This window comes from Miscanthus floridulus, chromosome 9, assembly GCF_019320115.1.
Source record: "Miscanthus floridulus cultivar M001 chromosome 9, ASM1932011v1, whole genome shotgun sequence".
In the NCBI taxonomy this organism is placed as follows: domain Eukaryota; kingdom Viridiplantae; phylum Streptophyta; class Magnoliopsida; order Poales; family Poaceae; genus Miscanthus; species Miscanthus floridulus.
In genome coordinates this window covers 43,426,511-43,498,599 of record NC_089588.1, presented here as the reverse complement: position 1 = coordinate 43,498,599, position 72,089 = coordinate 43,426,511, and the positions used below count along the sequence as shown (strand labels likewise).

Sequence of the window (72,089 nt, the reverse complement as noted above, 5' to 3'; positions counted from 1 at the left end):
TCCTCTCTATTTTTTGCTGCTTATCGTCGTCCACCGTGCCCTGTAGATCGAGTCTGAGCCAACGCCGGTGAAGCCTCACCGCGGTAGCCATGGCGCCGCCGTGCCTACTATGTTTCAGTGACCAGGAAGCAGTGGTGCGCCCCTAGTTGTCCATCTGCCAATCAACGGCTCTAGTGCACCTGCACACACCCACTCAGGCGTCGGCGCAGTCCACGGTGTACCGTAGGCTTGGGCCTCGGCCGATCCACGGGCTGTGGACCGAGCCCACCGCACAGTCCCAGCCGCTTTGCAATCTAGCCCTTGCCCTTATAAAAAATTCCTCTATGAATTTCTGAGTCTTGGCAATCTTACCCGCTACCCCCTAATATCTATGTTTAACTCTGTTTTGGTCCTAGCACAAAAAGGAAAAAAAAGAGTTTATTTGTTTTAAAATTGTGTTAATGATGTCATTATATTTGTTAATGATTTCATTAACTAGTTTTTGGTAATAAAAATATCTATAAATTTATTTATTTATTTTGTTTTTATAAAATTGATTAATGATGTCATAAATCATATTTATGATGTTATTAGCCTGTTTTGCTTGATAAATAATTCTGAAAACTGGCATTTTAGCAAATGAGCCTTTAAACTTTATAAAATAATTTTGTGGTCCAACAATTTACTTTTTGGTCCCTAATTTTGAAAAGTAATTACAAAAATGTCCTTTTATTTAGCAAAATGCCCCTAAAACTTCAAAAGCTTATATCTTTTTAACCGTAGCTCCATTTTAGGTGGTTCTTGCGCTCACGAGTTCGTAGAAACGAGACCTATACGTTAGGATCCTTTATAGCTTGTTTTTGTAATGATTCATGTACTTTTTTAGGGTCATTTATAGGTGCTTGTACTGGATGTTGCGTTCTATAGAAGTGAAGCTATGCAAGGATGATCTAGAATAAATGTTTGAGAAGTTTGAGCAACATTTGGAGGCAAGTGTAACATGAGTACCCCTTGTTACCTAATAACCATATAATCACTTTCATATGCATGTGTCTAATATGATGAACCCATAAGGACTTTACCTAGTACTTTTGATATCATGTATTCCTTGTTCCTTGGGTTTATGCATATGGGTAGTTTTGGCTTAGCTTGCAATCACCAATGTTATAATATTTAATTTGATTAATGACTTATGGAATCATTGGTTAAAATGATGTTTTTAGCAACTTGGACAGAAGGGGGCTAGAGCATTGGGTCTTTTTGGGTGCTCTAGTCTGCCCTCCATAAGCACTGAATCTTAAAGCGGCCACCTAGGAGGTTATGTACAACCTTGAGAATCACATGGCTCTGATCTTAGCTAAACAACTAGTTTTCTCTAGCTTATTAGTGATTACCGAAAGGCGCAAGAGGGGGTGCCATGTTGGATATGGCTCTTGTCCTGCCCAAGTGAGTATAAGGCTATGTGTCATGTGTGCCACTTGGGAGGAGAGAATCCATATACACTTGCCACTGAAACCTCGCAGCTACTAACTTGTTAGGGTAATTAGTGAAAAGTTGTGTAGTGATACCCTGCCGCACATTCTTGGAAAATGTGATATGGGAGTCATGACCCCTGGCATATGGGAATCACGACATGGGGGTAAAGTTGTACAAAGTTGGCAGAGTTGATCTAATCTGATATATTAGCCATGCTCATGGACACGAGCGGCCTAGATCCTTTTCGAGTTAGATGGTTTGGTGGATGGTTTGGGACATGATTAATCTTGATGATAATTAATTATATTCACATGGGAGCTCTAAGCATAACCTAGCAATTTAGGTTTAATAAATAATATATGACCAACTAAAAATGCTTACCATAGTACAGCCGAGTCAAGCCTTTTGAGCCTTGCATAAACTGATGTTATGCTTGTTGAGTATGGTGCGCTCACTCTTGCTTTACAATGAACAAAATCCTGGATGGGTACCAGATGGTGGTTCAAGTGATGAGATACCTAAGATGTTCGAAGAATACTAGGCAAGTGCTCCCCCAGTCAACCGTCCCTATGGAATATGGAGGCCTCAAGAGAAGATTAAGGATAGTTTCTGATGTGCTTTGTTATAGATGTAAGTTAATGTAAATATGTTTCGATATGTAATAAAACAATGCTTCTGATATTTACCATATCTGTCGCTATAAGTGTCGCGTGGACATCCTAGGCACACATATAGTTAGCGCTTGGTCTTCTTTGGAAAACTAGGTGTTACAAAGTGGTATGAAAGCAGTGTTGATTGTAGGACGCTCAGCCTAGTTAGAAATGGTCGTTTTTATAAACTTATTTTGGTGAAAACTAATCGTGGCTTCCTTCCCCTGGATGCTTTATGAAAATTAAAAGTACTCTTTACTAGAAGCCCCTCGTTTCTCCAAGATCAGTGGAGATGCATGTGAAGTTGAAGATTCTACATCAACAAGAAGAATCATCACACTAAAGAAGATTGAAGATTTCAAGAGCATTCTGTCCTATGCCCTATATAAGTAGGTTTTTACCCGAGTGCTTTTACGTTAGCAACGATGCTAAGATAAGTGCTAGTTTGTTCTGATTAAGGACAACAACATGTTAGCGTGTTCTTACATGGTTGATTGTTTTGTTATCGTGTCCATGTGTGATTTGGCTCTTTGTAATGAGTGCCTCATCGGTGAATCTCGGGACAAGATTCTAGTAAAGGGGGTAGTTTGTCACACCCCAAAATTTCCATTTTGGGGATGTGAATAGAAAACACTAAATAAAATAAATGATTTCATGAATTTTCTAAAATCTTTCAAGATTTAATTATATTGTTTATAATTTAAACAGTAAAAAAATGTGATTTTCTTAAACTTTTGAAGTTTAAACTTGATATGTTTGTTGCATTCATGATGAGGGCATTAAATATCATTGTGTAAAAAATGAATTTATAAAACTCGTTTAAGCCTCGAATAGGTTTTATCCTATTTCCAAAATAAAATATAAGTTTTTGTTGAAAATTAAATTTAAATCTAAATTCAAAAAGGTAACTTTAAAAGTGAGTTGATTTGAAAACCTCAAATGATTTGAAACCCTAACCGAGGCCCAACGGCCTCCTCTTCCTGCCCCCGCCTCTCCCTCCTGGGTCACGCTCGGCGTGGCGGCCCCGGTCACCAGCGCGTGGAGTGGCCCGCTCCCGCCGCTCGCCTCCTTCTCGCTACAGCTGGCCCCCCTAGCAGTCTACCCCACAGCTGCTGACCGCATGGGCCCACGCGTCAATGACCCCACAACCCTTTTCCTACTTCTAGCCATTACCGCCGCCGCCACCGGTTTGCCTCTGCGCGAGTGCGCTATTAGTGGAGGGCATGGTGGCCGGCCGTTACAGCTTGGCGCACCACCGCCTCGCTCCGTGGCTCCCCCTCCCCTCTCAGCCTATAAGAGCTCGACAATCAACTAAAGCCGATCGTCTCCTGATAATCACTCATCACAACTCGACACACAAGGGCACATATCAACCTTGTGTTCGCACCAAGCAGATATGGGAGGTGTTGAAAATTGAAGCTAGAATTCTAGAGGTGGAGAATCACTAAATCAGTTGAGGAGAGGTGATGTCCGGACGTCCATTCATAGGCTGATGGCTCACAAATAAGGAGAATATATTAGAAAATAGATAAAAGATCCAAGGGCTGTAGTAGCAAAATGCGCTTCGAAAGGGCCAAATCTATTAGACTTCTTGTACTACAACCTATCCACCTGAGTCTAAGTTCTCGATTTAATGTGGGTGCTCGTATTTTTCTAAATTAATTTTAGGATTTAATAGCACTATTTTTTAACCATAGGCGATGTACCCATCAACAACGAGGTGTTTGTGGTGATTTCATCAATCTCAATATCCAACGACCTAGTCTTTTGGACAGGCGAATATGGTGGCTTCATCAATCTCAAGGTTTACTAGCCTAATCTTTAGGAGGTGATCCTAGGGTTTGGGTGTGCATTTGCATGTTCATAGGGTCTAATCTTTTAGAGGTGCTCATAGGAACTGAGTGTGCATCCATACATTTATATGGGTCAATGTGCTTATATGTATTTCTCTTCAGGAGAACCGTACAAGTTCCTGGATCTAGACCGTGGCTATGTCATCAGTTTCACTATGCACTGTTGGATCGATGGCGTAGGGTGCATTCTTCTTCCCTCCAGTTTCCCCGCTGTCGTGGGCTCGGAACTGTGGCAATCATCGAGTTGTTCGTTGAATGTCCATGTGTGGCTCTCTGGTGGTACGAACACACAAAACACTCAGGGACACAGGCGAGTTTATCCTGGTTCGGGCTTCTGAGCACCACGTCCAGCAGTATGGTGTTCTTCATGTTAGGAATGCCCAATCGGGAGTTTCATACAACAATGGAGTAGAGAGACAGAGTTTGGCAGGGGATTACATGGTGCTATCCTAGGGTTCTTCGGTTTGGTTTCTACCTCAGGCTAATCGATCTGCTGATCATCTGAGCCAATTGTCTATGTTCCGATCCCTTCTTTAGGAGCATGTGCCTCCACTTATATACCAAGGAGGGCACATGATATAAAAACGAGTAGGGTATACCATATGGATTCTCTACCTGGTGCTTTTGGTTCCTCTTTCTTGGCGCCACTGAGTACTCCTTTGTCGTGTAGGAGTGGGCCAACAATGCCACAACCACTCCCAGATGTCTCTGTGTAGTCTGGGGCTTGGCCATCAGGTCTTGTCTTCTGTAATGTAGCCTTTCCCGGGTGAGCCTTCTCGAGGCTTCCTTGGCAAGAGGGGTTGATGAGTAGGCCCAGAGCCCTTCGCCCCACGTGCTTGGGGAGTCTCTTGTCCTGACACGTCACACCCATTGTGTGACCCTACCGAGGGGGTGGCCGACAGTGCCTCGTGACAATTGGCTTCTTGTCTTGGCTTCGGACGTCGGTTGGCCCCGAGCTAAGGCTCGGGCAATCGCCAGGCCAGTGGCTCGGCCCGGGCTCCCCCTCGGTTAGGAATCCTAGCACTGTGGCCAAGTCCACGAGCACCTCGGAGGAGGGTGATCGACGCGTTGCCGAGCCATCCCTTTTCTGCCAGAGGGTACACGTGAGCGTACCTAATGGGTATAGGCCCCAAGCCCCCGAGCAACTCAGAGTGTTAGTCGAGGGATCACTCGGTCTACGATCTCTTTCTCGAGGACTTAACATAACCCGATGTTAGACTCTTGTCAGGAGCCCCGAGCCCTTTGTGGCCTCCTAGGTCAATTCTGAGATGGCGATGAGGGGCTGTTGCTGGCCTTGGCTAATCAATCGACCGAAAGGTGTCAGGCCTCATTGGCCTTGGGTTGGATGTCCCTTCTGGATGCGCGACAGTTGCTTTACACGACCCTTGGGTCTGGCGGTGCCACGAGTGAGCATTACTCCGATAGAACCCGAGCGAGGGCCCGACAAGTCTGTCGTGGGGCTGCCTGCTCCCAGCCTAGTGAGGTACCCTACTCACGCCGTGTTTAGTTCCAAAAAGATTTCCCAAAACGTGCTACAGTATCTATCACATCGAATCTTGCGATATGTGCATAGAGCATTAAATGTAGATGAAAAAAAAACTAATTGCACAGTTTTGTGGAAAATTACGAGACGAACGTTTTAAGCCTAATTAGTTCATGATTGAACACTAATTGCCAAATAAAAACAAAAGTGCTACGGTAACCCAAATTCCAAACTTCAGCCAACTGAACACGTGCTCACCCTAGCCTACCGTGGGTTGAGTGACTTGGGCTTGGTGCCCTGGCTCAGTGCCATTTTGTCACTCGGCATCCCACGCCGATTCGAGGGCTCGCTAATAGGCTTCTGGGGCTCGGGATGCACAAGGCAACGACCGAGACACTCGGTGCACCCGGACTGGAGGCTGTTGATGGGCCCAATGCATAGTGCCCATTGCTTTTGATCTTTCATACCCAGGAGCTGTCACATGGCATCCGCTAGCTAGACCTTTGAACTCCCGGTGGTGAGGATCAGCGTAGCCCCCAGGCCATCATGGGGTCGGTTGGTCAGTGGGTGGAGTGGTTTCTCCATGTGTGCACTTCCCACTGTTGCTTAGTGTAGTCTTTTGATATTCCTCGGTCATTGTGCTGGCAGGTGGAGTTAAGGTGCGCAGCGCGCCATGCTCCGTGCATGGCGAACCGCCGTTCCATGAGGCGACAATCCTGGGCGGCGCGACTGCAGCGTTTCGATCGCGTAGATCTGAGCTGTCGGTGCCATGCGGAGCATCCGAGAGCGGCGTGAATCCTCAATTCTTGTGAAGTGTGCGCATTGTAGCTTTGTTGCATAGTGGTGCAGATCTCGGAGCGGGACTTGATGGCTCGGTGCTTCCCATCGGTCACGCCATTATGGCGCGGTTTCCTTCACGCAAGCGGCTCGTGCCCATCACTCATCTTGGACGGATCCTAGCCCTCTTTTGGGGCCGGGGGCCGGTTAGCGAATATGCCATTGGCGGATGATCGGTCAGTTGTCACTACCCCAGGTTCTGCTCCAGGCTATAAATGGCCTCCCAACGGGGTGACCAAGTGGCAGCTCGCTCAGACTCTTCTTTTTGCCCACATAACCCTTGTCGCCATGGTTTGGCCATCGGAGTGGGACAACGCTCTCCGTGTTAGCCTTCTAGGCATGGGGAGGAGCGGCTGTGTGGCACGGCATGAGGGGCGCGAGTTCCCCTATGCCGTCGGTCGGTGGTTGCCCTTCTCTCCTCCCTCGTCCTTCTCCTGCCGGGCTCCCTGCCGCAGTCAGCCTTTGCGCTGCTTTTGCACATGTGGGGCCGGTGGCAGGCGATGGGTCCCCCATCTTTGTCAGAAATTGCATGGGCCATATCACTCTAACCCTCGCATGAGGGCAAAAGTATTTCAGCGATGTTAGTTGCCGCAAAATCCTTCCTTCAGTCAGGCAAGGAGGATACCCACTCGGAAGGGTCGGTGCTACCTCATCGGTGAGGCTGGCAGCTCGAGCTACGCCCCCGACTAGTGCCCAGGGGATAGGTTGTCATGAAGGAAGGGGATGGAGCATGCAGAAACAGACGCGGTGTCCTCCGTCGGTGTTCGTATTTCTTATGCTCAAGTAGAATATTTCATAAGTGCATAGAATATCGTTGTAGCACTTCACCAAGGAGTATTCCAAGGTATCATTATTTATTTAATCCCAAGGAAAAGCGGTAGCTAGGAATGATAATAAATGAGAGATCTTTATGTTTGCCACAACTTAGTATCAACTAGTGTATGGGGATAATCAAAATATGATAGGAAGGGTTGATGCAACAAGCCAAGATAAAGATAGCTCAAAGATAATTAGTGAGGTAGCAAGGTGGGAGGACAGAGAGAGAGTAAAAGGTTCCTATGATTCAAACTCTACTTCTATGGTTCTACCTTAATCATACAATTATAACACATAAGATTGAGTCCACACAACAAGTATACTAGGCGGTAGGTGAGACAATAGGAGATGTAACTCCTACCCGAAGCAGCTACCTTTTTACGGGGAACTTACCTTTTAAGAACTTGGCTAACAACACTTGGTGGAGTACAAAGGCTAGACAAGGTTGTCACTACTTCCTAGCTACCACAAGCAATCCGTGCGACAAGCGGCAACCAAAGGAAAGATAGTGTATAAGCACCACGCTTACACCTTCTCTCACTACTCTAATTGTGTACACACAGGCCAACTAGAGCACCTAATGATAGGCAATGAACATAATACATGTGTGGGCTTGGATCATAATCTAATATGTAACAACTATATGCTAAGATAGGCCAGAACAACAATATCATAAGTATAATGTTGCACAAAGTAACAACTAAGTAAAGTAGATAAAGAATATAAATATATTGAATAAAGTAGAATCTTACTAAAAAGGAAAAGGTACAAGAGTTAAACCAGACTCTCTAGAAGACCAGATCTAGAAACCTGAGCAAACTCACTACTCAACTCGAACTCCCACAATAAACTATCCTATACTACTAAGATAGAATGGAGCTATGCTACTCTTCACTTGGAGCTTGAAGGCATGAATGGAGAGGGGGGTGTGAGCCTCGATTTATAGATGGATAGAGGTGGACCCATGGATCCATGTGCTCTCCATCTCCTTCCTTGTATGAAACCGCCATCAAATGGAGTGTGATGATGCACAAAAGTTGTGCTTCTTTGCATGGGTGAATGCACAAGGTCGGTAGTGCACCAGGGGGGTCAGTTGACCAAGGGGGTCGGCCGACCCCCTCTCTCGCATGTGGGCCCATCCCCTCCTGTGGGGTGGGTCCTTGGTTGGTGTAGAGTGGGTATGTGTTGATCTTTTCACCATGGCATGTCGGTTTGATGAAGTGTGGGCCATCCAATCCATGTGACTTGATCATTCACCATTGAGAAGAAACACACTTTGCATCCAAGGATTGAGAACTATCGATAGAATATCGTCGATAGAACTATCGACAAAGATCGATCCTATTGAAAAGATCTAGCCGAGCTTTGGAGAGGACCAAGAGCTTGAAAAGTTTACCATCTTGTTCATCATGGAAACAGCACGCACACCCCTACCTGGCACGCCAACTGTCGATAGAATATCATCGGTAGTCCTCCGATTGGTATCCGACAAAGATAGATTGATTGGCGGAGGTGCGTGTAATCAAGACCAAGAAGGCAACAGAGACACAAGAGTTAGATAGGTTCGGGCTGCCAGCACGACGTAATACCCTACTCCTATGGTCTGTTGGTTTGTATTAGCTATCGTATGATATTGCATGTGTGATTGGATGTGGGATGGGGCATGCCGACTAGAGGACCCCTGCCCCTCCTTATATACTCTAGAGGGGTAGGGTTACAAGGAAAGTATCCTAATCGGTTACATGGCAAGTATTAGATTACAATATCTGTAGTATCCGATCAAATCTTCTAGTTGTCTTGTAGTGTACGTCAAGTAGTGCCGTGCGCCGCAAGTCTTGAACCTTGTGGGTTGGACCGTCCCTGACTATTGTAACACCTCGGGTGTTTAAATACTAAAACCTGCCATGTCATCATATGCATTGCAAAGCATTTGGTCTTTAGTGAAAACTTTGATATGCATACACTAAAACAAGTTTACCTTTATGTGGTATGTGTTGAATTGTATTGCTTGAATCAAGTTCAAAATTTGGTTTAGATTTGAATTTTCAAGAAAACCCTGATTTTCAGTATTTAAATTCTACCCTGAAAACTCATTTCAAAATCTAAGCACATTTTGGGGTTGAGCCTTAAAGCAAAAGTGTAGAGCTTGGCAAGTTATACAAAGTTTGTTTTTGAAGTTTTCAAAGTTGTTATGAAAAATTTGAAGTAATTTGAAAAGGCGAAATTCTTTAAAAGTCCCCTAATTGAATTCAAAAGTTCATTTCAAAATGTAGACCGAATTAATGGGTGGTTATAAAAGAAAAGTTGTAGAACTTTGGATTTTGAGCAACTTTTATTTTTGGAGATTTTTGAGTTGTTATACAAATTTGGGAGTAATTTGGATTTTAAAATGAATGGCAATTCTGTAATTAAGTGGAACAGTGCCACGACCACCGCCCCACCGCCGGCGTCCTTCTGCTCGGTTCCAGACGCGCCTGTGGCCGCTCTTGGCTTCGCGCTGGCGTGGAGAAGGCCACTACGTGTCGTCTCTTTGATCCCTTGGCCGCTCTATAAAGCTTAGACGCCGTCGCCGTTCTTCCTTTCTTTGCTCTGCTTTTTCCGACGTCGCCGATCATCTCTGTCGAGCCCTCGCCGTCGAACCAGCGTCTGTGCCATCGCAGCAAAGAGCTCAATAGCTTCGCCTACTCCTTGCGCGCCTAGCCATCCAACTGTGGTCACTTGATTTCACCGGGAATCGTCGCTAGCCGCCTTTCTTCCTCGCGGCCGGCAACCTCTCCGTCGTGCTTGCGCCGTCGTGCAATGCCACATTCCAATCTCCTCTACCCTCACCGACACGTAATATGTCAACAAGATGCCAAGCCCCACTCATTTCAACACCCTCCATAGCAAACGATAAACATGCGAGCCTTGCAAAAGAAAAAAGTGGGTGTCGCCTCGACCAAGTCATTTCAAGAAATTGCGTGAGCCTCGCCAAAGAAAAAAGGGGTCGTCGCTTCGACCAAGTCATTTCAAGCAATCATGCGAGCCTCGCCAAAGAAAAACGGGGATGTCACTTCGACTAAGTTGTTTCAAGCAATCGCGCGAGCCTCGCAAAAGAAAAGGGGGCGTCACTTCAACTATGCGTTAGGAAAAACGAGCGAGCCTCGCTAAAGAAAAAGGGAGCGCCGCTTCGACCAAGTCATAGAACAAATCAAGTGAACCTCACAGGAACAAAATAGCATGGCGCAGAAGCCCAACCTCAGTCAAGCTCATGCAGTCTCATCAGTACAACAACCATCGCACTCCACCTCCACACCTTCTAAAAAAACACACACAAGTAATTACATATTACAACACAATACAACAACAACCATAAACACTGCACCTCCTTCCCAACAGCCAACAAAAATACAACAGTCAAATAACATGGGCCTTACTACTCCACAACAAGAGGCCTCGCAAAGATACCAGAAGCAAGGTATTTGGCTAAGCAACCCTACGACGGTACTCCCAAACGCTAGGTGCATCTTCTTCAAAGCAGACGTTGAAGCAAACCTCCTCGACCATCTCCGCCACCACCTCTTCAAGAAGACCTTCGGCAGCAGAGCCAACACCACCCTCACCCACCCAAGAACCCCCGTTGATATCCACAATGGAACCCGAACCACGCTCACCCGAGTCAAAGCCAACCAACGGACCCTAGAGCAAGGGCCCCACCATCACAATAGGCAATTCCCCAACAAGAACCCTCGCTCGAAACATATACCGCCGATCCCTATCGTCTATCTCAATTGGCTCAGGTTTAGGCACCCTCAACAAACCATCCTGCCCAAATGTTGCGTTCCCACGCCTGAGCACAAAACTTACCGCATCATCCAAGCTCACCTGGTCAGATTCATATCCCAACCCTTTGTTACTGAAAATTTCTTGCCCCACTATATGCTCTGATAAGTCGGAGTTCTCCCAGAAAAGATGAGCGCACTGATTCTTAACATCATAAGACCGCACCTTCGCCCACCAAAAATTTTCAAAACCCAACCATGGCCATTGAGCCCTCGCACGCTACCACGGTGCTCTAGAAACAAACACGTCCTGATAATTCATCATGAGCGAAACCATGTCCAAAACCTAGTGCGCAGGCCCCAGAGGAACCTGTGCAACAAGGGCAACCGTCAGACCAACAGTAACTTTTTACAACTGCCAAGGCATCCAAGCCCAGCTCAAATGACCAAAATTCCCTACGGCCTACAACCTCCCTAATCCCACGCCTCAGACCTGATCCGATGGATTAGCAGAAGTATCTGCGGGAGCAGTGCTAGCATCAACACCTTCGGCCGACTCTCGCCCACCATCGCCGGCACCCTCCAACGCATGAGCCTCTGCTGTACCCGATGCCTCCCGTGAGCCATGAGCACCCGAGGAATCCCCCAAGGCACTTGGTACAGACACCACCTCAGTCTCGGAAGAACCACCACCAGCGCTTGCATTAAGCTGCATAAAAAAATAACACAAAAAAGAAGTCAACACAAACCAAATAACATGCACCCCCAACAAGCCTAAACACCCAGCACACAAATACCTCCGCCCGAGTAGCAGCAGCCTTCTCAGCGGCAAGAACACGACCACCCTTCATCCAAAACTTAGAAACAAATCGCTTCGCAACGTTCTGGCAAGCTTCGTCAGACCGCCTGACCTCATCCACTGAGGGGAACCTATGCAGAGGACGCCCCAAGGCAGGGACGTGGTTACAACCTGTGTGCTGGAACCACCGAGCGACACCAAGAGCCATGGCAAAAGCTCCAAAATCACCAACATGGCTAATAATGGGAACCATCAAACCAACTACGGCCCGGAGCCACTCAGCAAAAGCTCCCGCATCTGCCTCTGGAAGAGCTCTGCTAGGGGCAGGCCCCGCCTCCGCCAAAACAGCGTCCAACGCCTCCTTCGTGGGCAACATGCAACCACGGAGATCCTCACTCATACGCTTCATACGCGCTTTACCTTTGCCTCCTCCACTTCCCTCAGCTCTGACCGAAGGTCGAGATTATGGTTCATAATTTGCTACTACTCCTCCCAGCTCTTCTGCGAAGCCTCCTTCTCCTTTTTAGCCAATGCCTCTGCCTCCTCAAGACTCTTTTTAAGCCACTGGTTCTCCTCGGTAATATGGACAACCGCAGCTTTCTCCGCCTTAATAACCTTCTCCTGTCTAGCCAGCCGCTCACGCAACTCAGTCTCAATCGCATCACCCTTACGCTTTAGCGCTCGAGGAGCAAGACGGACCGCAACGCGCTCACCTCAGCATCATCACCAAGATCGTCAAAATCCTCCCTCAGTCGTTTGGCCTCAGCCTCAGGAAGGCACGTCCACCGGAACACACTAGCTAAGAACCTCTGCTCCTCCACATTAGACTCAAACCTATAGGAGCGGGGGTCGGGGCTAGTATAAAGCTCCGTCCGCTCGTCGTCCATGCCCAATTTGTTGCTCAAGTGGACTAGAGTCCCCCGACTAGCTTCACCATAGGGTGTGGCTCCGATCCAATCAATGTCCTCATCACTCCCCAACTCCTCTCCATCCACCAAAATATGAACACCCGGCTATCCGCGGTGCGAACTGCTGAAATTCCGGGCTGCCCCAGCAACCCCTAACCTTTGATCCAAGTTGGACCCAGCCTCCTCCTCAGCCACATCCACCTCCACACCCAGAACCTCCGGATAGTTAACTCTCGCATTATCATCAGCCTCCTCCTCCTCTGAGGACCTGCTTGTAGCAGCAGAGCTCCCTTCGGCGCTGGAGCTCCCAGCTGACTCATCACCCTTATCAATGGAAGCCTCCCAAGTTGGAGCTTTCTCCCCCGCCTTACCAACGCCAACACTACCCTCATCCTCTTCCTCAGACTCCAACTAAATGAACATGGATCCAAGGCCAGCCATTTTCACGCTGCCATCTGCACCCGTGATCCCGCAGGAACTTGCGGCGACACGAGCTACCTTCGCCGGTCGCTCTACCCCAACTTTAGAAGCAACAGAACTGCCGGCCTTGGCTCTCAAAGCGGGTCTCTTCGCCGCAACTGCCCGCCCCCCACAAGGAACCTTCGACTTACCACGGCCACGACCACCGCGCCTCCCTGCCTCGAGAGCCCCCTTCTCGGATCCATCTCCTTTCTTCCTTTTTTGGATGCGCCGACTTTACCAGCCCTAGCAGCAGCCGTGTCACCTTCCAAGTTTGGCCAATCCGGGTACACAACCCCGAGAAGGTCAAAAATCCGATTAACCCGATGACGGTCACCTAGCGAGGCACAAATCTGGCGGATCTCTGTGATGCCCAGATCGCCAACTATATCCTGCACCGAGCGCTGGACATTCTCGTAAATCCGCGCCACACCTTCATCATGGTTCGCGACCTTGTTCATCACGCGAGACCACCAGGACTCCACATCTATTATCGGGCATTTTAACCCTTTCCCCTCATATTTATCCCCGAGACGGCAAACCACTCCTCGCTAGCGCATAGCGGAACAACCCTAGCGCACATCATCTCTTCAAAAAGATCACGGGCACACAAATGGCAGCCCAACAAGCACAGCGCCTCAACAACCCCACAAGCAACCTCCGTCACCGCCCCGTCGGCAGCCTTGGTGGCAAGCGAAGTCAACTCCCCACAAAACTCAGTACCAACACCCTTGCCAACTCCAAGTTTGCAATAAAACCAATACTTAAGCCAGGGCGAGGCCCACTTGTTCTTCTGAGCCTGCGCAGGCAAATTCGCGCCAGACCGATAGCAGAATGTGTACACTCCAAACTGACAAACTGAAACCAAAGTTTCGCCCACTACCTTCCTCGGCTGATAATGAACTCTGTGTGTACGTAAGAAGGCATTAGCGTCAACCTTGACCGCCTAAGATCTGCACGCCCATACAAACGCAGACAGCTTCGTAAAGCAAGAGGGCGTCAACTGATGAAACTTCAACTCAAACCTCCGCATGACCTCCAATACAAAGTGAATAACAGGAAGCCTCAATCCAGCATAAAAAACTCCCGAAAAACAACAACCTCGTCATCACGTGGCTGCGGCACTGTCTCACTTCCAGATGGCCTCGCTTCACCAGCCACAAACCACTTTCGCTTCTCATAAGTCTCCAGATCCTTCTTAGTGACAGGAGAGGCCCCAAAGTCAAAAGACACAATCTCCGGTTTGGACACACTCTCCGAACCCTCGACCAACCTCGCAGTCTGCTTAGTACGAGCCATCACTGCAAAAAAGAGAGACAACAGCAAAAGCAAGATATCCACTCAGCCTCCGAAACAACGGACACGCCCTCAAACAAATCCGCAACGAGCAGAATAACTCACCTGCAACCAATCCGAACCAAGCCCAACAAGCCTAATCAGCAAAGAAGACCTTCGCCAACTGCAACCCTCGTCAAGCACCAAACCTCCACAGCAGCTGCAGCAATCAACAACAATCGAAACAGGAGAGAATGCATGCCACCTACCGCTCCTATTTATAGGCCCGAACTCCCCACCACGCGCACGCCAAGGCCGGCGCCATCCCAAAAATTGAGGAACCAAACGCCGAAACACGTGAAAACGCGTCCCCACGCACACCCGACGCGTAACTTAAAAATAAAAATACAAGCCAATCACCTCAGGTCCAACACCAGCGGCCAAAAGCAAACGGGGCGTCGCTTCGGCTGAGAGGCCCACGAGCTCGAGCTCCACTAATCCCTCTCTAGATCTAATGCTGCTTCGTCCCCCTTGGTTGGACCAAACCCTCGAGGGGCTACTATTGGGGGGTCACCCTCGGCGCGCCACCCCAGTCTGCTTTTGGCTAGATGCGGAACCCTCGCCCACCCAGGCGGAGGTCCTCACCGCCAAAGGAAATTCCCCATTAGACTGTGATCGACTGACTCTTGCAGCGAAGGTATGTTCGATCCTATATCCTTGCAGGGTATGGCGATGCTCGTGAGGCCGCCTCCGCGCCGCCCGATGGATGACGGAAGACGGAGCTCCCAGAGGACGGCATCTGGCCGCGCTGTTTAAAGGGTGGTTGAAGCAGGGGCGTAGAATGACCAGCGTACCCCTGCATTCCTGCAGAGTAGTGCCCCAAGCGATAGGGGCAGGATGTAATATTCGCCTTGCCTCCGGGTATGCCCTATAAATACCCGGTGGGTTGCGCTGTAATAGATGACGAATAATGGCCATTTACTCCAGAATTTATTGCCTCATTTCAGTTCCGTGACGTGCTTTCACCTTCGCTCTCTCTTACCTGTGGGAAACCCTTGTCCTCCCCCGCGCTGGTCCCTAGCAAGGGTGGGAGGCCAGGTACAACCCCACATCCAACTAGCCAATGCATTTCACAAGTGTGAGAGAGCTATGTCACTGTCCAATGTTAGACTTGCCACATTGTGGTCTTGTTCAATCATATTTTACGTATCTTACTGTTGGTAACATAAGAACCCCATTGATCAGACTTTGTAATGATATGAGGTAGTTTGAGATTGTGACAAGTATTTTGCAGTTTACAAATGCTTAACTATTTTGCGATTTCATAAGTTGTTGAGTGAGTTTCCTTGGGTGGTATTTTTACTAGCCCTAGGTGGATGAGTATGGGCTTGCAGTAATAAAGTTAATTGTCTTCCAAGAGTCAATGTGAAAATTGACTGATCTAGGGTTGTAGAAAATTAGTATCTATTCATTATTGTCACTTGGATAACTGGTTCTCTAAGTACTTAAATGTATTGTTTGCCTTCTTTGTCATGTTTGCTTCTAAACTACTTGATCTTTCATAGATCTTTGAGTGTAATCCTACCACAATCAAGAACTATGGCATTTGGCTCTATCGTTACCAGAGCAGGACATGTTACCCCTACATGTACAAGGAGCACTGTGATACCACCTTGAATTGTGACGTGGAGCAGATGTTACGATGAGATGGCCTCTCGCCACCATTTGAGGTCTTGCTGCATCTAGCATCTAGATCACCAAGATGGCAACAATTCACTTTGAAGCTCTGCAAAATGAACAACACCAAGCAGTTCAATAATGCGGAGGTCAAATTTCCTTTGGTTTACCGCAATGTCAGGCCACCAATAAGGAAGCTTAAGACCACCTTCAAAGCTTTCAACATCAACAATTGAAGAACAAATTGCAATACCACCCACTCTTTGGTACAACCTTGACTCTTCATACAAAAATTCCTTCACTGCTTTCTTCAAGGCCTTCATATCTTCCGCAAGTAACATTGAGGGCTCCGAACAATTGCAGCACAAGAGATGACTATTAAGCCCCGTTTGGATCCTTGGAATTGAATTTATTCTTATAATTATAATTTAGACAGATTAATTAAGATAATATGGTTGCATATGTAATATATTTGTATATTATTATTAGCCATACAAGGGAGATACTTATATGTTGCATTTCTACTATAGGGAAGCGAGTTGAAGAGCGTGCTATAAGTTGGAGAGTAGAAACATAGCATGGTGATCTATAGAATCAATTTCCATCTCTTATCCTATGAATTTGAGATAGGCTTATATGTGAACTTGGGAAAGTTGTGGAATGTCAAATTCCAAGCCAAATAGCTTAATCCACTAAGTAGATTCCAATTCCTTCAAAATGAAAGGATCCAAACGGCCCCTTAGTGAATTTCAAGACTTGATATGCAACATATGAGTTCAAACTTTCGATGTATATGTGATCTCTTTGATGTGTATGTATATATGATCAATGGTCTATGGTACATGGAATATGTATTCGTGTTTGTGGATACATGAAATTGTGATTGCCTATGATTTTTTATTTCAGACTGCTGTTATAATTGCCTGTGGTGTCTACTTGAATTTGAATAAGATAAGATTTATACTAATACGGTGGAAACATTTGAATTTTAAAATTACTTTTACAGATGGTTTATGTTAAACAACCGCCTATGGAAATCAGTTAACAAAGATGGATATATTACACAAACTGCATGTGTAAATTAAACTGCAGTTTGTGTAAGCATACAACTAGAGTAAATCGATTTGCTCTGGTGACAACCTTAAGGCAACTGCCAATGTATGTATTATTTAAACTGGTGGTTCTCAAATTTAAGTCCAATGGAACGTCACCATTTCCACTGTGGCCTTTCACACTGTCGATTTAGAAAACCACCAATGGAAATCGAAAAAGTGCCACCGCCAGTATAAACATTTTCTGTACTAGTGGTATTGATTTGTACACCCATGTCCCCATGCAAGCAGGACTATATAATAAGAGGTACAACAAAAACCATGGTACCACTAAACATGCAGGAAAAATAGGGTTGAAGATGGAAAGTCACAAATAGATTCTTTGGTTCGCGACAATAGTGCTGCAAGAAGAGTTGACTTAGTTCAAACCAATGTCTGAGCTATTCAACTGTCGAACACACCTCAAAGGGGTGACCCTAAGGTAAAAAAACTATGAATAGCGAAGAAAAATCATATGGAGTAATTGGTAACCGCAGTCTGTCCCAAATGGATAAAAACATGCATACTATGTATACCTTAGGTTAGTGGCTAGGATTTAACAATTTATGAAATATTATAGTATTTTTAATATTTTATTACATAGAGTTAAGGGGTTTGTTTGGATCACATTTTGCATTATTACAATCAAGCTAGATTATGAATCAGATTGTTATAGTCAGGATTATGGATTATACTATTCTAGGTTGCTTAGATTTCTAGGTTATAGGCGCTGGATTATTGTCTATTCACCTATAATCTCCTATTAGTAGGTTTAAGATAGATCATAGGATTACAATACTATTGGTTGGAATATATTGTAATCCAACGGATTATTTTATCTGATTACTATGGTCCAAAAAAATGATCCAATCAGATCCTATGTTTTTCCCCAATCAAAAATTGTTTTGTGAAAAGTTGTGTGGCCTTGGCATGGTTTACGTGATGTTTGGGTGTTCCTTTGTCCAATTTACGTCCAAACAAGTGCTTACCGAGGTTTCAGTAACAAGAATGCAAAGAAAAAGAAATTCCCCTCTGTCGATGATTTCAGAAGCGATATCACACAAGAAAATTATACTAATAAAAAGAAAAATATGGGGAACGTGATCTGAACCCGAGAGAGAGAGAGAGAGAGCAAGAAATAGGTTTGATAGCTCTCACCACAGGATGAATTCAATCAGAAAAACCACAAACGAAACCTTGGATACTTTAGCAGGTGCGCTTCTCTTGTTATGCCATATATTGTCATCTTCTCGATCGTTTCATGTCACTATGTATATGCGTCAGATATTGGTCAGTAAGAAATTCTAATTTCTACGGAGGCAACTCGATCGAACTCTAGCTTACAATTAACTAGGCCACATATTAGTGTACTTATATTAATATGAAGTATCAGAAGTTTACTAACAGGCCATCACCCTGAAATCGAAGGGTCGAGGACGCGGCCAACAAAGATGATAGCACGAGACACCTCCTCGATCAGAAAGAACACAAATGGGTGGTCAGCAACGAAATCCACCATCACCGGCTGATCCATTATCGCACTTGCCCCACAGAGCATGTAACTGGCAGTGGCACCAATGGCAACGGTGCCACCCTCGTTCACCTCGAGCACCGCCTTATGGCAGAAGTCGGCAACCTCGTTCACCTCAAGCACCGCCTTATGGCAGACGTCGGCAACGTACAGCGGCGTGCCAGCAGTGTCCTCATCGCGCTTGGCCGCCATGTCGGCCAGGTCAGCTTCGCCAGCAACGAAAACGGAATTGATCCCCATGCCGTTTCTCAGCACCTGCCTCACGCTGCCGGAGGCGGACAGCTTGAACTTGGGCAGCCGGAAGTCGCCGACGGGGACATGCAAGGTTGGCAGGCGCACTACCAGAAACACTAGCGAAGCCCAAACAACACGAGGCAAAGGTTTTGCCGAGTGTTACACTTGGCAAACAGCACACGGCGTACACAGTGCCGGCAAAAGTTTCTTTGCCGAGTGTTTTTTTATCGGGCAATCGGCAAAGACTTTGCTGAGTGCTAAAACCGACGCCCGGCAAAAAAAAGCAATGTGACGGCGCGGAGACAGTCACGGCGCGTTTGCTGAGTGTCTAACCGCCTGAGAACTCGGCAAACTGGCCGAGTGCTCCGGCCCTGACACTCGGCAAACGTGTCTTTCTTTGATGAGTGTCCCAGCCCTGACACTCGGCAAACATGGCTTCTTTGCCGAGTGTCACATCCCGAACCACTACAAGAAATCCGTCTTTCTATGACAAAATGCCTCATGACGGGGCCTGTTTTTGTCATATAATGTAACATAATATGACAAAAATTTCTCTAGCGTCATAAAATTAGAAGACCTAAAACTATTTATGACGACATCATTTTTTTGTCACGTAAAGGTACCAAGTTTCGTCACAAAATGGCAGGCGCCAGAAGCCGGTCGACGATTGTGAATTTATGACGATTCATATAGTTTTTATGTGACGATAGTAGTCGTCACTGAATATTTTATCAAATATGACGACCCCCAACGTCATAAAATACCCAGTAGGAGATGGACCCTTGACCCATGTCTGCTGGGCCCGGAGCTAGGCCTTGGCCCATGTAAAAATGTGGAGGGCGCACGTGTGGAGGGAGACAGGCTGGGCCTAAAATATTAGGGCCAAGAGATATTTTTCTTTTTTTGGGTTTCAAAATCTGGTTTGAAGTTTTCATTTTTTTGGAATTCAAAATTTAAAATTTTAAAACTTTGTCAACTTCACAATCGTTTCGGCTGAAACCCAAAATGATTTCGGCTGAAAAAGTGATGAATATAAAAGTCGTAGAACTTATCAAGATCTAACTTTTTTATTTTGGTGATTTACAAATCCGACAAAGTTATAGTAACGTTGTTCACAATTTCTATTCTCTGTCTTAGTCTATGAAACTTTGAGAGAGAGATGTAAAATTTGTGAACAATGTTGCTATCACTTTGTCGGATAAACAAATGACCAAAATAAGAGTTGTAGATCTTGATGAGTTGTACAACTTTGATGTTGATGACTTTTTCAGTCGACATCATTCCGGGTCTTAAAATATGGCTTCAAGTTGTAATTTTTTTAAAATTCAAAATTTGAATTACTCAAACTTTGTCACATTGAAACATAAACAAAATACAATGGTAGAGCATGATTTTAGAAAAAATTAGGAAAAAAAAGCATCGCATTTGGAGTTAGTATGTGGGAGAAAGACTAGTTACAAGTTTTAGCTGCAGATTAAAAAGAAAAATCACTTGTTCTTCATCATGAACAAGTGACGAACAAGAATGATTTCTCTTTTTAATCTCCTTTTAAAACTTGTAACAAGTTTTTCTCCCACATACTAACTCCAAATGCGATGATTTTTTTTTCTGAATTTTTCTAAAATCATGATCTATGTAGTTATTGTATTCTTGTTGTCATGTGTCAAAGTTTGAAGAATTCAAATTCTGAATTTTATAAAATGACAACTTCAAACCAAATTTTGAAACCCAAAATGATTTCGGCTGAAAAAGTGATGAATATAAAAGTTGTACAACTTATCAAGATCTAACTTTTTTATTTTGGTGATTTACAAATCCGACAAAGTTATAGTAACGTTGTTCACAATTTCTACATCTCTGTCTTAGTTTATGAAACTTTGAGAGAGATATGTAAAATTTGTGAACAATGTTGCTATCACTTTGTCGGATAAACAAATGACTAAAATAAGAGTTGTAGATCTTGATGAGTTGTACAACTTTGATGTTGATGACTTTTCCAGCTGAAATCATTTCGGGTCTTAAAATATGGCTTCAAGTTGTAATTTTTTAAAATTCAAAATTTGAATTACTCAAACTTTGTCACATTGAAACATAAACAAAATACAATGATAGAGCATGATTTTAGAAAAATTTAGGAAAAAAAAGCATCGCATTTGGAGTTAGTATGTGGGAGAAAGACTAGTTACAAATTTTAGCTGCAGATTAAAAAGAAAAATCACTTGTTCTTCATCATGAACAAGTGACGAACAAGAATGATTTCTCTTTTTAATCTCCTTTTAAAACTTGTAACAAGTTTTTCTCCCACATACTAACTCCAAATGCGATGATTTTTTTTTCTGAATTTTTCTAAAATCATGATCTATGTAGTTATTGTATTCTTGTTGTCATGTGTCAAAGTTTGAAGAATTCAAATTCTGAATTTTATAAAATGACAACTTCAAACCAAATTTTGAAACCCAAAATGATTTCGGCTGAAAAAGTGATGAATATAAAAGTTGTACAACTTATCAAGATCTAACTTTTTTATTTTGGTGATTTACAAATCCGACAAAGTTATAGCAACATTGTTCACAATTTCTACATCTCTGTTTTAGTTTATGAAACTTTGAGAGAGAGACGTAAAATTTGTGAACAATGTTGCTATCACTTTGTCGGATAAACAAATGACCAAAATAAGAGTTGTAGATCTTGATGAGTTGTACAACTTTGATGTTGATGACTTTTCCAGCTGGAATCATTTTGGGTCTTAAAATATGGCTTCAAGTTGTAATTTTTTAAAATTCAAAATTTGAATTACTCAAACTTTGTCACATTTAAACAATAACAAAATACAATGATAGAGCATGATTTTAGAAAAATTTAGGAAAAAAAAGCATCGCATTTGGAGTTAGTATGTGGGAGAAAGACTAGTTACAAATTTTAGCTGCAGATTAAAAAGAAAAATCACTTGTTCTTCATCATGAACAAGTGACGAACAAGAATGATTTCTCTTTTTAATCTCCTTTTAAAACGTGTAACAAGTTTTTCTCCCACATACTAACTCCAAATGCGATGATTTTTTTTCTGAAATTTTCTAAAATCATGATCTATGTAGTTATTGTATTCTTGTTGTCATGTGTCAAAGTTTGAAGAATTCAAATTCTGAATTTTATAAAATGACAACTTCAAACCAAATTTTGAAACCCAAAATGATTTCGTCTGAAAAAGTGATGAATATAAAAGTTGTACAACTTATCAAGATCTAACTTTTTTATTTTGGTGACTTACAAATCCGACAAAGTTATAGTAACGTTGTTCACAATTTCTACATCTCTGTCTTAGTTTATGAAACTTTGAGAGAGATATGTAAAATTTGTGAACAATGTTGCTATCACTTTGTTGGATAAACAAATGATCAAAATAAGAGTTGTAGATCTTGATGAGTTGTACAACTTTGATGTTGATGACTTTTCCAGCTGGAATAATTTATAACCTCAAAAATCTATTTGAATTCTAAATATTTTGAAATTCAAATTTTAAAAAGTTCAAATAAACTCGGATGGGAAAATAACCAATATGAAAGTTGTAGATCTTGATGAGTTCTAAAATTTTGTAGTTGACGACTTTTCCATTTGAATTAATTTATATTCTTAAAATAATTATCATAAACTTTACGATAAATTATAAACATAATAAGCGCGCTGTATTAACATCAGATTCAGCCCAAACGTAGATCCAGCCCAGCCCAAATTGATCTGCATATCATTCCTGGCCGTTGGATCGATCAACGGACGGCTCACATTCATTCAGCTCGAAATAAATAACCTAAACCCTACCAACGCGCCGCTCACTCAGTTGTCTTCTTCACATGCCACTCCACCTCTCCTCCTCAGATCCAGATCCACCGTTCTCCTACCGCATCCTTCCCTATGGCAACCTCCTACTCCACTTCGCTCTTGCGTCTGGTGGCCATGCACGAGTCCGCACGGCTGCCCGGCACGTTCGCATGGCGGCTGCAGCAACGCCATTCGCTCGAGGCACAGCAATAGCAATAGGTATGCTCTTCTTTTCTCCTTTTTATTTCCTTATTTCTTTGCAGCTGATATACAGATGCGGACGGGATTTGTTGCATTATACAATTTTGGCGCTCGCCCAAGAGGATGTTGCGGGATGACTGAGCCACGGCCGCCGCGTGCGTTGCAAGTCACGACCGCCATCTGCTCCTCTGTTCTTTCGTGTGATTTAGAGGGAAGCTCGTGGTTGCTAGCGTGATATGTGTCTGTTAGCTTCCTGCTTTTCTCTAAAAGTGACCAAACTAACTAGATCTTGTAAATACAATAGAAAATTTTGTAGTTGTCCAAAATTTATAAAACTAATTTTATTAGACTCCTGATAATGTGTATTATGTGTTAGTGTAAATTAATTTATTTTTTGCTTATTATTTTTAGGCCTGCCATAGATAAATAAATATGCTTGTATAATTATCATGCCATTTTTAGTGAACACGTAAATTATGTTCAACATGAAATTTGCACTGCATGTTAGTTGAAGTGTTATCTCCTATAATTTTTGTAGACTCTGAATAGGTCCTATAAATAAATATTAGCAGTGTTTGCTGTCAGCGAATTATTAGCGTTGGATTTCATAGAAAGGACTTTGGTTATTTTTCTTTAGATGACTACAGTCAAATACACTAACCTGCTATTTCTTTCCTGCTTTCAGAAAATACAGATGTACCTTGGGCGATGCTATGGATCATGGATAGCGTTTTCAGATCCCTTTGCATGTTCAGTAACATCTCACCACACATCAACCCTACAGATTTTTTTAGCTCGGTGTACAATTCAACTGAAATTAAAATCAGAATGCCATTGGCTTAACAATTTGGCTGCATACTAAATCTTTACATATTTGTGCATCCTTCTGTACCAGATGCCCTATAATTATAGTACACATTTGAACTAATTTAGTTTGTAAAAAAATATTATTCTTTTGATTGTTGGCTGCAGGAGATGCGGCATAATTGCCTTGGTGTGTGCTGATTGCTGAGGAAACGTTGATTAATCTGCATCAGGTGAAACTTTGTTCCAGAACAACGGCTTAGCAATAGTGATATGATATTTAAGCACTTGGACCACTCTTTAACACTTGGTGTCACAGTTCAATTGGCTCTTGCCGTGCATACTCATTTGATGCTTTGCTCCTCCTTGCTAATAAAAACTAGCTAATAGATTTGTGGAGTCGGTGTACCACATTAACTGTAACCCCTTCTACTGAATTTTGGTACCAATTATACGAATTACACTACTACCTTTGGTCTGATGCTGCCTTGGCCCTTTTGTGGTGACTGTGAGTGCTAACCACATGGATGCTACCCTAATCGTTGAATATATGTTGAATTATTTATATTATGGGAACAATTCCCTATATGTGCTTTTCGTGTGAGAGGTAATCTCATTGACATTCTGTTTGGGTTCCTGCATTGTCTGCACCTGGTTGCCTGCCAAATTCTTATTCATATAGTGCTCATGTATCACTGCATAGGTTTTTATTTCCTGCCCCTAACCAGTATGATGGTCTGCTATTTTTTTGAAGGGAGCTGTTTTGCTATTTGTGCCAGACAGATCCATTGTGCCAATGTGAAGCTTAGTTGATCTATTAATTAAATCTACTATGTCCTCTTCAAGGTATTGATATCTCCAATTAAGTTACATTCTTTGTAATTTTTTCAAGAATCCAACACCAAGCATGCATACTTGCTGATTTGTTATTTTGTTTTGTGTTGTTTTGTTCAATTGAAAGTTGCAGCAAGGAGAGAAGTGAGGGACATGTGAGCTATAAATGCTTGCAAGGTGCAAATTCTTCAACTTTGTAGTAAAGGACATGGGAGCTAATGTATTGCTGGAACTACAAACTCTGTCTTATCATAAGCTATATGAAGTTATTTGCATATGCAAAAGACAAACTTGTGTGATGGTTGAACCTATTTGCGCTATGTAATATATCATATGATTTGGGTTCTAAGTGAATGATGGCGTGACTTTTATGTCTATGTTATATGACCTGTGCTAAGATTCATCACTGAATGAATATATAATGCGTGATGCTTCTTAACCATGGTTAACTACACTATAGATGACGACTTCTTATCGTCATAATAGCGAGCATTAACCAGGGTACGTAGTCGGCAGTTGTGACGGTTAATATATTGAGTGACGCGTTGACTAAATAATATGTGACAAATACTATCGTCATAAAAGGTAACAATATGTGATGACCAAATGGTACCGTCACAAAAGGTCATCACATTTTGTGACGGCTTTTCATACAATCGTCACGCGGTACATTATGTGACGGTCGTTATATGACGACCGGCGTGACGCCACATTTTCGTCATATAATACATTTTATGACAAATTCAGTACTTTACATGACAATTTCGGTTTGTCATACAAGCCTAGATTTTTTGTAGTGAACACACGGCAAAGACTGGCCATTCTAGGCCCAGATTTTGGCCTCTTTGCCGAGTGTCACCGTGACACTCAGCAAAGATGGCCATTTTAGGCCTAGAATGCACAGATTTTTGCCACGTGGCCTCTTTGCCGAGTGTATTTCGTATGGCACTCGGCAAATAGCCATTTTGCCGAGGGTAACACTCGACAAAGTTACCATATATCCTGTTTATTTGGTTCAGTCACATATAACGTACCACACTAAAATAAATATTACATCCATCACAGATAGTTCACAATAAGCATCACAGGCAGTTCATATGGATATATTGACAATACACAAATGCAAATAAACTTCAGAATCACAAGTACGTTCATTGACAATCACAAAATGCAAATAAAATTCGGATTCACAAGTAGGTTTGTTCACAGTCGCTCTCCAGGCTCATCAGAAATGCAAATAATCGTAGTCATTGTGACCACGATCGGTCATAAGGCCCATTTGATGCCGCAGATTGATTCTGCACAAAGGAGAAGAGATAAATCATTCACTGTGATTGAGAACCAAACATACAAGTATTAGAAATAAACTACCAACTAGAAATAGTGATTAATTCTACGGAAACTAAAAGTAGCTAAGTTACAGTGATTGAAAATGAAACAATGATTACAAGGTTAACTACAAACTAGAAATAAACTAGAAATTAGAAACTAGAAACATACGCACATCACAAAGGAGAAAAGATTGATTCTGCATAAACTAGAAATAATGATTATAAGGTTGTGAAGTGACTCACAGTGCCAGAAATAGTATTTGGAGCAGGTTAAGGAGGAGGGACTGGCATCGGTGGTGGAGGTTGACCGATTGCACCATAAATACCCCTCATCATTTTAGACATCTAGGCTCACTCAGCATCCATCCTCTATCACCCTGCCTCCATCCTCTGCTGCTCTGCCTCCATCCTCGCCTCTAGCTCCTCCCGACGCCTCGTTTCTTGTTCCAGCTGAGCCTACAATATTTCATCCCAATGTTACAATGCAATGCAAAAGTATGTAAAAATCAATGAATGATGAATAAAATAGAAATAACCTGGAGTGCACCCATCTAGAACCGTGTAGAGATTGAAGGGGATAACGAACATGGGCCAACAAGTATATGAGGTAGCCGCCATTCCATAAGGATTGAACCCATCTATTGTCAGTGCAACACGTACATTACGAGCCTCTAGAGCTTTCTCACGTTGAATCATATCAAACCTTGTCCATGCTTAACCATCGGATGGACGCACCAGCTTCTCAGGATTGTATCGACGTCCGTATTTGTGCCATGTCTTCTGTTTCACAGATTCCACATTCATATAAAGCCATTGGATCCTCGGTATGAATGGAAGGTTCCGTAGGATCTTCATGGGGATTGCGAGCTGGCTCTTCTGACCATCACCAGTCTACCTCCAGGAACCTAGAGGATTTACACTTCACACAGTACTGTAGCACCCTAAAATTTGAATTTTTGGAAATAGAGCTAAAATGATTTAATTTTGGATTTTGTGCTCATGAAAACATAGGAAAATAAAAAATTTCATTAATTTAAAATTCATTATAGGGAGTAGCAACATGTTAGTGCATACATGACATTGCATTTGATTTATTTGGTTGAGTGGTTTTGATTAAAAATTTAAAATGGTTGAAATTGCTTTTGCAAATGAACTTAGAAATGGCTTGGAAGTACAATTTAAAAAGGTGTACAATTTATTTTTTGAAAACATACAAAATTTCTCAGTTTACTTTGAATTGAAAGTATAATTTAAATGATATTTAAATTTGGTTTTGATTCAAGGTTCAAATGAATTTAAAACCCATTTGAAAAAGTATTAGGAAAATCAAATTTGAAAAAAAAATTGAGCAAGCCTTGCTTCTGGCCCATGGTTTTCTCCCGCCTGGTCTTCTCCTTCCCTGGCCTGCCTCTGTTCCCTCCGCGCGCAGGCCCACCCCAGCCTCTCTCTCGGCCCTTCTTCCCTCCCTTTGGCCTAGCTACGCGCACCGGCCCAACGTCGCCGCCGCTCCTCCCGCACGACCCAGTCCATCCGGCCCAGGTCGCGCCGCACACGCGCCTTCCCTCCATCCTGCTGGCAGTGCTAGCCTACCCATCAGGGTTCCTTCTTCCTCTCCACGCCGTGTTCGCTCTGAACACGACCACGCCGACGCCGTCGTGTTTGGCTCCACTATGCCGCGCGTGCCCTGCGCCCTACACTTCCCGGCCCCATATAAGCCGAGCCGCTTCCCTATCCCTCACCCACGCTACAGCCACATCGCCCGAGTGCCCGCAGCCATGCCGCCACCTAGCGCCGTCGTCCGCCGTCGACTCGGCAAGCCGCACGCCATCTTCGGCCGTGTGGTTGCCCTAGGTGAGTTCCCCACCCTCTTCTCTCCTCTCCAGTGTTCTTCCCATCGAAAACCGTTCTCCGTGGGCCGTGAACCGAGAGCTCCGGTGAGCTCTTCCAAGGCGCCGCCGCTGTCACCTCACCGCCGGCCCTGTTTCCGGCCGGCTATGTTTTTTTTTCTCACCGCCCGCTTCCATCCCCGCCGTCCAATCTAGATCCCACGGCCTCCATCAACCGATACCCCTTCGCCATCTGATTTTGCTAAAGAGTCCCTGCGCTTTTCAATAATAGAACCCGCGGTCCAAGGCGCAATCAGAGGTTACGTTTTGTTCTTTGGAAAGCGTAGTTTCGCCGGTTTAGATCCAAAATACGTTTTCAGTTAATTACAGTTTTGCCACTATCTTCTTTAGGCCATAACTTCTCCGTTTTAACTCTGATTTGACCCGTTCAAGTTTGCGTTAGGTTCATAATTTCATAATCTACATGTTCATACTACTGTTAGATATGTTTTCAACTTTTAAAATTCGTGGTTAGATTTAATCTATTATTTTAATAAAGGAGATCTTGTTTATTTCATATCTTCTGTGTTTTAGCTCCGTTTTAGTCCATTCAAGTTGCGTTAGATTTATAGCGACGAGATCTACGCGTTAGTAACAGTGTTTATCATATTACTATTTCTAAAATTTCATAGTTTCAATCATATCTTGATTAATAATTATGCAACTAGATTTTATAAATAGAATATGAATTATTTTATAAATCAAAATTTTGAATTTGACTTAATTTAATTTATAAAATATCTTATATATATGAATTTATATATTTAAAATGAATGAAGCCTATAGTTTTCTTTTTCACATATAAAGCAGATCTATCGGTAGTTGTATCTTTTTAACTGTAGCTCCGATTAGCGTGCTTTTCGCGTCTATGTGTTCGTAGCGAGATGTAGATTCGCTTTACAAACTTTTCATCTTGATTTTATATGTGGTGTACTGTTCTAATTTAGATCTATTGTTTGCTTCGTATATGATTGTATGGATGCTTGTGTGGTGCTTTATGATTTCGTCCAGTCGATGAGATATACGTGGTGAATCAAGAAGCAGATCTTTGAAGTTTTTGGACTTGAAGAAGGATCTGAGTTTAAGGCAAGTATAGCATGGGATCTTCCTTGTTGTCCTATACACCTTTAATCACTTAATTTATATTGCATGCGTCGACCTTGTTGCCAATAAGGATATCCTAGATATTTGTACCTTGTGCCTTGATTCCTATGGGTTATTGCATTGTGTAGTATGATGCTAGTGCTCAACTTATCTATAAGTGATCATCCGAGACTTATAGTACAACTATGAGGGCTATATGGCTCTAGCTTTAGCTCAGTATGAGGACCTTTTCTAGCTTGTTAGAGGTTACCTTTATTGGCATAAGAATGGCTTGCCGAATCGGGTATAGGACATCCTCTACTCTTATGTGTATAGCCATGATAGATTTGTGCCATTCGACAGGGGGGTTCCTATATCTGTTTGCCGAGTGAATCTAATGACCCTAACTTGTTAGACAAACCTTTGAAAGGCTTCATAGTGAACCCTACCGACCTTCCTTGGTAGTGGGTCAAGAGGCTGGTCACCTCGGGCGAAAGGGTAAATCACGACTCACAGTGAAAGTGTACAACCTCTACAGAGTGTAAAACTGGTATATCAGCCGTGCTCACGGTCATGAGCGGCCTTGGAACATTTACAGAATAGATGATGAACTCTAATGATATGGATGATGAAGATGCTCACTAATGCTTAATTGTTTATGCTATTCATTATTCTTGCTTACCTGATCATGTGTTTATATGGGCTTGTGGATAAACCTGTTGCTACTCAATTGCCAAAATCATGACTTATTAAAAGCTAATCGCAGTTGAACCAGTGTCATCCTTTTGAGCCTCATGAACCCCATGTTATATTTGTTGAGTACGACATGTACTTACGCTTGCTTTATTTTTCATATTTGGATAAAAATTCTGGATGGGTACTAGATTGCCAGAATTTGGAGGAATTAGGCTTGTGATCAACCAGTCAGTTGTCCCTGTGAAGTGGAGTCTTCACCCGAAGATCAGAGTTGTCTTTCCGCTGTTTCCTGTCTAAGGTTATATCCTTTATACTAAGTATGTTATATATAAAGCATTGTCTATTGATATTACCTTTATTTGTAGCTATATGTGAGATTTGACTTCCTGGGCTCACATATGGTGTGTATCTGGTTTTGTTCTTAAAACTGGGTGCTATAAAGTGGTATCAGAGCAATGCTAACTGTAGGACACAAGCCTTGATAGAATTAGACGTTTTAGCATGCTTTCATCTCTGCTTAATTCTTGCTTTCTCTCTAACCTTGATATTTGCTAAAAGTTATGCTCACTTCGGCCTCTGTTCTGTTATGAAAACCTTGTCTCTATTTTGAACCTTCTCTCTTCATGTATATAGATGGGTCGTAATGAGGAGACCACCAGCATCAAAGGTCAGGAGGACCAAGCTACGTTGTCCGTAAGCGCATTTGTGAGGTAACATAATAGTGTCAATTATAAATTTCAGCAGCACCTCCCCTTCATGGTGAGGTAACCACAACCTACAACAAACCAACGGCACGATGGCCAACAACCACATACACAGCAAACCAACGGCACGATGGCCGACAACCACATACATAGCTTATACCTTGCAAAACCACAACAGGTAGAAGGTGGGGGGTAGAGGGAGGGCGAGGCGCGGAGCGGCATACGATGGCGGTAGGGGAGTCCACTACTATGTAAGTACCTAAATTTAACTATGTAAGTACCTAAATTAACAAAGTAGTGCATTACTTGAAGCTAATTATCTAATTATATTCAATATTACAAAATTTTACCTGTCAAACGCTGGCACACGCGAACCTAGGCAGCTCGGTGGCGAGCACTGTAGGGAGGGCCTACAAGGGAGGCGAGTCACGTAGCCCTAGGCTAGGTGACCGATGGGGAGGGTCCTAGGAGGCGAGGCCCCTAGCCCCTGGCCCCTGGCCACCGGCCAAGCTACCCCCGGTTGGGTGGCCGGTGGGGAGGGTCCTGGGAGGCGAGGCCCCAGGCCAAGATGACCCTTGGGAGGCGAGGACTGCGGGGAGGTCACGCTAGAGGAGAAGGCGGGTCGGAGCGGGCGAGCGGGGGATGTGGGGTTGGAGACAAGGAGGAGTGGGCGCGTAGGGGGAGGCGGCATGAAGGCATGAAGGACCGAGTGGTCGGGGAGGAGGGGGCTGGCGAAGACACCGGTGGCGTTGAGGTGCCGGCATGGGGGACGGCGACCCCGGACATGCTAGGGGGTGGCGTAGGGGGTGTCCCGGCCGGGGCTAGGGGCAGCGTAGGGGCTGGCGACGGTGGCACAGGGGCATGGGTACAGGCGCGGGAGGTGCAGGTGGGGTCGCCACTCAACTGGATCTCACCGGCTGTAGCTCGACCGTGGGGCTTAGCTCACCGGTGAGGCCGGAGCTCGCCCACGCGCTGGCAGACTCGGAGCTCGCCCTCATGGCTACGCCTCCGAAGCTCGTTGGTTGGCCACGGAGCTCGCCTGATGCCTCCCCTTGTCCTCCTCTTCCTCTAACCTAGCAACACTCATCGGTGGCAGGGGCGGGTGAGGGAGCGTCGTGCCGGTGGCGTTGAGTGTGTGTGTGAGGGTGCGTGTGAGTGGTGGCGGTTGACTCCATATTAGGACGCTTTGCCGAGTATCCAAGATTGGACACTCGACAAAGCTGGGGTTTGCCGAGTGTCGGATAGGGGCACTCGGCAAATCCCAACGTTGCCGAGTGTCGGATCGGGGCACTCGGCAAAGCCCATCTTTGCCGAGTACCCAGTTTTTTTTTTCATTTTCCTTGTTTTCCATAACGTGTTTTTCTAAATTTGTTCCGATGTACTTTGAAAATACCTTGTCAAATTCACTCAACAATATATATTTGATTTTTCTACCAATATTGTTCCATTATTTCATGCACTTATAGCTCAAATTCAATTTATATCAATTAAAATTCTATAATTGCACTTAATAAATTAAAATTATCAAACGGATCAAAAAAATTACCCAAATTTCACATGAAACAATCTATCTTCTCTATTGCCTATACAAAAAGTTTTGAAGCCAAACCCCAATTCGACTGTTACTTTGACTCCAAATCTTACCGAATCCTTCTCAACGCTATGATTCTTCTTCTGAGATGCTTCGGTTTGTAAACATCGTACGTGACAAATTGTGCAAAACCTTCTCAATTTTTTACCATAGCCTCCACATATGATATCATCACATCATGACAAATCTCATAAATTTCAGACTTTGTTTGCTTTTTTATAATTTAAAAACCATTCGGCCACACGTTCGTGGTCGTGTTTCCTGAATAAGATGTTCGAAATTTCTTTTCATTTCCTGAGTAAGGCCTCACACTGGACTCAATAACATGAATATTATTTTTCTACTCATTTTATTCTATTATTTGAATCACTTGTAGTTCAAATTTGACTTGGACCAAAAAATTCCTTAAAATGCAATTAATTAATTAAATATAGCAAACAGATCCAGAAATATACCAAATCTTAACATAGAGTACCACATGTTGTATGTGGCGAGTAGAAAAAGTTTCAAGGTTAGAAGAGAAAAAAAACTTATTTCTTTGCCGAGTGCCAGAAAAAACATTCGGTAAACTTATTTCTTTGCCGAGTGTAAAGAAAAAAAACACTCGGCAAACCTATTTCTTTGCCGAGTGCCACTAATGGACACTCGGCAAAGTACTAACGACCGGCACAATAATTGACGGTTGTCCACGTGTAGGTTTTTTGCCGAGTGCCTAGATTTTGCCACCCTCGTTCTCCTCGAGCAATGCCTTATGGCAGACGTCGGCAACCTCGTTCACCTCAAGCACCGCCTTAGGGCAAATGTCAGAAACATGCAGCGGTGTGCCAGCAACGTCCTTGTCGCGCTTGGCTGCCTTGTCAGCCAGGTCAGCTTCTCTAGCAATGAAAACAGAATTGATCCCCATGCCGTTTCTTAGCACCTGCCTCATGCTACCGGAGGCGGACAGCTTAAACTTGGGCAGCCTGAAGTCCCCGATAGGGACATGCAAGGTCGGCATGCCACTACCAGAAACACTAGCTTTGCCGTGTGTCCAAGGCACACGACGAAGCCCAAAAAACACTCGGCAAAGGCTTTGCCGAGTGTTACACTCGCCAAACAGCACACGGCGTACACAGTGCCGGCAAAAGTTTCTTTGCCGAGTGTTTTTTATCGGGCACTCGACAAAGACTTTGCCGAGTGCTAAAACGATGCTTGGCAAAAAAGCAATGTGACGGCGCGAAGACGGTCACGACACGTTTGCTGAGTGTCTAACGGCCTGGGAACTCGGCAAACTGGCCCTTGTTTACCGAGTGCTCCGGCCCTGACACTCGGCAAACATGGCTTCTTTGCCGAGTGCCGCATCCCGGACACTTGGCAAAGACTGGCCATTCTAGGCCCATATTTTGGCCTCTTTGCCAAGTGTCACCGTGACACTCGGCAAAGATGGCCATTTTAGGGCCAGAATGCATAGATTTTTGCCATGTTGCCTCTTTGCCGGGTGTATTTCGCATGGCACTCGGCAAATAGCCCTTTTGCTGAGGGTAACACTTGGCAAAGTTACCATATATATCTAGTTTATTTGGTTCAGTCACATATAACGTACCACACTCAAATAAACATTACATCTATCATAGATAGTTCACAATAAGCATCACAGGCAGTTCATATGGATATATCGACAACATATAAATACAAATAAACTTTAGAATCACAAGTAGGTTCATTGACAATCACAAATACAAATAAAATTCAGATTCACAAGTAAGTTTGTTCACAGTCGCTCTCCAGGCTCATTAGAAATGCAAATAAATGTAGTCACTGTAACCACGGTGACCACTGTGACCACGGTCGGTCATAAGGCTCATTCGATGCCACAGATTGATTCTACACAAAGGAGAAGAGATAAATCATTCACAGTGATTGAGAATGAAACATACAAGTATTAGAAATAAACTACCAACTAGAAATAGTGATTAATTCTACGGAAACTAAAAGTAGCTAAGTTACAGTGATTGAGAATGAAACAGTGATTACAAGGTTAACTACAAACTAGAAATAAACTAGAAATTAGAAACTAGAAACATACGCACATCACACAGGAGAAAAGATTGATTCTGCATAAACTAGAAATGATGATTATAAGGTTGTGAAGTGACTCACAGTGCCAGAAATAGTATTTGGAGCAGGTTAAGGAGGAGGGACTGGCATCGGTGGTGGAGGTTGACCGATTGCAGCATAAATACCCCTCATCATTTTAGACATTTGGGCTCACTCAGCATCCATCCTCTATCACCCTGCCTCCATCCTCTGCCGCTCTGCCTCCATCCTCGCCTCTAGCTCCTCCCGACGCCTCGTTTCTTGTTCCAGCTGAACCTACAATATTTCATCCCAATGTTACAATGCAATGCAAAAGTATGTAAAAATCAATGAATGATGAATAAAATAGAAATAACCTGGAGTGCACCCATCTGGAACCGTGTAGAGATTGAAGGGGATAATGAACATGGGCCAATAAGTGTATGAGGTAGCCGCCATTTTATAAGGATTGAGCCCATCTATTGCTAGTGCAACACGTAAATTACGAGCCTCTAGAGCTTTCTCAAGATGAATCATATCAAATCTTGTCCATGCTTCACCATCGGATGGATGCACCAGCTTCTCAGGATTGTATCAACATCCGTATTTGTGCCATGTCATATGTTTTGTGGATTCCACATTCATATAAAGCCATTGGATCCTCGGTATGAATGGAAGGTACCATAGGATCTTCACAAGGATTGCGAGCTGCCTCTTCTGACCATCACCAGTCTACCTCTAGGAACCTAGAGGATTTACACTTCACACAGTACTTTGATTCCACATGTTCTTTCCTAAATAAGATGCATCCCTTCAGACAAGCATGTATCTACTCATATGGCATCTTAAGTGCATGAAGGAGTTTCTTTGCCTCATACATGCTCTTTGGCAGAATGTGACCATCCGGGAGCAGGCTACCAAAAACCTTCAGCATAACATCGAAGGCTTCTCGACTCCAGCTAAATTGGGACTTTACGACCATTAGGCGTGCAATGGCATCCTATTGAGAAACCTTGGTATGCCCGTGAAGGGGTTGCTGTGCTGTAGACAACATATCGTAATATGCTTTTGTGGTTGGCTCTGGCTTCTCAACCCTATGTCTTTCATCGAAGTGTGCTTCATGAAAGTCATTTAACATGTATCCTACCCCCGCATCATAATCCTCAATGCGTTGTCTCACGACCTTGTCTCTCACACGATCGGATTCACCATGGTAGATCCACCGGGTATAGTCTGCCATAAATCCATTCTTGCAAAGATATTGACCCATGACCTCCTTTGTTTGTCGACACGAGTTTGCACAAATACTATAGGGACACCAAGTGATATGCGCTCCTTTAACTGTTGCAAATGCCAGTTCCAAGAAAGCATCGGTCTTCTGAATCCATTCATCGGTCAATGAACCCTAACTAGAGCGGCCCATGTACATCCACTCACGGTCATCCATCCTCTAACATATCAGCTAGTAATATAAAAATCAATTGCATTTACAAGTTCCTATACTATCTAATAGGTGAAGATAGGTCCTAATCCCACCCGAGGATGTGTAGACGGGGTTAGTTTCCATGCTCTACTCCTATCCAAGATAGAATTTCGGCAGCACCTCTCCGCTGTTCTCCAAATACACGACAGGGAGATTGTGTATCCGGAGAACAATATGGAGATGCTAACAAAACTCTATCTCGGATCAGAGTAGAGCATGGAAACTAACCCCATCTACACATCCTTAGGCTATCCAAAAAACTTGGACAATTTGAAACATATACGGTTATAGATATGCAAAGATCTGCATATTTCCAGCCGTGTCTCTTTCGAACGGGAGATGCCTAGCTAGGTTATGTGATATACGAACATCCTATGTTTCACATCATACGGAAAGTGGGGTGTAGGATGCCTCACCTTGCTGTCCTGCAAAGTGACGGGTCGAGGATAGTGGGGAATGATCTTTGCAATAGCCTCTTCTGCAACAAAAGAACATAATAGTGTCAATTATAAATTTTGGCAACACCTCCCCTGCACGGTGAGGTAACCACAACCTGCAACAAACCAATGGCACGATGGCCGACAACCACATACACAACAAACCAACAGCATGATGGCCGACAACCACATACATAGCTTATACCTTGCAAAACCACGATAGGTAGAAGGTGGGGGGTGACGGGAGGGCGAGGCACAGAGTGGCGTATAGCGGCAACAGGGGAGTCCACTACTATGTAAGTACCTAAATTTAACTATGTAAGACCAAAATTAACAAAGTAGTCCAGTACTTGAAGCTAATTATCTAATTAAATTCAATATTACAAAATTTTACCTATCAAACGTTGGCACACGCGAACCCGGGCGGCTCGATGGCGAGCGCTATAGGAAGGGCCTGCAAGGGAGGCGAGGGACGCAGCCCCAGGCTGGGCGACCGATGGGGAGGGTCCTAGGAGGCGTGGCCCCTAGCCCCCGGCCCCCAGCCAAGCTGCCCCCGGTTGGGTGGCCGGTGGGAAAGGTCCTAGGAGGCGAGGGCCCCGGTCAAGATGACCCTTGGGAGGCTAGGACCGCAGGGAGGTAGCGCTATAGGAGAAGGAAGGGAGGAGCGGGCGAGCAGGGGGATGTGGGGCGGAGGCGGGGAGGAGTGGGTGGGCGGGGGGAGGCGGCGTGGAGGCGGGAAGGAGCGGGCGGCTAGGGAGGAGCGGGTTGGCAAAGACACCGGCGGCATTGAGGTGCCAGCGTGGGCGACGGCAAGCCCGACCGTGGTAGGGGTGGCGCGAGCGCGGGCGCGGGCGCGGGAGGTGTCCGTGGGGCCGCCACTCGGCTAGATCTCACCAGCTACAGCTCTGCCGCGGGGCTTAGCTCGCCGGTGGGGCCGAAGCTCGCCCACGCGCTGGTAGACCCGGAGCTCGCCCTTTGGCCACGGAGCTCGCCGGACGCCTCCCCTTCTCCTCCTCTTCCTACGACCTAGCAACGCTCGCCGGTGGCGGGTGCGGGTGAGGGAGCGTCGTGCCGGTGCGGTTGAGTGTGTGTGTGTGAGGGTGCGTGTGAGTGGTGGCGGTTGAGTCCTTATTAGGATGCTTTGCCGAGTGTTCGAGATCTGAAACTCGGCAAAGCTAGGGTTTGCCAAGTGTCAGATCGGGGCACTCGACAAATCCTAGCTTTGTCGAGTGTCGGATCGGGGCAGTCGGCAAATCCCAGCTTTGCCGATTGTTGGATCGGGGCACTTGGCAAAGACCATCTTTGCTGATTGTCGGATCGGGGCACTCGGCAAAGCCCATCTTTGCTGGGTGTCGGATGGGGCACTCGGCAAACCTATTTTTTTTTTCATTTTCCTTCTTTTCCTTCTTTTCCATTACGTGTTTTTCTAAATTTGTTCCTATGTACTTTGAAAATACCTTCTCAAATTCACTCAACAATATATATTTTTGATTTTTCTACCAATATTATTTCATTATTTCATGCAGTTATAGCTCAAATTCAATTTATATCAATTAAAATTCTATAATTGCACTTAATAAATTAAAATTAATAAACGGATCCAAAAAATTACCAAAATTTCGCATGAAACAATCTATGTTCTCTATTGCCTATACAAAAAGTTTTGAAGCCAAACCCCAATTCGACCGTCACTTTAACTTCAAATCTTACCGAATCCTTTTCAACGCTACGATTCTTCTTCTAAGATGCTTCGGTTTGGAAACATCGTACGTGACAAATTATGTGAAACCATCTCAATTTTTTTACCACAGCCTCCACATATGATATCATCACATCATGACAAATCTCATGAATTTAAGACTTCGTTTGCTTTTTTAGAATTTAAAAACCATTCAGCCACGCGTTCGTGGTCGCGTTTCCTGAACATGATGTTCAAAATTTCTTTTCATTTCCCCGGTAAGGCCTCACACTGGACTCAATAACATGAATATCATTTTTCTACTCTTTTTATTCTATTATTTTAATCACTTGCTGTTCAAATTTGACTTATACCAAAAAATTCCTTGAAATGCAATAAATTAATTAAATATAGCAAATAGATCTAGAAATATACCAAATCTTAACCTGGAGTACCACATGTTGTATGTGGAGAGTAGAAAAAAGTTTCAAGGTCAGAAGAGAAAAAAAAACTTATTTTTTTATCGAGTGCCAAAAAAAACACTCGGCAAACTTATTTCTTTGCCGAGTGTAAAAAACAACACTCGGCAAACTTATTTCTTCGCCGAGTGTAAAAAAACAACAATCGGCAAACTTATTTCTTTGCCGAGTGCCACTAACGGACACTCAGCAAAGTACTAATGGCCCGCACACTAACTGACGGATATCCACGTGCCGGTTTTTTGCCGAGTGCCTGGATTGTGCCGAGTGTTTTGCCGAGTGTTTTTTTTCAGCACTCGGTAAAAAATTTGTTTGCTGAGTGCAATTATTTTACCGAGTTTTTTTGCAGCACTCGGCCCCAAGGATTGCACTCGGTAAGCACCCTTACACTCGGCAAATCTTCTGCTTCCGGTAGTGGCGGTAGTGCGAGAACCCAGAGGACATCTAAACGAGACCTGGGAGTCCGTCCCGCTCGTCAGGCAGGAAGATGCACATGGAGTATTTCGGGGCGGGGTCATCGCCAATATTGCTCTCTGATGATGATCCCTGACGTGGTGCTGGTGCCCGTGCTGGTGCCGGTGATCTGTATGGGAGCTTGAGCACCTTGTACCTATTGCGGATGGCGATGTACTGGCTGCGCACTGAGTACATGAAGGGCACGTCGGCAGTGCTGCCGTCGAGGCGGTGGAACTTGTCAACCACCGTGTGCGCCTTGGCGAAGGGCGTCTCCCATCTGCCCCTGAAGCAGATGGCGCTGGAGAGCACGAGGCTTGTCAGTGTGTTCACTGAACTTGGATCAAGGATCGAGTCAATGTGCTTGTTAGTCACCACCGCCAAACAGCCGTTGATCTCGCCAACTGCCTTCTCCGGCTTCACAAAAAGAGAAAACTAAATTTTGTTTCAGTGCAATCTATTAATTAATTAAGACCTCATCTCGTTACTGAAGTCGACGGTGTGCGCCTCGGCGTTGTAGGATGCGGCGGCGGCGTCGCGGAAGGTCGGCAGGAGCGCACACGTCTCGTCGTGCGACGCGCGGCACGCGAACGCGACGGCCGGCCCGCCCGACCGCGACCGGTCTGCGAGCGCGCGCTCTGCGGCGAGGTCTTCGCGGGAGTCTCCGCCGAGCGCGTAAAGGAGCTCCTGGAGCGTGCCGCCGTGGGCGCCGATGGCCAACAGCGCTAGCGCGGCGTAGACAGACACCGGCGAGAAGACGAGGTTGACGGCGGCGGTGGGACCGCCCAGCTCCCCCGCGACGACGGGCAACGCTTGTAGTTGCCTAGTCAAGCAAAGCGCAAGCACCGTTAGGCCGGCGGCGCTGGATACTTGATCTCCGTCGGTTTCGCGTCATGGCTAAGTTGAATACTTGATCGGCGATGTTCTTTTTGTGTGTGTGTCAGGATCGAGTCGCAGTCGGAGCTCGGGATCAATAATATAAGGAACTTTTGTCTAGTTCTCATACAAATCCAATATCCGCGATTAATATTAATACCATATTAAAACTCATATTCCATTCCAATTTCTATGCCATCGGCGAAAATCTGTGTGGGCGTGGAGCCGGCGGAAGGCTCCAGATCATGCGGTCTGCAACCCTGATGCCGTCATGTCAATGCACGGCACGTGGAGTCATGGACACGCACCAAAGAAGATATCCAGACGCCCTACGCTCCTGGCTTGGCTCCAGATCAACATCAACTTGGGTTGGCTGTTAAGCGAAGAGACGGTCGGCTCGCCTTCCAAAAAAAGCGTTGTACCGGTATCGGTACTGGTGGCACACAGTCATCGATGGAAAAATGGTAGCTCCTAGAATACAAGCAAACGCACAGGAGCTCCTACACATACTAGTGAGAAAAACGGTAAACACTAACTAAAGTCTACATTATTAAGCTACTACACAAGGCATGAGCTCAACAACACAAGCACAATATATTACAATTAAGTAAACTTGTGTTGAGATATGCAAACCACAGATGACACACAATGTTTTTCCCATGGTTCAGTAACTTGCCGGTCACTTAGTCCATGTTGGGGTGAGTTCTAGGATTGCCGCTCCTCTTGTTAGCTCCAAAGCCCGCAAGCTTCGGACTGCCACGCAAGGTAGGCTCCGACATGAGCATTAAACCTTGAGCCAGACGAATCAATTAGACACCCACACAAACCTCGATTCTACTAGACATGCTCTTTGCCTTCCTCCGGTGGGGATGAGCTCAATAGCCCCTCACAAATCCTTCTCCGGAGCACCGCACAATCTTCTTGCGTGTTTCACTGAGATACAATCACCAAACCGTCTAGGAACTGACAAGTTCCAAGAGTAACAAGAAACCACACTTGCAAATCACCACCCAGTGCCACTCGATTAGTCAATTAATTGCACTAGGATCAATATCCAAGTCACTAAACTTGTCTCACATGAAGTATATGAGTAGGAGAGGTGAGTAGAGGTTCTCTTGATGTATGTCAACTTTCCAAAGTGCCAAGATGTAAAACTTCCTTTCATTTAGAATCTTTTGGCATCATATAAACTTGCCTTTGCATTGCCTCCTAGCAAGTAGATAGGTTTTTCATTTAGTATTCATTATTATTTGCTTGCTTTGGTCGTATTGTCATCAAGCACAAAAAGGGGGAGATTGTAAGGAAAATGGACCCATGGCCCATTTAGTTTGGATTTTGGTGTTTGATGATCAATATGACCAAGTTGGACTAATATGTTTGCAAGTGTTTATTTTGTAGACCAATAGGTTGCATGGCAGACTTGGATTTATTTGGAGCGATAAGAGTTTCATCAACATCAAAAATAGAACCTTAGAAGATGTGTTGATAACTTAGAAGAGAAAAGAAGAATCCAAGACGCAAGAAGAAGCCCGAAGAAATGAAGACAAAGATACTTGAAGAATGGAGCAATGGGCTGCTGCATCAGCAGCACCAGACATGTCTGGTGTTGCACTAGACACCCCACCGGACGGGGCATCTAGAGAGCGTGCAGCATGGGCTTCAGCAACCAGAGGGCACCGGTTATGGTGCACCAGACACGGCATCCAGAGAGGTTGCAATCGGGTTGGAGCAGTCCACAGGGCACTGGTCATCACCAGTGTCGCTCTAGACACCAGGCACCGGACAGGTTCGGTGCACCGGTCATACACTGTGCTCCAATGGTCGGCTGTCAGAAGCCTAATGGCTAGTTTTGGAAAGGGCACCAAACATGTCCGGTGTGCCATACCGGACATGTCCGGTGACTGCGCAAAAAGTTGTCCGGTGCACCAGTCATACACTATGCTCCAATGGTTGGCTGTCAGAAGCCTAATGGCTAGTTTTGGAAAGGGCACCAGACATGTCCGGTGTGCCGCACCGAACATGTCCGGTGACTGTGCAAAAAGCTGTTGCAGTTTCCAATGTCTAGTTTTGACATGGGGGCTATAATTACTTGCTCCAATCGGGCATTTGATGGGTGGAAGAGCTGATGGATGGTGCTAAGGTATTAATAAACCACATTGGAGCTCTCCATATGCAATGGCTTAATAGATCACTTGGTGATTAGCGTAGGTGCTTTTGTGAAGTGCTTAGGTTAGTTAGACCACGCTCATATGCGCTCACTCTAGGTTTAGGCCTAGTGTTTATTGAGGTTTGCACACCTCTTGCCACTCGGTGCTTATGTGCACCATTGTTGTACTCGGTGGGGCTTGTAGTCTTGCGAGACCATACCAACCGCGTTTGTGTTATGGCTGCCACTGTGTACTAGAGGGAACAAGGCCCGCAGCTTTTCAATCGGAAGCTTTATAGTGAAGACGGCTGGGAGCGGTCCGGGAGAGGCTTGCCGGAAGGCACACACCGGGGACCCACTTGCGCGTGGGGAAGACCCGAGGCTATCCATAGAGATACCCAACCGGGAGCTTGGCCCTTGCGAGGGGCTCCAACAAGGACTCAAGGGGAGCTTGTGCACTTCTCTATACCTCGGTAAAAATACCGGAGTCGTCGACGGGAGTTTGCATCTCTACCTCACTTAAGCTTCCGCATTTACATTGTGTACCTTGGCTGTGTGCTTTACCTTTCCTAGCTTAGTTGATAGGCTAGTTGATAGGATTGGAACCTAGGTTGCATAACTCTTTTGCGGTAGAGATATCAACACACCTAGCAAAACCGTAGTTGCACATTTAGATAACTTACTTTATTGCATAGGTTTTGCTGAGGCTAAAAATAGAGGCCATAGTTAGAAAATAGATTTTAAGTTGCCTAATTCACCCCCCTCTTTGGCGTCACGATCCTTACAAGTGGCATCAGAGCCAGGTTGGCTCATATTAGACCCTTGGTTTTACCGCCGTTGAGCCGACGCCCCTTAGAGAGGGAAGGATGGATACCTCTAGACCTCCGCACTTTGACGGCACTAATTTTCCCTACTATAGTGATAGAATGGCTTGCTACCTTGAAGCGGTAGATCTTGGTGTTTGGATAGTCACCCTCGACGGGATGAAACACCTTAAGAATCCTGAGAAACCAACTGCGGGTGACGAAAAAGAAATTCACCTTAATGCTAGAGCTAAACATTGCTTGTTTGAATCTTTGAGCATGGAAATTTTTAACCAAGTGTTCACCTTAAAAATTGCATGATCTCCATGTCGGCACAAGTAATGTCCATGAGCAAAAACATTGCTCTCACAAATTAGGTGAAGAAGAAGCCTTCTCATCAAGCAAAGGCATTGCTCTCACATGTGGTAAGGAAAAGAAGATGAAGGGCAAGCAAGTTGAGTCAAGCTCAAGCTCAAGCTCCTCAAGTGATGAAGAAGAAGATGAGGATGATGATGATAATGAAGAATCAAGTGATGATGATCAAGCCTCCACCTCCTCCTCAGACATTGATGAAGATACAATCAAGCTAATCGAGAAGGTGGTGAAGAATATTCACAAGTTGAATATCAAGGGTGTGCCCATCCAAATTGAAGATTGCCTCTTCACAAACCAAAGAAGAGAGCAAAGAAAGAAATGATGCTATGGATGCGGCAAGAGAGGGCACTTTGTGGAAGATTGTCCAAACAAGCCCACACCCAAGGCAAAGAAGAAGGCATGCAAGGCAAAAGCCCTCACAACAATCAAGACATGGGATGATTCTTCAAGTGAAGAAGAAGTCGATCACAAGAGGCGCGACTGCAAGCACTCATCATCAAGCTCTTCTCATGTGTGCCTTACGGCATGAGGTAATGAAAGCTCATCCTCTAGAGACAATGATAGTGATGATGACATGCCTTCTTATGATAAAATTGTGCAAGATAATCTTGATTATGCTAAGCTTCGAACTAGCCAACAAAAGAAACTAAAAGAATTAAAAGCAAAGGTAGATAGCTCACAACAAGCTTATAATGTGTTGCTTGAACAATATGAAACTTTTGCCAATCTTAATGTGGAGATATCTACTAAAATTGAGCAACTTGAAGCTAGTGCAAGCATAAATGAAAGCACAACTAATGATGAGCGACTTATGAAGAAAAATGATAAACTAAAGGCAAAGTTAGCTAGCTCACAAGAAGCTTATAAAAGTTTGATTACTAAAACGGAAACCCTTTACAAACATTGTGATAAGCTAACTAAAAAAGTTGCTAATCTTGAGGCCGTCAGTACAACCCCCACCAAGGCACCTAAAAAAAAGATCAATCTTTGAAATGCCTAAAAAGGATGCCTCTACTTCTTGTGATGATTTATTTAAATTGGACTCACCTCTTTGTGACCAAGTTTGCTTTAAAAATGTGATTGTAGAAACAGGTACACAAGAGGTCACAATGGAGAATGAGCAACTCAAACAAGAAGTAGCTCGCCTCACCAAGGACTTGATCCAAAAGAAAGGCAAGACGGAGCAAGCTCAACCTCATCAAGATAACACCATCAAGGGAGTGAAGAAGCTTGATGAGGGAGCAACCATGGTTAGTTACGTATGCCACAAGGAAGGCCACAAGTCCTATGAGTGTAAGGTGAAGAATGGGGGAGAAAAGAAGAAAGAGAAAAACAAAAAGCAAACAAGCAAGCTCTCCAACACCTACACTAACAAGGTGAACAAGAAGGCCTTCACACCTTATCTTTTGAAGAAGAAGAAGAATGACAAGGTGGTGGCCATCAAGGTGAACAGGCAAGCCAACACAAGTGGGGCCAAACTAATTTGGGTGCCAAAAGAAATTATTTCAACCATGAACAGCACCAAGAAGGTTTGGATCCCGAAGGGGAAATGAGAAGTCCAATGGACTTTGGGGAATTTGGAGACTTGGCTAAGTTTAGGTGCATATCATGGGATGCATCACATTGGATCATGTCATTGCCAAGTGGGTTAGTGAATACTATGAACCCAAATTCTCCTTCACATATTAGGTACCTAGATTTAAACTCTTGCAATTTCAATTACCATCTAGTTCCTTTTCATGCCTAGATTTGCATTTGCATGTTTAAATTCTTGTCATGCATACACTAGGTAAATCATATGGTAGGGTTGCTCGGTTTCACACTTACCCTTGGAGAAAACCTACATGGTTTAAATTGTTTAGGAGAACGTGGAAGGTCCTTGTTTGGTTTTGGTAATTGAGTGACAACCTAGGTGGACTAATATGTGTTTATGTGAGATACACAGGTAATTAGTCCATAGGTACACTAGTGTGAGCAACACATGCCATGAAGGTGGAAATGGCTTGGATTTGTTGCGATGCTCACACATGTAATAAAGGAGCTTATTGAATATGAGACATGACATGGAGTCATGTGTCTAGGTGGAGAAGATCAAGACAAGGCTTGGCTTGATGGACCGGTTGCTAGTATGAAAGGCAAGTCGGAGGCTTTGGAGCAATGGACCGCACGTGGCGGTGAAGCTTGAGCAAATACTTGGCGCTGATGGACAAGGGTGACGGTGAAGAGCAAGTGATGTCAACATCGATGAACTAATAAGGTCACATGATGATATGAAGTGGATCATATCATTTGTGATAGGTTGGTGCTTGTGTAGCATCAACATTGGAGGAGATGAAATGGAATGCGCAAGGCAAAGGTATAACTTTTAGGGCATTTCATTTCACCGGTCATAAGTGTGTAGAGATGTGCATGACCGGGTTTAGGATAGATGGTTGTACTATCAAGAGGGGCAAACTTGTTTGCATATCGGTCATCTAGTGCCACTCGAGTGATCTAACTTTGCATGAGTGCTAGGTTCAAGTGGCATGGTGAAAAGAGTGATAATCCTTTGAAAAATGATTGTGAAAATAATAACACACTTGCACATGATGGTGTACACTTGGTGGTGTTAGCACATTTACAAAGGAGAAGAAGTTGGAGTTGAAAAGGAGAAGGACAGGTGCTCTGGACCCTAGGGTTTAGGTGGTCTGGACCATCGTGGATGGGTCCGGAACCTAACACTAGCCTGGCACTATGGTCAGGCAAGCTCTGGACCCTGGTGGCGTGCACGGTCGAACCAAGGCGTGATGGTCTAGCCAAATGGCAGCAGCAGCGTGTCGGCTCCAAAACCTACTGTAGCAGGGGTCTGGACCATGGGTTGCGCGTCTAGTTGGCCACACGGCAGGCAGAGAAGGCATGTGGAGCGTCCGGACTTAGGGACGTTGGTCCGGAGCATTTGGTGCTCTTAGCATTGCGTTCCAATGGCAAGCGACATGTGGCGTGATCTGGTGGTCTGGACCTAGGGTTGATTGTCTAGACCCCTGGTCTGGACCCTTGGTCTAGAGCCCTTGTGGCTGGTTTTCCAAGCAATCGCTCTTTTAGCCCTTAGAGGTATAAAAGGAGCCCTTGGCTGGCTTTGGCCAGCTATTGTGCACCCTTGGACCTTTGTGGCTTTGTGTAGGTGTCCATGGGAGCCCTCTAACTCACTTGTGCTTGCAAAAGTGCAATCCGATTGTGAGTGAGTGATTCTAGTGCGTTGCATTGAGAGATTGCAAGTGTTGGCACTAGGTGATCAAGTTATAAGCCGGTGGTGCTTGTTACTCTTGGAGGTTGCCACCTCCTAGATGGCTTGGTGGCTGTGATCTCTGTTGAAGCACCGCAAGAAGCTTGTGCATGGCTCCGGAGAAGAGCTTTGTGAGGGGTATTGTGCTCGCCCCGCGGGGATCGCGAAGAGCAACTCTAGTTGAGTGAGACGTGAAGAGCGTCAAGTGGTCCGGCCGGGTCGAGTGCTAGAGCCTATGGTAAGCACTCCACGTGGGAGAGTGTGACTTGTGGGTCACCACTAGCATGAGGACCGACAACAACCTTGAGCTTGTCTCAATGGGGATTAAGTGCTTGGCAAACCACCGAACCTCAAGGAAAAATCGATCGTGTCAACTTGTCTACATCTTCCCATTTGTTTGGAATATCCATACACAAGATTGTATTTATTCATTCATATATTGTGCTTGTGTAGTTGCTCTTGTGTAGCTAGCTTGCTTGTGTAGCATAGTTGTAGCTCCCTTGCGTAACTAGTTGGCTTATGTAGCCTTGCTAGTTTCATTACTTAGTTTGTGTAGCTAAGTAATTTGAGCTCTATAGTTTGGCTTTGTGTAGCCTTGCTATTGAGCATTGCTAGTGAGATTAGGCTTTATGCGCTTTGCATCACTAGTTTTTGTAGGAGCTCCCCGGTTTGCTTGAAGTACTAGCTGCATAGGTTTGTGTGACCTTGCAAGCTAGAATTGTTTAGGCAAGCTCTACCTAGCCTGGCACCTTATTTGCTTTTTTAGGATCTTTGTAAGGTGCTTGTGAACTTAGATACATGGGTGTAGTCTTGGCTAAACCTATCGTTTTAATTCTGCATTTGTTTTGGTTAGCCAGCGCGATTAGTTTTTAGAAAGGACTATTCACCCCCCTCTAGTCCGCCATCTTGACCCTACAAGTGGTCTTCACCGACCCGAGAGGATGGCGAATTATGGGCTAGATGTTGATTGTCCACACATTTTTATGGCACACACTTTACATAGTGGAAAATTGGACGATAAGCAATTATAAGTTCATTAGCCCTCAAATGTGGTGGATTGTAGATGTAGGCTTTTTTCATGTGTTGGATGAAAATAATCTAACTTATGCACAAGAGAAATGCCTAGATCTCGAGAACCAAGCTACTAACATTTTATATCGATCTTTGAGTGACAAGATATTTGGGGAAATCATGTACATGAAGACCGCTCATGATATTTGGTTATACCTCAATTTGATATATGGGAGGGTCTCCAATGATGATGATGAGCCCAAGGAGGAGGCGCATGAGGATGTTGAGCATGATCCCAACTTGGTGATTGTGGAAGATTGCTCCACCTCAAGGTCAAGTGATGATGATGATGATGATCATTCTACCACAAGATCACTTGACAAGGTTGATGGTGATGGCTCATGTGATTGGAGCACCCTAAAATTTGAATTTTTGGAAATAGGCTAAAAAGATTTAATTTGGAATTTTTGCGCACATGAAATATAGGAAAATAAAAAAATTTCATTAAATTAAAATTTATGATTTGGCATAGCAACATGGATGTGCATACATGCCGGTGCATTTGTTTCTTTGAATGGCATGGATTTGATTCAAATTGAAAACATTTAAAATGCTTTTGAAAGATAAATTTGAAAATGGCTTTGAAGTAAAAGAAAAGATGGAAAAAAGAAATTGGAAAATAAAAGAATTTAAAAAGGTTGTAAAATTTATTTTTGAGAACTTACCAAAATTTCTCATTTTTAATTAATTTGAAAAGTGTGTGTGAAACCCTATTCAAATTTGATTTGATTCATATTTGAATTCGATTTGAAAATGAAAAAGGAAAATAGAAAAGAAAATTTGGAAAAAATATTTTTCATTACTCTCCCCTCTCCCCTCCTATTCGGCCCAAAGCCAGTTGTTGGCCTGCCCTTTCTCTCGTGGCCCATCTTCTCTTCTTCCCGCTCTTTTCTCATTTCTGTAGGCCCACTCCGTCTCGGCCCAGCGTCGCCAGCCGTTTCTCTCTCCTCTTGGGCCGCCCCGTTTTTCACCGCGTGGCCTGTGTCAACAGGCCGACCTAAATTACGCTCAACGGCCTAGTTTCCAGCACCGTGCAGCTCCTTTCACTCTTTCTCGGTCGCCGACCGGTGGGCCCTAGCTGTCAGTCGCCCCCTACCTCTAATCACCCGAACTCTACCGGATAGTCCGGAGCCGCGCCGACTCTGCCGTTGCCGTGCGCCGCAAGCTCTTCCACGCTTATAAATACGGGCTAGGACCACACGCCCCCTCTCTAACCCAATCCTAGAGTGCCGCAGCCACCGCTGCAACCCTAGCTGCATCTCGCCATCGATGCTGTCCACCCCACTACGCCACGCGCCGCTTCTGTTTCCTCCATGCCGCGGTAATAGATCTTGGTGAGTTCGCTTCGCTCCCCTCGTTCTCCCGGTGCTCTCGTTTCGGTTATCCGTGACCCGTAGGTCGTTTTCCACATGCGCTGCCGTCTCCGACCATGGCGCCTCCATCCCTGTCAACGCTGACGACAACACCCTCTCTCTCCCTCGACCGATCCAATCCACGCTGTCCAATCCCGATCCAATGGTCCACATCTTAAGATACCCCTTCGCCGGTCGCTTTTGCAAAAAGGCCATTACAATTAGTTGGATCTCAACCCGTCGTCCCTGATTTTATTCTAAAGAGCCCCTGTACTTTCTTCTATTCGTACCCGCAGTCCCTCCGTCGTTCTAAAATTAGAATTTGATTTATTTTATTTCAAAAATCAAGTTCCACTTATTTACAGTTTTGTCACTACCTTCCTTAGGCCATATCTTCTCCGTTTTAACTCCGATTTGATCCGTTCAACTTGTGTTAGGTTCGTAATTTCATAATCTACATGTTCATACTAATGTTAGGTATGTTTTCAACTTTTAAAATTTGAGGTTAGATTTAATCTTTTTATTTTATTAAAGGAAATCTTGTTTAATTCATATCTTCTACGATTTAGCTCTGATTTGACCTATTCAAGTTGCGCTAGATTCATTGCAACGAGATCTATGTGTTAGTAACAATATTAATCATGTCACTTTTTCTAGAATTTCTTGGTTTAAACTCTAATTTAAATAATAATTATGCAACTAGATTTCATAAATAAAATATGATTTGTTTTACTTCAGTTTTATAATTCAAATCTAAATTTGACTTAATTCAATTTATATTATTTATAAAATATCTTATATATATGAATTTATATATTTGAAATAAATGAAGCATATAGTTTTCTTTTCCACGTATAAAGCAAATCTTTCGGTAGATGTATCCTTTTTCACTATAGCTCCGATTAGTGTGCTTTTTGCGTCTGTGTGTTCGTAGCGAGACGTAGATTCATTTTACAAACTTTTCATCTTGATTTTATGTTTGGTGTACTATTCTAATTTAGTTCTATTGTTTTCTTCGTGTATGATTGCATGGATGTTTGTGTGGTGCTTTATGATCATGTCCAGTCGGTGAGCTATACGTTGTGAATCAAGAAGCAGATCTTTGAAGTTTTGGACTTGAAGAAGGATCAGAGTTTTAAGGCAAGTATAGCATGGGATCTTCCTTGTTGTCCTATACACCTTTAATCATTTAATTCATGCTGCATGTGTCTACCTTGACTAGCACTAAGGATTTCCTAGTACTTTGTTACCTCGTACCTTGTCACCAATGGGTTATTGCATTGGGTAGTATGATGCTAGTGCTCAATTAAAGACCATGATCTTGTAACTTGACTAATGGTATATGCAATAAACACTAAAAGATGCTTTTTAGCAACATGGAACAAGGGGGCTGGAGCATTGGGCTATTTTTATGGTGCTCTAGATTTCTCTCCCTAAGGACTTATCTGTAAGTGATCATCTAGGCCTTATAGTACGACTGTGAGGGCTACATGGCTCTGGCTTTAGCTCAGTATGAGGACCTTTTGTAGCTTGTTAGAGGTTACCTTTATTGGTGTAAGAATGGCTTGATGAATCGGGTATAGGATAGCCTCTATCCCCTTGTGTATAGGCTGCGTGTCATTGTGCCATTGGGAAGGGGGGGGTTCCTACATCTATTTGCCGAGTGAATCTAATGGCCCTAACTTGTTAGACGAACATTTGAAAGGCTTCATAGTGAACCCTGCTGACATTCGTTGGAGGTGGGTCAAGAGATTACCTACCTCAGGCAAAAAGGTAAATCACGACTCACAGTGAAAAACTGGTATATCAACCGTGCTCACGATCACGAGCGGCCTTCGAACCCTTACGGAATAGATGATGAACACTGATGATACTAATGATAAAGGTGCTCACTAATGATTACTGTTTATGCTATTCATTATTTATGTTTACCTGATCATGTGTTTACATGGGCTTGTGAAAAACTTGTTGCTACTCAATTGCTAAAATCTTGACTCATTAAAAGCTAATCGCAGTTAAACCGGTGTCAGCATTTTGAGCCTCATGAACCCCATGTTATATTTGTTGAGTACGACATGTACTTACGCTTGCTTTATTTTTCAATTATTTGGATAAAAATCCTGGATGGGTACCAGATTGCTAGAGTTTGGAAGAATTAGGTTGTGATCAACCAGTCAGTTGTCCCTGTGGAATTAGAGTCTTCACCCGAAGATCAAAGTTGTCTTTCTGCTATTTGTTGTCTAAGGATATATTCTTTATACTAAGTACATTATATATTGAGCATTGTCTATTGATATTACCCGTATCTGTAGCTATATGTGAGATTTGACTTCCTGGGCTCACATATGGTGTGTATCTGGTTTTGTTCTTAAAACTGGGTGCGACAGTGATGCAAATGACAATTCCATTCCATGCACACTTGATGATGATGATGGTTCATGCTCGGGCTATGTCAGTGATGCTTCTACAAGCCCATCACCATCACCACATTGCTTCATGTCACAAGGTGACACTGAGGTATCTAATGCTAATGTGGTTGATCTCAATTCTTGTGATGAGCTTCTAAACAGATATGCTCGCATGACCAAGCTTTTCAAAAAACAGTTAGCTAAAACAAGTAAATTGGAAAAAGGAAACTCATTTCTAAAAGTTACATGTGAACAACAAAAGCATCTACTTTATGCCATTACTTGTTCACATGAGAAGGTAAAATTGAATCATGAGGAGCTTAGTGTTGCTCATGATAATTTGGTACAAGACCATGCTTTTCTCACTAAGAAGCTTTCTAATGAAGAAACTAAAATTAGCAAGAGCTCATCACATGGATTAGATGATCAATTGCATATTATTTCTAACCCATGTGATGTAGGCAAGAACCATGTATCCACCTCTTGTGATGATTTATTAGCTATGCCATGTTCTTCACATATAGATGCTTGTTCTACTTCTATGTCCTGTGAGACAAACCTTTTGAAGGAGAACAATGAGCTCAACAAAGAAGTGAAGAATTTGAGCAACAAGTTAGAGAGGTGCTACAACTCAAAAGTCACCTTTGAGCATATGTTGAATAATCAAACAAGCTATGGTGACAAGAGTGGCCTTGGCTTCAAGACAATCAAAGTCAACAATATCAAAGAAGCCAAGATGACATGAGTGGCATAAGTTTCAACAAGAGCAAGATCAAAGGCAAGAGATGGGGCAAGAGAAGATATGAAAGAGAGATGAAGAAGCAAGAAAAAGAGAAGCTATCTCATTTCATGTGCTACCGGTGCCATGAAGTGGGACATCTTGTAAATACATGCCCCAACAAAGAAAAGCTCAAGTTGAAGAAGGAAGAAGATAGGCTCAAGCATGTCAAGTGCTTCAAGTGCCACACTTGGGGTCACCTAACCTCAATGTGCCCAACCAAGCAATTGGTGAAGCAACAAGATGAGCCTCAACTAAAGCCACAAGTTGAGCCACAAGATGAATAGAAGAAGCCCCAAGAACAAATCAAGACCAACCATGAAGATGGTGGTGACATGGGGATGAAAAAGATGAAGAAGACAAGAAGAGGCGGAAGAGCAAGGCATCCAATGCTTAATCAAGATGCCAAAATGATGAGCAAGAATCAATATGAGAAAAGAGATTTGGCTCACATCAAGTGCTACACGAGTGGAGATATGGGACACTTTGCCTCGAGGTGTCCTACCAAGCTTGAGAAGACGGCTCAAGCAAATCATGAGAGGCAAGGCAATGAGTAGCACCATATGAGCAAGGAAAAAAAGGCTCAATGAAAGAAAAAGTGCTACTCATGCCGAGAAAGGGGACACATGGCTAATTCATGTCTCCTAGGTAATACTCCTAAGCCTATTTCAATTGATGCTAATATTATGCTTAGGAAGGATGATAATGGTACCTCTATGGTTGCTATTGTAAAACATCCCGCTATTCATACTAAGGATATGCCTAAGTATGTTGCACCTAACTTGAGAGGACCCAAACTAGTTTAGGTACCACCAAAAAATGGATGATTGATTGTAGGTACCATCGGCATTGGAGGCTTGATTTAATTGATTTCATATTGTTCATCATATGTTGAATCAAGTTATGAATCTTAGTGCACATCCAAACACAAATGCCAAGTCAAACAAGTGAAGTCCAAATGTGCTTTCAATATACAAGTGTAAAATCAAGTTGTGGGTGATTTTATTGGATGATTTGATGGCTTGCAATTGGATTTTGTTGAAGCTTGATAATTGGATATATATATATATATATGCATTTGTTGCTTGCTATAAGTGGTTTGAATGGATCGTACGCTTAGTAATCAAATTTGAGTTGGTTTGAATGGATAAGTTCATAAGATGACTTTTAGTAAGTGGATTAATGGATATATATCTTGTGAAAGTATTCAAACAAGTTGATTTCAAGTTTGATTCACATTTGATGAGGAATAGCTCAATGATGAAAATCTGTCCATAATTGAAAATGTGAGCTAGCTGTGATGATAGCCATGTTTGAGTGATCAAATCTTATTGGATTGGCTTGAAATTTGGTATGCATGCTCTACGCTTATGGTATTAGTTTCTGTACAAATGTTATGATCATTGGATAAGTGAAACCTTGGTTTTAGAGTGGATCTTGTCAACTATGGTGCAGCAATTTTCAGCATGTAGTAGTGTTGAAAGATGTGATTTTTGGCAGTTCATATGAAGTAAAATTGTGTTCAAATAATTTTTTCTTGAAAGTAGACTCATAGAAGCACATCTCCACCAAATTTTATGATTATTGGAGCTATAGTTTGTGAGATCAATTCACATGTATGAGAGGTACAGAATCTGCTAGACAAGTGACAATTATTGGATTGATCAAGAGTCACTTTGATTAAAAGGTCCTTGTAACACCCTAAATTTTGAATTTATGGAAATAGAGCTAAAATGATTTAATTTGGAATTTTGTGATCATGAAATATAGGGAAATAAAAATTTTCATTAAATTAAAATTCATCATAAGGTTTAGCAACATGTTTGTGCATACATGCCCTTGCATTTTATTTATTTGGTTGAGTGGTTTTGAATCAAGATTCAAAATGTTTTAAATTGCTTTTGGGAATAAATTAAAAATGGCTTTGAAGTAGAAGAAAAGAGAATTAGAAAATAAAAGAATTTAAAAAGGTGTAAGATTTATTTTTTTGGAAAACTTTCCAAAATTTCTCATTTTATTTGAATTGAAAGTATATTAGAAATAATATTTGACCTTGATTTGATTGATAATTAAAATTGGTTTTGAAAAACGAAATAGAAAAGGATTTGGAAAAAATGGAAAGACTCTCCCTCTCTCTATCTGGCCCGAAGGCCCACCCCGGCCTCTCTCTCTTAGTCCAGCTCTCCCTCTCGGTTTTAGCCCGGCCTGCTCCCGCGCCCGCTCCAAACAGCCTAGTTGCGCAGTCGCCCGCACCCGCGTTCCTCTCTCCAGCCGGCCCAGTGGCCTCAGCCCTGCCGAATCCGCACTCGCGCCCGTATTCCCCTTCCTCTCTCTGGCCGACATACCGGCCCCGCTCCCACTTACATCGACGGGTGGGCCCGACCTGTCAGCGCCGCATCCTTCCTCCAGCCATGTCCTGAGCGGACTCTGCCCTGATTCGGAAGTCCACCGCCACGCCGATTTCTCCCGATTTGGACATGCGCCCCATGCGAAGCGCCCTATAAAATGGAGCCCAGGTGCCATGCGCTGCCCTATCCCCTTTTCCCATCTACGCATTGCCGCCTTGCCCTAGCTAGCTCTGCCGCTTGTTTTGCATCTCAACGAGTAGAGCACGTCCGCATGCCGCAGCTGTGACCATCGTCGGAAGCCTCTCCATTGACCCGAGCAAGTTCCCGAGCATCTCTTGGTGGTAGTGGATCTCCCCGCTTTGTTTTATTGTTTCCCCTTGTTTTCTGGGCTGCTCACCCCATCGCCGGACTTAGCAGGAAGTCGCCGTCCGCCTCGCCAAGCCGCACGCTGCCTCCGTCCTCTCCACACCGCGAGGATCGCCGAGGTAAGTTCTCCGTGCCTCACTCTCTCGGCTCATGCCCTTCCCGTTGTAAACCGTGCCCGAAATCGCTGTTCCAGCGAAACTCCGTCGCCGGCCATGGCTTCCACTGTGCCGGTCTTACTGTTCCGGCCGACCGCACGCCCTCTCTCTCCCTTGCTTCTATTCTCAGCCGTCCAAAATAGATCCGATGGTCATGATTGCATGATACCCTTTCGCCTGGTATAATTTCTAAAGAGTCCCTGGAGTTTTTGAATATAGAACCCGCGGTCCAAAGCGCAATCACAGATTATGTTTTCTTTGAAAAGCGTAGTTTCATCGGTTTAGATCCAAAATACGTTTTCACTTATTTACAGATTTGCCACTGATTTTGTTTTAGCCATAACTTCTCCGTTTTAAGTCCGATTTGATCCGTTCAACTTGCGTTAGGTTCGTAATTTCATAATCTACATGTTCATACTACTGTTAGATGTGTTTTCAACTTTTAAAATTAGTGGTTAGATTTAATCTATTATTTTATTAAAGGAAATCTTGTTTATTTCATATCTTTTGCGTTTTAGACCTGTTTTAGTCCATTCAAGTTGCGTTAGATTCATAGCAACGAGATCTACGCATTAGTAACAGTGTTTACCATATTACTATTTCTGAAATTTCATGGTTTAGACCATATCTTGATTAATGATTATGCAACTGGATTTTATAAATCAAGTATGATTTGTTTTACTTTAGTATTATATTTCAAACTTAAATTTGACTTCATTTCTATTATCTATAAAATATCTTATATATGTTTTCACATAATTAAAACACATGAAGCTAGTAGTTTTATGAGTAGATCTTTCAGTAGTTGTATCTTTTCAACCGTAGCTCCGATTAGCGTGCCTCTCGCATTTGTGTGTGTTCGTAGCAAGACGTAGATTCGTTTTACAAACTTTTCATCTTGATTTTATGTTTGGTGTATTGTTCTAATTTAGATCTATTGTTTGCTTCATGTATGATTGTATGGATGCTTGCGTGGTGCTTTATGATTATGTCCAGTCGGTGAGATATACGTGGTGATCAAGAAGAAGAAGAACGTTGAAGATTAAAGCTTACCGAAGGATCGGTGTTTAAGGCAAGTATAGAATGGGATCTTTCTTGTTGTCCTATACACCTTTATTCATTTAATTCATATTGCATGTGTCTACCTTGACTACCACTAAGGATTTCCTAGTACTTTGTACCTTGTGCCTTGATACCTTCGGGTTGTTGCATTGGGTAGCTTTGCTAGTGCTCAACTACAACCATGATCTTGTAACTTGACTAATGTTATATGCAATAAACACTAAAAGATGCTTTTTAGCAACATGGAACAAGGGGGCTAGAGCATTGGGCTATTTTTATGGTGCTCTAGATTTCTCTCCCTAAGCACTTATCTGTAAGTGATCATCTTGGACTTACAGTACAGCTATGAGGGCTACATGGCTCTGGCTTTAGCTTAGTATGAGGACCTTTTCTAGCTTGTTAGAGGTTACCTTTATTGGCGTAAGAATGGCTTGCCGAATCGGGTATAGGACAACCTCTACTCTTATGTGTATACCCATGATGAAATTGTGCCATTCGATAGGGGGGTTCCTATATCTATTTGCCGAGTGAATCTAATGGCCCTAACTTGTTAGACGAACCTTTGAAAGGCTTCATAGTGAACCATGCTGGCCTTCCTTGCTAGTGGCTCAAGAGACTGATCACCTCGGGCGAAAGGGTAAATCATGACTCATAGTGAAAGTGTACAACCTCTGTAGAGTGTAAAACTGGTATATCAGCCGTGCTCACGGTCACGAGCGGCCTTGGAACCCTTACGGAATAGATGATGAACACTGATGATACTAATGATAAAGATGCTCACTAATGATTACTGTTTATGCTATTCATTATTCATGTTTACCTGATTATGTGTTTATGGGCTTGTGATAAACTTGTTGCTACTCAATTGCTTAAATCATGACTCATTAAAAGCTAATCCCAGTTAAACCAGTGTTAGCCTTTTGAGCCTCATGAACCCCATGTCATATTTGTTGAGTACGACATGTACTTACGCTTGCTTTACTTTTCAATTATTTGGAAAAATCCCGGATGGGTACCAGATTACAAGTTTGGAGGAATTAGGCTTGTGATCAACCAGTCAGTTGTCCCTGTGGATTTAGAGTCTTCGCCTGAAGATCGGAGTTGTCTTTCTGTTGTCTATACTCTGAGGTTATAATCTTTATACTAATACACTATGTATTTAAGCATTGTCTTTTGATATTACCCTTATTTGTAGCTATATGTGAGATTTGACTTCCTGGGCTCACATATGGTGTGTATTGTGATAGAACCGCCCAATTTATACAAGATCAAGTATGGCTATCCTCGCTAACACGTTGACACGTGCATACTTTCATTTATATAAACCCGGTAATCCGCCGAGTGTCACATAGGACCTCGATAAATCAACATCACAACCAAGATCGCGTGATTAAGCAAATACACATCACATACGTAGAGTTGCAGCGGAAATAATATTACAAATGGTTTCACAAATAATAGTATAAGTTTGGGTTTCAAAACCAATTAGTGAAAACAACATTTGCTTTCAAAGGATTACATTAATATAAGTTCCAAATACATTGCTAGCATAAGTGACATTCTCAGATAAAAGCATATAGATGAGAATAAATATAGAGTCACCGAGCCCACCGGTGGTTAGCCACCATCTTTAGTAGGCCAAAACCTCACTTGCAACATGGTGGGATAAACCCTGAGTACTCGAATGTACTCAGCTAGACTTACCCGTCATAACCAGAAATAAAATTGACTCCAAGGAGTATGCAAGGTTTTATAAGTGGAGGTAGCTTGACAACATTTTGCATAAAAAGCGATTAACTCAATTATACAATTATAATTCTATCATCAAGTAAATTATAACTATCCATCTCTAGATTAGCAACAATCCTGTGCCAAACATGTGGTATATCTTTTTAGAGCATACAATAGTAACCATAGCAGGTATAGTAATTTCATATTCATTCGAACCATCATGTTCCATAACGCAGTTACTATGATGTTGGTACTAGCCAAGTTTCTCACTATCCGGGAGAGACGGCGATTCAAATCGATTTCAACCAGCTGGGAATTTATTCCTAACACAAACCCAGGCATACCGTGCGAAGGCAGCCTTAGGTCACCTTTGGTACAACTCAGGTACACATTTCACGGGTTCGTACCGCGCCGCACAATCGGGGACACCAAATGCCAGGACGTTCAGGCCTAGCCTGCCCTTGGGCTCAGTCTGATCGCCCCCGCAAGGAGCTCACAACAGAACGGGGCCCGGCCTGAGTTGAGCTACTCGGCTTCGCGGTCGGAACGAGTTATCCAGCCAGCTAAGTGATAGGCATGCGTTCAATCTTGTCAAACAGCGCCAACAACGGTATGGTCCTTAATCGACACAGACGGGGATAGATCCACACCCAAGACCTCCATGCCTTGTTGCTTTTCTATCGATATCCTGCCGGGTCTCTATTTACATTACCCCATGGTTCTTTTCCCACAATAGTAAATATAGCCAACTGTGCTTCGGTATCCACCTATATCTCGCAGGTGACAGGAAATCACCCGACTTCTACCGGTCTAAGCATGGCTAAGCATATGTTCGATCCTGAACCTACACAGGGTTAAAGGTATATTTCTGGACAAGGAAATTATATGCATCAAGTGGTTCCAATCAACTCTTATAACCTAATGCATCAATCATAAAGGACTCGAGTAATATTTTATAAAACACTGGGAGACTTAGAATGCTCCGGGGCTTGCCTAGAATCCGACACAAGTCAGTTCAGTTAGCTTGCACCGTCTTGATGACATCTCCGGTCCTAGCACTTGCTTAGTCCTTCCGTCTTCGGGATAGATCCACCAAACCCAATCTTCGAGTTCGGCTCCACATCACATCCTTCACGTGGTTCATCTAGCGTACCTAAATGAGATGCAATATGCATGTGTATGAATGGTAACACAAGATGCATCACATAAGCATTCAAGACAAACACAAGATTATGCAAGACATAGACACCAATAGCTATTTAACTAACATCACACAACTAACTATAGAGAGCAAGCACATCAAGCATGACACAAGTTTAACAAGGTCACAAGTATCATAAATTGACCATCAACAAGGGCATAAGCCACACTTAGCAACACATGGAGTAAACAACCACAACTAGCATATGTCTATTTCTGGACTAGAAACAACAGCTTCATGTTTGGATCATAAATAGAGTTATACAAATCCAATAGCCATGCAACAAGACATTCTGGAAAGCTTATGAAATTTTCTACAATTCATCTTTAATCATCTTAGCATGATTCTCAAGTCAACTAAGTCAAATATACCAATTTACAGAAACTGGTCCACAATTGACAGAGAGCAGCCATTTCTGAAACCCAACTTTAAACAGGCATAACTCACAAACTACTTCGCCAAATGACACCACATTTTAACAGCAGCTAGATACATGAATTATCTACAACTTTTGTATAAACAATTTTCAAAACAAAGCACATTATCATGAAGAACTTTGCTAAGTTCCCAGATCTGTCCATAAACCACATCGGCAAGAAAATAATTATTAACTTATGTTGCAAACACATAATTGGGCAAAACCAACTTTAAAAACATTTCACACGTGACTAAAGAACACCAGAAAGCATGGTGCTCACCTCTAAATAAATTTTCTTAAAGCATTTCTTAATTTATTTAGACATCAAGGTGTATTTATGAACATATACAAAAAAATGCACAATAAATTATAAAACAATTACAGTAGCTCACATATCCTCTCAATAGTATACTGTACAAATTTCATACCATTTTCATAAGTATAGCTCCCTCTACGAAAAAGACAATTTGCTATTGCAAGAAATCATGTGAGAGCGAGATAAACCAATAACTCACTCATACTTCATCCAATACTCATGAAATTTTTACCACACATCAACTATCACATGAGTAGCATGCCACAAAAATTTCACTTCATTTGGAGCCCTAGATCTGTAGTTATGGAAAATAAGAAATTCAACTAGCATTAAAACCCTACTGCACGAATCTATTTTTGCAGCTAAAACTTTAAACTAAAACATGCCATACTATAGATCTACTGCATAGACAATTTCACAAGAATTCCAAAAAGTCCTCATTTGCTATTTTACGAATTTCCTATCAATTACTATGAATTTCCAAACTTCAGCAAATTTCCTGCAAAAAGGTCCTCAATAGCACTATTCATATGAGTCATAGGCTGTGCATTTGGGCCCCTCCTTACCTTCAAATTTTAACCCAAGGTCCCTGGCGGGATTTTGGAGCAGAGGAAGTCGGGGCCGGCTGTGGGGGTGCTCGTCGGTGGCGGAGAAGGGGCGGAGGAGCACAAGGGGGCCCGCACGCACCTGCTGGTTGTCTCGGATGGCCGGGAGGCGGCCCGAGGTGGCCCGGCCACGCACGCATGCTGCAGCCGCGACGGCAGCGCCGGTGGCGACAAGCTGGAGGGGCGAAGCCGGCGAAACAACTCGATGGGGAGGTGCGGCGCGAATGAGGACGGAGTAGGCGGGGTTGGTTAGGCCTGAGGAAAAGCCGGAGCAGAGAAATGGGGCGGCCATGGAGCTTCGGCGGCGATGGCGTTCATGGCAGCGGCAAGTGCCGGCTTGGAGAGAGCAGGAGAAGGAAGGGGAAAGGAGAGGGAGAGAGTGGAGAGGGCAGGGAAAAACAGGGCTCAAGTTCAGCTTTCATGCACCTGGGGCGAGGTGGCGACGGGCGCAGGCACGGGAGGCCACGCGGCGCGAGCGTTCTGTGCACGGTGTCGGCACTGTTCATCAATTTCAAATTTCCAATTCTACCTCAAACATACCACTGAAACCCATATTTTGTGCCTCCGTAACTCCTAAAACACGACGAGTTAGCAAAAACTCTACTAATAAAAGTTGTGGATCTACATATCAGCTCCAACTTTGCTTATATGAAGTTGGGCTGGTTAGGCCTGGTTTGGGAGATACAAGGTTCCAAAGTGGGGTACACAAAAACTCAAACACGAATTTCAGTCATCCCAGACTTAGCCGATTTTCAAGGTTTCAAAACAGCACTGAGTTTAATCTTTGGGCCTCGGTTTGACTTACTTCAAAGCTGATCTAGCTCTTGATCATTGAACAAAGTTTGTTCTACATAAGATGAGCTACAACCTTTATTTAGGTTCCACTGCCATGCAAATACTCTAAGACATAGTTCAAACCAAGTCAAAGTAGCATCACGATAAAGCTTAAATTATCCTTTTTGATCTATTGAAGCATTTTCTGGCCACTTGCTCAACATGAACTTTTCATAACTTTTGTTGTAGAGTTCCTCTAGAGTCATTTGGGCAAGGTTGCAAGGTTCATTTAATGACCAATGTTTCCATTCACTTAACAGGGCAATTCCAACAAAGATGTAACTTATCATTTCATGTGACTTCTTGATTCCAAACCTCATGAAACTTTTCCATGGATCAATGTAGATGGATATTGATGTGAGACACATGAAATAAGTACATCCAACATTACTCAAGCATACTTTTTGGAAAGGGCAACATGTAAGCAATGGTGCATGGTCCAAGTTTAAGTGGTGGCTCATTTTCATATGTTTGACCTAACATCTCCATCACCACTTAACATGCCATGGTTGAGTTTAAACCTGTTGCTTAACTAGTGACAAACACCTGGGGTGTTACATGTATCTAGTTTTGTTCTTTAAAACCGGGTGCTACAGAGTGGTATCAGAGCAATGCTGACTGTAGAATTCAAGCCTAGTTAGAAATTGGCCGTCTTAAGGTTTTGAAATTGCTATAAAATCCTTGTTCTATAAATCTTGATATTTTCTTCTCTACTATATCTCTACCCTTGCTATTCATCTCTACCTTATTTTAACGTCCTTGTTCTCATCTCCACTCCTTGATTTGATATGCTTTTAGAACTATTCCTCACCACCTTCTTGCGTAATCTGAAGATAAGTCTTAGGATTGTTATCCCCAGCATAATGAGGGCGATAGTATCGCAAGTTGAGTCAATGATTGAATTGTGCATCTTTATTGTTTGTTGAGTTGTCATTATGCTTATGATTGTGTTGAATCTTTGTAATGATTGCAATGATCTTATTGGGTGTTCCCACAATTTCATTTAGCTTATAGGCCTAAGGTATAAGGATTAATGAAATAAATAGTCGGGTTTTGATTATCTCCTGTTTCCTCTATTCTGTCTTCTCAGAGCAGCCTGCACTCTTCGTTTTATATCTCTATTCTTGAACAACCAAAAGAATGAGAAAATTCCAGACAATAGTAGACTTCAATATCTTTCTTCGAGCATAAGAATGGGCCTGATAGCTATTTTGTTTATGTAGATACAAAAATCACAAGGCGATGCAGCTGTGCTATTTGGAACCTGGAATAGTTTCTGTTGTGCACTATTTTCAACCTCCTCAACTGCAGCATTTGGGAAAGTGTTCTATAAGAAAGTTGCAGAGAATTTAATAAGCTTTCCAACGATATAAGCTATAACTTCATTGGATTAACAGAATGAGAGTTACAGTTGTTTTACTGCACTGATGTTTTTATGCTCGTGAGGAACTTCAGATTTCTTGTTCTTGCCCCTACACGAGAGTTTCTTTGCGATGTCAAGATGTCATTATGCTAGTTAATCTGTCTACAAGAAGTTGCAAGCTACCCTGTTGATCTTTTCTTAAGGGGGGTAGCCAAGTTAAAGAATTTGCAAGATGAAGTATCCTACGTTCTAGTTTGCGCAGCGGAAACGTGGTGGTACCCAAAGATGTGGGAGAAACTCAGAGTCTCAATGAGGTTTGATTAAAGGTTCAAGGGAGGTTTAGCCAAGATCATGAAGATTTTGGTAAAGCTACCGAGGAAGTTTTGAAGTTAGTTCGATCAAAAGACCTCAGCTAAGTGTTTGAGGGAATCCAAGAAAAAAGTTGAAGTAAAACCTATGTATTAGCTTTGCTAGATCCGGACGAGAGCTTCATATCTACAATGATGCACCTTGTCAATGTGTGGAATGTGTCCTTATACAAGAAGAAAAGAAGTGGCTTGTTCATTAAGTCGACTAAGGAAGCGTGAGTTGCACTACCCAACATGCATCTGGAGTTAGCCATTATGGAGCATGAAAGTAATATCTTCTTGGAAGTAAAAGTGACATATAGGAGGGTCACAAGAATCTACAGGACATCTTCACTAAGTTGGTCTTGAGCTTGTGTTATCCTCGTTGGAACGAAATTGGTTATGACTTAGAAAAGTGCTTTCACCTAGAGAAGTAGAAGTAACAGCCGATGCCCTTAGCAACGGAGAATTGTGCTAAGAAGGTCTGGGTGACACCAAGGACTAAGAGTTGTATTCCCAGATCGAGCAACTTAGCCAGAAACATTAATGTTTTGAAGATTGGTAGTCAAACTCCCTTCTAATCAAGAGATTTGGTATTATGGGAAAGGTGGCCTAGTAATTGGAGATACCTGAAAGTTGTTCAAGGTACTTGTCAGAATCTTGGAATTAGTTTGGCAAGTTACTTGGAGTAAGATTAACATGTATGCAGAGTAAAGTGGAATCCTTAACAAGAAGACGATGGAACTACACGAGGAAGTAAAGAAGAATTCAAAGACGAAGTATCCCTATCTCCTAGTCGACGTCTTCTGAATCTCGGGGACGAGATTCATCTTAAGGGGGGTAGAAATGTAACACCCTAAATTTTGAATTTCTGGAAATAGAGCTAAATTTAGCAACATGTTTGTGCATACATGCCCTTGCATTTGATTTATTTGGTTGATTGGTTTTGAATCAAGATTCAAAATGGTTTAAATTGCTTTTGGAAATAAATTAAATATGGCTTTGAAGTAGAAGAAAAGAGAATTAGAAAATAAAAGAATTTAAAAAGGTGTAAGATTTATTTTTTTGGAAAACTTTCCAATATTTCTCATTTTATTTGAATTGAAAGTATATTAGAAATAATATTTGACCTTGATTTGATTGATAATTAAAATTGGTTTTGAAAAAGGAAATATAAAAGGATTTGGAAAAAAATGGAAAGACTCTCCCTCTCTCTATCTGGCCCGAAGGCCCACCCCGGCCTCTCTCTCTCAGTCCAGCTCTCCCTCTCAGTTTTAGCCCGGCCTGCTCCCGCGCTCTCTCCGCACAGCCTAGCAAGGCAGCCCAGTTGCACAGTCGCCTGCACCCGCGTTCCTCTCTCCAGCCGGCCCAGTGGCCTCAGCCCAGCCGAAGCAGCACTCGCGTCCATATTTCCCTTCCTATCTCTGGCCGACATACCAGCCCCACTCCCTCTGACGCCGATGGCTGGGCCCAACCTGTCAGTGCCGCCTCCTTCCTCCAGCCATGTCCTGAGTGGACTCTGCCCCGACTCGGAAGTCCACTGCCGCGCCGATTTCCCCCGATTTGTGCGTGCACCCCACGCGAAGCGCCCTATAAAACGGAGCCCAGGTGCCGTGCGCTGCCCTTTCCCCTTTTCCCATCTACGCATTGCCGCCCTACCCTAGCTAGCTCTGCCGCTCGTTTTGGATCTCAACGAGTAGAGCACGTCCGCATGCCGTAGCTGTGACCATCGTCGGAAGCCTCTCCATTGACCCGAGCAAGTTCCCGAGCATCTCTTGGTGGTAGTGGATCTCCCCGCTCTGTTTTATTGTTTCCCCTTGTTTTTTGGGCTGCTCACCCCATCGCCAGACTTAGCAGGAAGTCGCCGTCCACCTCGCCAAGCCGCACGCTACCTCCGTCCTCTCAACACCGTCGAGGATCATTGAGGTAAGTTCTCCGTGCCTCACTCTCTCGGCTCATGCCCTTCCCATTGTAAACCGCGCCCGGAATCACTGTTCCAGCGAAGCTCCGTCGCCGGCCATGGCTTCCACCACGCCGGTCTTACTGTTCCGGCCGGCCACGCGCCCTCTCTCTCGCTTGCTTCTATTCTCAGCCGTCCAAAATAGATCCGATGGTCAAGAATGCATGATACCCTTTCGCCTGGTATAATTTCTAAAGAGTCCCTGGAGTTTTTGAATATAGAACCCACGGTCCAAAGCGCAATCACAGATTATGTTTTCTTCTTTGGAAAGCGTAGTTTCATCGGTTTAGATCCAAAATACGTTTTCACTTATTTACAGATTTGCCACTGATTTTGTTTTAGCCATAACTTCTCCGTTTTAACTCTGATTTGATCCATTCAACTTGCGTTAGGTTTGTAATTTCATAATCTACATGTTCATACTACTGTTAGATGTGTTTTCAACTTTTAAAATTCGTGGTTAGATTTAATCTATTATTTTATTAAAGGAAATCTTGTTTATTTCATATCTTTTGCGTTTTAGATCCGTTTTAGTCCATTCAAGTTGCGTTAGATTCATAGCAACGAGATCTACACGTTAGTAACAGTGTTTACCATATTACTATTTCTGAAATTTCATGGTTTATATCATATCTTGATTAATGATTATGCAACTGGATTTTATAAATCAAATATGATTTGTTTTACTTTAGTATTATATTTCAAACTTAAATTTGACTTAATTTCTATTATCTATAAAATATCTTATATATGTTTTCATATAATTAAAACACATGAAGCTAGTAGTTTTATGAGTAGATCTTTCGGTAGTTGTATCATTTCAACCGTAGCTCCGATTAGCGTGCCTCTCGCGTCTGTGTGTTCGTAGCAAGGCATAGATTCGTTTTATAAACTTTTCATCTCGATTTTATGTTTGGTGTATTGTTCTAATTTAGATCTATTGTTTGCTTTGTGTATGATTGTATGGATGCTTGCGTGGTGCTTTATGATTAAGTCTAGTCGGTGAGATATACATGGTGATCAAGAAGAAGAAGAACGTTGAAGATTAAAGCTTACCGAAGGATCGGTGTTTAAGACAAGTATAGCATTGGATCTTTCTTGTTGTCCTATACACCTTTAATCATTTAATTCATACTGCATGTGTCTACCTTGACTACCACTAAGGATTTCCTAGTACTTTGTACCTTATGCCTTGATACCTTTGGGTTGTTGCATTGGGTAGCTTTGCTAGTCCTCAACTACAACCATGATCTTGTAACTTGACTAATGGTATATGCAATAAACACTAAAAGATGCTTTTTAGCAACATGGAACAAGGGGGCTAGAGCATTGGGCTATTTTTATGGTGCTCTAGATTCCTCTCCCTAGGGACTTTTCTGTAAGTGGTCATCCAGGACTTATAGTACAGCTGTGAGGGCTACAGGGCTCTAGCTTTAGCTCAGTATGAGGACCTTTTCTAGCTTGTTAGAGGTTACCTTTGTTGGCGTAAGAATGGCTTGCCGAATCGGGTATAGGACAGCCTCTACTCTTATGTGTATAGCCATGATGGAATTGTGCCATTCGACAGGGGGTTCCTATATCTGTTTGCCGAGTGAATCTAATGGCCCTAACTTGTTAGACGAACCTTTGAAAGGCGTCATAGTGAACCCTGCCGACCTTCCTTGGTAGTGGGTCAAGAGGTTGATCACCTCAGGCAAAACGGTAAATCACGACTCACAGTGAAAGTGTACAACCTCTGTAGAGTATAAAACCGGTATATCAGTCGTGCTCACGGTCACGAGCGGCCTTGGAACCCTTACGGAATAGATGATGAACACCGATGATACTAATGATTAAGATGCTTACTAATGATTACTGTTTATGTTGTTCATTATTCATGTTTACCTGATCATGTGTTTACAGGCTTGTGATAAACTTGTTGCTACTCAATTGCTAAAATCATGACTCATTAAAAGCTAATTGCAGTTAAACCAGTGTCAGCCTTTTCAGCCTCATGAACCCCATGTCATATTTGTTGAGTATGACATGTACTTACGCTTGCTTTACTATTCAATTATTTGGAAAAATCCCAGATGGGTACCAGATTATAAGTTTGGAGGAATTAGGCCTGTGATCAACCAATCAGTTGTCCCTATGGATTTGGAGTCTTTGCCTGAAGATCAGAGTTGTCTTTCCATTGTCTATACTCTGAGGTTATAATCTTTATACTAATACACTATGTATTTAAGCATTGTCTTTTGATATTACACATATTTGTAGCTATATGTGAGATTTGACTTCCTGGGCTCACATATGTTGTGTATCTGGTTTTGTTCTTTAAAACCGGGTGCTACAGTCCTCAAGTTGGAAACATGTTTATAAGTGGTTGAGGGACCTAAGTTTGGTTTTGGATTGATCAAGAAGCATGACAAGTGTTGAGTACTAGGCCATTTGATTGTGGGGTGCATTTAGCACAAATTTGGTACTCAAATTTGAAAATCAAGACCAAATTCAAGATAAAGACAAAGTTTAAGTTCTAGTGACTATTGAAGATCATTTGGTAGAAAGAAAATGACTTAAACAGGCAACAAGAGTTGGACTCACAAGGATACAAAGTCTTTCATCATGTTCAGTTCATCATTTGGATCAATCTAACAAAGTCATTTCAAGTAAGTATCAAGAATGGTACTTTAGAGAGACCATCTTTGCCCTTTTGTAGGGATGCCCTTTTGTAGGGTTGCCACCCTTTGTGGGATAACTGAGCACATGGCTTGGAAGGCTAAACAAAGATGGTGATCTAAGGAATATTTGAGGTACTTAGTTGAGAAATCAAGAGGGTTGATCAAGATAAGCAAGCAACACCCAAATGAGAGCAAGTCATGACAGTTCAAGTGTTATTCTCACATGTAATTCTCTCAAGCAAGCATTGATCAAATAAAGAAGCAAGCCAACCACAACAAGAAAGTGCACTTGATCATAAGTGGTATTCATTTCATATGGGTGAAGAATGGATTTCAATATTGATGATTGGTCTTCACCAAGCTTATATAAGGACTTCACAATGCTATTGCGGAGCCTCAATTGGAAATGAATGACTATCCTCTGCTTCAAGATAGCAAAGGTATCATTGTAATGTGCATGATCATTTTCATCCCTTACTAGTATGCGGTTAGTGCATATAGTACACGCCTAATAGGATCATGCATAACAAATGAAAATTTTAAATTCATAGCCTGCCACTATTTCTTGAATGGTTGATTGATCTAGTGGTAGTATATGAGTTTGTTCATGAGCTAGTGAACCCAAGTACTTGATCTATTTTGGATTGCATATAAGTGACAAGTACAACCTCAATATGATAACCGCTCAATGCGTGTGAAGAAGCTTAGAGAGGGTTCAAACCGGACTTGGATGCTTAGGCAAATCATTTTAGCTCAAGTCAACAATGGAAGCTCATGAAGATGACAAGAGTTCAAGAATAGGACAACAATGCAAATGGATATCATGTTCCACTTACAAGTGGTATCTAGACTCAATTAATCCTACACATGGTCTTCACAAGTGGTGTCTAGATCAAGCTCACAAGTGGTATCCTACAAGATTTCAAGTGATCCTCAACCTTAAGTGATCAAATCAAGAAAGGTTCCCTCATCAACAAGAGCTCAAGTTAATCAAGTGGTATGACCCATGCTATGACATAGGGGGAGGTGCCCCACTAATTGGTATTAAGGTCAAAGATCCTACACATGGTATTTAAAGTGTCCTTCACATGGTGTCATTCCAACAATTGGTGGTGTCCATAAAAAATGCAAGTGTCAACCATCTACTCCCTAGAGCAACCCTTTGTGCACAAGAGGCATACCTTTTATGGGAATTGATGACAAAGGGGGAGAAGTAATACAAAGATATGCAAGAAGCATTCTAAGGGGGAGAAGGAAAGATATGCAAGAAGCATTCTAAGGGGGAGAAGGAGAAGTGGTGCAAAGACATGAAATAGCTTTGGGAGAGATTGGACAAAGTTAAGAAATGCACCATAGAAAGACATGGACATGGACCAAGAGGAAGCAAGATTGAAGAATGGAAAGGGATAAAAATTTCTTGAACAAGAGAAGCACACAAGTAGGGGGAGCAAGCTCATGAACTTGATTGATTGCATTTGATATGTGCATATTCATGTGCTTGCTTGCATTTGCATAAGTTTTAATTTCCTATACATGCTTGTGTGGTGTATGCTAGTATAGAACTTGAAGGATGATTTTATAACTAGCATGCATAGGTGGTAGCTAGATATAATTTGTGTTTATCAAGTAGTACTAGAGCCTTGCTTCTAATGTTGATCTCATGAGGTATCTAGTGTCTTTGATGTAACTAGCTAACCATGGTGCTAAGGATGGACTTAAATGTGCAACTCTGATTGGTATCACGCTTCAAAGGTATATCCTATATACCTTAGCATCACTTAGTAGTGCTAACTCTCCCACAAATTTCATATTTATGCATGTGTGCAAGCTTGAAACCAAACCATTTTGAGCACACATGTAGGGGGAGTTATCACTACCAAGTCGGGTTTTATGGTGTTTATCTAAATCTTAACATTGAGCATTAAATGTTGGTTGAGTAGCATAAAATCCAAATGAACTTAATTTCCATATCTCTATAGAGTTGTCATGAATTACCAAAAAGGGGGAGATTGAAAGGTCCTTGTTTGGTTTTGTTAATTGAGTGACAACCTAGGTGGACTAATATGTGTTTATGTGAGATACAAAGGTAATTAGTCCACAGGTACACTAGTGTGAGCAACACATGCCATGAAGACGGAAATGGCTTGGATTTGTTGCGATGCTCACACATGTGATGAAGGACCTCATTGCATATGAGACATGACATGGAGTCACGAGGCTAGGTGGAGAAGATCAAGACAAGGCTTGGCTTGATGGACCGGTTGCAAGTGTGAAGGGCAAGTCAGAGGCTTTGGAGCGATGGACCGCATATGGCAGTGAAGCTTGAGCAAAGACTTGGCGCCGCTGGACAAGGGCGACGGTGAAGAGCAAGTGATGTCAAGATCGATGAACCAATAAGGTCACATGATGATATGAAGTAGATCATATCATTTGTGATTGGATGGTGCTTGTGTAACATCAACATTGGAGGAGATGAAATGGAATGCACAAGGCAAAGGTATAACTTGTAGGGCATTTCATTTCACCGGTCATAGGTGTGTAGAGAAGTGCATGACCGGTTTAGGATAGATGGCCATACTATCAAGAGGGGCAAACTTGTTTGCATATTGGTCATCTAGTTCCACTCGAGTGATCTAACTTTGCATTCATGCTATGTTCGAGTGGCATGGTGAAAAGAGTGATAATCCTTTGAAAATGTTTGTGAAAATGCTAACACACTTGTACATGATGGTGTACACTTGGTGGTGTTAGCACATTTGCAAAGGAAAAGAAGTTGGAGTTGAAAAAGGAGAAGAATAGGTGCTCTGGATGCTAGGGTTGAGGTGGTCCAAACCCTCTGGATGGGTCCAGAACCTAACCCTAGCATAGCACTGTGGTCGGGCAAGATCTAGACCCGGGTGGCATGCACGGTCCAGACCAAGCCGTGACGGTTCGGCCGAAGGGCAGCAACAGTGCGCCGGCTCTGGACCCTACTGTAGCAGGGGTCTAGACCATGGGCTACGCATCCTGTTGGCCATGTGGCAGGCAGAGAAGGCATGTGGTGCATCCAGACTCAGGGATGTTGGTCCGGATGGTGCCTTGGGACTGGGTCTAGAGCGTTTTGGTGCTCGGGAACTCTCTGGAGAGCTCTGGATCCTGGTCATCATTGGTTCGGACCGAGCACTGTGCAAGTCCAGACGCTGCGTCCGAAGCAGGCTTGAGCGCACGTGAAATAGCCATTGCGTTCCAACAGCTAGTTTCAAATGGCTAGCGACATGTGGCATGATCTGGTGGTCCGGACCCAGGGTTGATGGTCTAGACCCCCGGTCCGGATCCTCGGTCCGTTGCCCTCACGGCTGGTTTTCCAAGCAACGACTCTTTTATCCCTTGGGGGTAAAAAGGAGCCCTTGGCTAACTTATGAGCACCCTTGGGCCTTTGTGGCTTTGTGTAGGTGTGCTTGGGAGCCCTATAACTCACTTGTGCTTGCAAGAGTGCGATCCGATTGTGAGTGAGTGATTCTAGTGTGTTGCATTCAGAGATTGCAAGTGTTGGAACTAGGTGATCGAGTTGCAAGCCAGTGGTGCTTGTTACTCTTGGAGGTTGCCACCTCCTAGATGGCTTGGTGGTTGTGATCTCTGTCAAAGCACGCAAGAAGCTTGTGCGTGGCTCCGAAGAAGAGCTTTGTGAGGGTATTGTGCTCGCCCCGCAGGGATCGTGAAGAGCAACTCTAGTTGAGCGAGACATGAAGAGCGTCAAGTGGTTTGGCCGGGTCGAGTGCTAGAGCTTGTGGTAAGCACTCCACGTGGGAGAGTGTGACTTGCGGGTCACCACTAGTAAGAGGACCGGTAGCAACCATGAGCTTGTCTCAACGGGGATTAAGTGGTTGGCAAATCATCGAACCTCGGGGAAAAATCGATCGTGTCAACTTGTCTACATCTTCATGTTGGTTTGCATCTCTACCTCACTTAAGCTTCCTCATTTACATTATGTAACTTGGTTGTGTGCTTTACCTTTCATATCTTAGTTGATAGGCTAGTTGATAAGATTGGAACCTAGATAGCAACACACCTAGCAAAACCAAAGTTGCACATTTAGATAGCTTTCTTTATTACAAAGGTTTTGTTAAGGTTGAAACTAGAGGCCATAGTTAGAAAATAGATTTTAAGTTGCCTAATTCACCGCCCTCTTAGGCGTCACGGTCCTTACACAATATCCCTCCCACAACTGGCCACCCCTCTATTTATAGAAAGGTGAGAAGAACTAGCCGTTTGGGAGGGCTGATGGGCTCTCTGCGTGGCTAGCGGTCCAACCGCCAGAGGCCCATGTGGCAGCCCCAGCCCACCAATGACTCTCTTCAAACGGTCAAAAGGCCCAATAGCCACCTGGGCCTGGTGGTTCAACCACCACAACGGTCTGTCGTGTCTTGAGCCTCTAGCTTGCCCTTCACCATTGCCTCGGTCCATCTGCGCTAAGCCCTCTACTCGCACTTCACCGCCTCAATAGTCTATCGTGTCCCAAGTCTCTAGCTTGACCTTCACCATTATAGATACAAGTCTTCCTTCACGATTCCTGCGCTCCGCATCTCTTTCTTGCTCCCAGAGGATACATTCCTATTTGGCTTCATCTTCAAGGCGCTTGTGACGAATTTCTTCTTCCTAGCACTAGTGGTTAGCCTCATAATGCTAGAGGGCCTCCTTGCGATGGGTGACACGATTATGTTGGGCTTGCTTATGCCTATTCTTCTTGAGTTGCACAGCTTTGTCTGTCTCTGATTTTGCATCTGGGGTAGGAATATCATCGGAGATGTCCTCTAGTGGCTTGTCATCTGAGTTAACATCTGGATGTTGTGGAGGTTGTGGGAGCATAAAGACTTCCTGACTATGGATATAGCAAATGGTGTTATTGGTGCCAGATTCAGCAATCGAAGCCCTTTAAAGAATTTCAGTAGAGCCTTCCTCCTCAAGGGTGGGGAGTGTGGTGTCGACTTGGAACGGTAACTGCCTCATCATGCCGGCTAGCTGTGATGAATTCTCCATGAAGGAGGTAGAGAGAGAGGGAGATTTGTTTAAAGAGCAATGCTCTATTTCCTTCTTGACTTGAAATAGTTATAATACCCCTACATTTATAGTCCCGATTGAACTTGCACATCAAGAAACCTACGAAGGAGTGCTTATACATTTGGACAACTATTTCTTAAAGCAAAACTTCCTTCTTTCCTAAAAATTCACAATTCCTTTTCTTAAACAAATCTCTGCTTATTATTCCTATTTCACCCCCCCCTAAATCTCCTAAATTTCCTAATTCACCTAAAAC

The 72,089-nt window shown here is 43.4% G+C and overlaps 1 long non-coding RNA gene and 1 pseudogene across 1 annotated transcript; one reads left to right on the top strand and one right to left on the bottom strand.

Moving 5' to 3' along the window:
* Window positions 1-18,475: 18,475 nt before the first annotated feature.
* Window positions 18,476-59,924, bottom strand: LOC136479744 (putative serpin-Z6A; annotated as a pseudogene).
* LOC136483215 (uncharacterized) lies at window positions 23,529-24,703 on the top strand. The gene is made up of 4 exons (XR_010765353.1): window positions 23,529-23,594; window positions 23,818-23,882; window positions 24,404-24,495; window positions 24,611-24,703. It is a non-coding gene; the product is annotated as an uncharacterized lncRNA (long non-coding RNA).
* Window positions 59,925-72,089: the final 12,165 nt, after the last annotated feature.